General features: G+C 36.1%; 1 protein-coding gene, 1 long non-coding RNA gene and 1 pseudogene across 4 annotated transcripts; all 3 read left to right on the plus strand.

The window, feature by feature from the left end:
* Window positions 1-13557: 13557 nt before the first annotated feature.
* On the plus strand, window positions 13558-27374 carry LOC120173907. 3 transcript variants are annotated; one of them, XM_039180945.1, is made up of 9 exons: window positions 13558-13785; window positions 14299-14895; window positions 15002-15126; window positions 15266-15360; window positions 15453-15680; window positions 16945-17035; window positions 17329-17380; window positions 18129-18194; window positions 27254-27374. In XM_039180945.1, the coding sequence occupies exons 2-9, from the start codon at window positions 14324-14326 to the stop codon at window positions 27291-27293; spliced, it is 1269 nt and encodes a 422-aa protein (XP_039036876.1). In that variant the 5' UTR covers window positions 13558-13785; window positions 14299-14323; the 3' UTR covers window positions 27294-27374. The 3 variants fall into 3 exon arrangements, with proteins under 3 accessions (XP_039036876.1, XP_039036877.1, XP_039036878.1); XM_039180946.1 differs by lacking the exon at window positions 18129-18194 and having other exon boundaries at window positions 13559-13785; window positions 27254-27361; XM_039180947.1 differs by lacking the exons at window positions 18129-18194; window positions 27254-27374 and adding an exon at window positions 19947-19968 and having other exon boundaries at window positions 13560-13785.
* Window positions 27375-30155: 2781 nt separating this feature from the next.
* Window positions 30156-45527, plus strand: LOC120173905 (annotated as a pseudogene).
* LOC120173908 lies at window positions 39183-40252 on the plus strand. Its single transcript, XR_005521105.1, has 4 exons — window positions 39183-39265; window positions 39341-39400; window positions 39658-39729; window positions 39932-40252. It is a non-coding gene; the product is annotated as an uncharacterized LOC120173908 (long non-coding RNA).
* Window positions 45528-72089: the final 26562 nt, after the last annotated feature.

Here is a 72089-nt window from a genome sequence, read left to right on the forward strand (position 1 = left end):
CTATCGCCGATTTAGTACCACTTATTCAACTTTAGGTGAATTCATCACTTTAAAATGGCATGAAGGTACCTCAAAGGAAAAATAGATGAAGGTCTTCACACATCTTCAGGACTGGGATATTGCCTAAAGAGCCCATTGGTTGACCCACAACGACATTTTCTTCCGTTGTAGGGATTCAGACATTATGATACTGCTTGGACTGTGGGGAGGAGTTGGATATTCTCTGCTTCTAGCATTTCGACAGTATGGGGCACATCAGTTTGTCCCAGCAATTACAGATTATCTGGATCAGAGTTTGAGTACCATGGAGATAACTACAAAAAGATGACCAAAGAGGTAGTTGAGTCATGTAAGAATGTATTCTGGATGGATGTCGTTGCTGCCAAAGACATGCTTACTTCGGACTATTTGGAGTAGCAAAGATTGAGAAAAAATGACAACATCCCAGTGCCAGATCACGAGGACACCCGGACTATGAAGGAACATCTCAGACCTGTCCCTTCCGAACTTGAGAATAAGCGCTTTAGAATCTAGGTAGCTGATCTGGAGAAATCTCTTCAGAAACAACAAGAGCGAGATGACAAGACCATAGCTGAGTTAGAAGCTATGTAGATGGATTCAAGAAGCATGCGAGTGAGCTTCAGATAGTGCCCTTTGACGTAGGTTTACAGTGGTGTTTCCGTTGGGAGCAAGCTCAGCAAAGGGTGAAAGCCAGAGATACAATCATCTGTGATTTCCTAGATCAAGTACAGAAGGCAACCCGTCATTTGCATGGCTTAGCAAGTGAAGTCAGAGTGGTTCGACAAGGCATCCAACCAGTGACAGATGAAGGAAGAAGACTTTTCAACCTACTGGAGGTTGTTCGGGGTCTAGAGGATTTAGTCCGAATGTACCTTTAGATTGTTTTTATGTCTCTTAAAAGATAAAACACTTTTGTTTAAATAAGGATTATTTATAATAACAAATACTTTTCTGGATTAATGCCTCTAAATTACATGCATAATGCATTGCATACTTTGCATTTTATATTTCATGTTTATTTTTTTTTATATTTTCCATGTTTTTGCATTCATATTAACTAACAAAACATGTCTCAGAAAGAGCAAGCATCAAGTTTACCTCCACGAGCTCAAGACACATATCATCCGTACAACACTTGAACAAAGAAGAGACAAATGGAGGCCAGAATCGAAAATATCGAGGAGAACATGGCGAAATTGTAGAAAAAGCTGAAAGATAATATAGCCCAGAATAGTCAGAGTACCATTGATTCCATCACAAAAGCCAAGAGTCCTTGGTCGATCAAATCATGGCCAATTTGTTTGGTTTACAACAGGCAAGCGCACCTGGGGCAGATTCATCTGAATGGATAACTATACCACCGACCCCACAGGTGGTTATCTCACCCGGACAACAAGGAGACTTATCTGCGACAAAAGGAAAAGCCTCATCTGCTGTAAAGATGCAAACTTCCATGACCAATCCTAACAACCATCCAGATGATTACCATATATCGGATTTTGATGAAGAGGATAAGGCGAACAAGATGGAAGAGAATATTAAGATACTGGAAGACCAAATGAAGATTGTCAAAGGGGCCCACGACTACTATGGAGTGGATGCAATAGAGTGTAGCCTACTCCCGGATCTGGTACTTCCACCAAAGTTCAAAGTCCCCGAATTCGAGAAATTCAACGGGAATAGTTTCCCCTCAGCCCACATCACTATTTTCTGTCAGAAAATGACAGGGTATGTGGGAAATGACCAACTCCTAATCCACTACTTCCAGGAGAGCATGTATGGTTCAGCTATCCGCTGGTACAATCAATGATATGAGACCAGACCGGGTTATGTTGCAAGGCTTGGAGAAGAAGCACAACGAGAGTTTTTGACAATACGCATAGAGATGGAGGGATTTGGCTGTGCAGGTTCATCCACCCTTGGATGAAAAGGAAAATATGGAGCTCTTTGTTCAGACCCCGAAAGCCCTTTACATCGGGCACCTGGTGACAATCACATCAGGAAGTTTCTCAGATCTAGTTATGGTCAGTGAGATGATCAAGTTGGCCATAAAATAAGGAAAAATCGAGGGAGGAGACTCCAGCAAGAAGCCTCTTATTAAGAAAAAAGACATAGAGATCAACAATGTCAACACATACAACTCTAACAAAGGTGTTACGATCTCAAGTTAAAAAACAAATGCAGCTATACCATTCGATATTTCTAAACAAATTCAGAGAGAACCGAGGAAGGAAAGGGAATGGGAGCAGTTCGATCTCATTCCCATGACGTACAAAGAATTGTACCAATAGCTTTTCGACACTCATGTGGTGTCTCCTATGGAGCCAATTAAGCCCCCTTATCCCAGATGGTATGACGAAAACGCTTACTGCAAGTATCATGGTGGTGTACAAAGGCACTCGATCGAAAATTATCTCACATTCAAGAGGCTTGTACAACGAATGCAAAACAAGAATTGGATCCATTTCAAATTCGAAACACCAAACGTTGCACATAATCCCTTGCCTAATCATCAAGAAACTGGGATTAACGCGGTCGCCACCGAGAAGGGCAGGAGAATCACATCTAGTGTTTCGGAAGTAAAATCTCCTTTGGCTTGGATATGGAGCCAAATGGTGAAGGTAGGGCTTCTTGCACCACATTCAGACAAATCAAGGAACGGAGATGGTAACCACTGTTGTTACCATAACGAAGAAGGGCATGAGGTACAAGATTGCCCAGATTTCAAAGCATTAGTCCAACTCATGATGGATAGGAAAGAGCTAGAGTTTTATGAAGAAGTACAAGATTCTCCTGAAGCAGATGTTTGTGCTACCGGAGAGTCATCCAACAAGAAATATGGCAGGGGTAGCCCTTTGATAATTACCCCTAAAGCGAAGATAGCATCAGCGACATAGGAAAAGGTGGTGATCACAACACCCCGGTCTTTTTAATACAAGGACAATCGACAAGTGCCATGGAAGTACGGATGTCAAGTGAGTACTTTAAAAGAAAAAGATAGCAAAGTGGGGTAAAGACCACTTGAACCTTTCAAGAAAGACGTGTTGGATATCAACAAACCCATAACAGAGGAGGAAGCTAAAGAGTTCCTCAAATTCTTAAAACACAGCGAGTAGAGCGTTGTAGAACAACTCTACAACTTACCGACACGTACTTCAATGTTGACACTACTATTAAATTCGGAGGCATACCGAGAGGTACTATTGAAGTTCTTGAATCAGACGTTCATGCCACAAAACATACCAGTCAGCAAGATAGATCGGCTGGTAAATAATATTCAAGCTGATAATCTTATCTCATTTTTAGATGATGAGATTCAATCCGAAAGAAGAGGCCGAACTAAGGCATTACACATCACCACGTATTTTAAGGGGCATGCCTTACCAAGTGTATTGATAAAAAATGGCTCAACCCTAAACGTGATGCCTTTAGTTACACTAAAAAAGTTGCCAATAGATATCTCACATATGAGAATATGCCAGAACGTGGTCTGAGCATTTGATGGGACCAAAAGAGAGGTAATTGGCAAGATCGAGGTACCGCTAACCATCGGGCCTTCCACCTACAATGTTGAGTTTCTAGTGATGGATATCATGTCTTCATACAACTGTCTTTTAGGAAGGCCTTAGATATATCAAGCTGGTGCAGAACCATCCATACTACACCAAAAGGTCAAATTTGTTATTGATAGAGCTTTGGTGATTATAAATGTTAAAGAAAATATTGTGGCAAGTGTGACCACAGACGCTGCACACATCGAAGAAAACAAGAAAGCGGTAGAATGTTCATTCCGCTCCTTGGAATTTGTGAATGCCACATTTGTGGAAGAATTAAGAAGGATTCCTAAATCCCAGCTTTCCAAGTATACTAGAATGGAGATCAAGCAGACCATGCGAAGAGGTACCAAGACGGGAAAGGGATTTGGAAAACTGCTGTAATGAAGGATTAATTCAGTTCTTCCTATTTCAAAACTCGATCAATTTGGGCTCAGTTTTCAGCCCAATCATCATGAAAAGAGGAAGGAGATCCAGAAGAACCGGGACAGAAGAATATCCAAGTTAACTGGAAGCGAGTTTTAATGGGAGCCCATGATATTCCCGCCTCTTTAAAACACATTCAAGTTAGTTGATTATGTGTTTGAGACCGTCTCATCAGATTTAGAAGCGGCTCTAGAGGATTTAAGTATCAACACCGTAACCACAGAAAATGTTGAAGAAGAGGATAGATCAGGAATCTGCCCTCTGCCACTTGGGTTTATGCCTAGCAACTGGTCGGTGGAAGAACTACCTGTGGTTTACAAGAGTCTTTCAGAGCAATATTTGAACTATACCTATTTGCTTATACCCAGGGCAATAGGTGATATTTTGTAATGGTGAATAAACATATTGTTTAATTTCAGTAAATGATGCATTTTTTCTCTTTCCATGGCAAACAAGTTTTATTATTTCATTTCTTTTTGAATTCATTTTCTATTTTCTTCATTTCAGTACTCTATTCTATTCTCTTTCAGACTTAATTTTTTATTGTTCCGTGTGGGATATTTTCCTCTCACGCATACATATTTCTCTTTCCCTTCAGGTTCCCAGATAACGATAGTGCATACACTGATGATCCCGATCCAAAGATGGATTTTGAATAAGCTATTTGTCTCAGAGAATTTGATGAATGCGACAATGAAGAGGAGTGCAACTTGCCTACCGAATTATTGAGAATGGTAGAAAGAGAAGACAAACAAATACTGCCACATGAGGAGAAGATCGAAATCTTGAATTTGGGCACTAAAGAATATAGAAAGGAGGTTAAAATTGGAACAACTCTTTCGATTAAAGCAAGACAAAACTTGATAATCTTACTTCAAGAATACATAGATGTGTCCATAAACTGCCTATCAAACCAGAATACGAACCCGTGGAGCAAAAGCTGAGGAGAATGCGACCAGAAATGCTCCTTAAGATCAAGGAAGAGGTCAATAAGCAATTCGATGTCGGTTTCCTTCAAGTGTACAAATATTCGGAATGGGTGGCTAACATAGTGCCAATTTCGAAGAAAGACGGGAAGGTACACGTGTGTGTCGATTACCGGGACCTTAACAAGGCGAGTCCTAAAGACAACTTTACTCTGCCTCACATTGACACATTGGTGGACAATACAGCCGGGAACGCTTTCTTTTCATTTATGGATGGATTTTTGGGGTATAATCAGATCAAGGTGCATCCTGAAGACATGGAAAAAACCACTTTTGTCACGATGTGGGGAACTTTCTGTTACAAAGTGATGCCCTTTGGGTTGAAGAATACTGGGGTAACATATCAGAGAGCTATGATAACCCTGTTCCACGATATGATGCACAAGGAAATTAAGGTTTATATCGACGACATGATTGTCAAGGTACAAACCGAGAATGAACATGTCAAGAATCTGAGAAAGCTCTTCCAGAGATTGAGAAAGTTCCAGCTGAGACTGAACCCTAGCAAGTGCATATTCGGAGTAACATCCGGGAAACTATTAGGCTTCGTGGTCAGTAGAAAAGGTATCAAGACTGATCACGATAAAGTTAAGGCTATCTAGAATCTACCTCCCCCACGAACACAAAAAGAGGTCCTAGGTTTTCTGGGCAGATTGAACTACATAGCATGGTTCATATCCCAGTTAACCGACAAGTGTGATCTAATCTTTCGCCTCCTCCGAAAGAGCAACCCCGGAGCATGTGATGAGAATTTTGAAATTACATTCGAAAAAGTAAATGAGTATTTGTCTCACACTCCTATCTTGTTGCCTCCCATCCTGAGTAAGCCTCTATTATTGTATCTACCCATATTCGAGAATTCGATGGGCTATGTCCTGGGTCAACATGACGAATCCGGAAGGAAAGAAAGAGTCATCTACTATTTGAGCAAGAAGTTCACCGATTGAGAGGTCAGATATCATCCTATCAAAAAAGTTTGTTGTGCTCTAGTCTGGGATACAAAAACACTCCCAAAATACATGTTGTATCACACCACTTGGCTGATTTCCAAGTTCGATCCCCTAAATTACATGATGGCCATACCCGCTCTATCTGAAAGATTAGCCCGATGACAGATACTATTATCGGAATTTAACATCGAGTATGTGAGCTAGAAACCCATAAAGGGAAGTGCCATATCAGATTTCTTGGCAAGCAGAACTGATGAAAACTATGAGCCACTGAGCTTTGACTTCCCAGACGAAGACTTGATGGCTATCATCTTAGAAGAGACAAGTACTTCTACCGACGGTTCCTGGAGAATGCATTTTGATGGCGCATTAAATACATTAGGACATGGCATCGGGGTTATACTAATCTCCCTGGAAGGGAATCATTACCCATTTATTAGCATATTGAATTTCGATTGCACCAACAACATGGCAGAATATTAGGCTTGTGTTTTGGGAATTCGAGCTGCAATGGGGCAAGATATAAAGACCTTGCGGGTATACGGAGATTCAGCCTTAGTAATCTATCAGCTCCGTGGAGAATGGGAAACCAAGGACGTAAAGTTGGTAGTGTACCGAAAACTAATATTGGATATGCTTGAAGAATTCGATGAAGTTACATTCCATTATGTGCCTAGAGAAGAAAATCAAATGGTTGATGCTTTAGTTTCCTTGGCAGCAACATTCAAGGCCAGCGGGGAGTTTGAGATGATGTTAATTAACATGTAGTCGTATGAGTACCTTGCTCATTGCTACTAAATTGAGGAAGTGAAAGACACTAAGACTTGGTACGACATTTTGCAGTACATCAAGAATCGAAGTTATCCAGAGGAAGCCACCAAAACTAATAAAAGAACCATTAGAAGGATGGAAGTTGTCCTTGACGGGGAGGTCTTGTACAATAAAAACCATGATCAAGTCCTGTTAAGGTGTGTCGATGTGGAAGAGGCTAAGATGATAGTGGAAGAAGTACACGACGGAGTATGTGGAACACATGCAAATGAACATATAATGTCAAGACAAATAATGATATGCGTATATTTTTGGTCCACACTAGAAAGTGATTGCATCAACTATGCTAGAAGATGTCATAAATGTCAAATTTACGGAGATAAAATAAATGTTCCACCTCATCCACTTCATGTGATGACATCACCATGGCCTTTCTCTATGTGGGGCATTGATGTCATTAGGCAAATCCATCTGAAGGCTTCAAATGGTCACCGTTTCATTCTCGTGGCAATTGATTATTTCACGAAATGGGTAGAGCTTGCGTCGTATGCCAGTGTCACTCAGTTCACTATTTACAAGTTTTTGAAGAAAAAAATCATATGTCGGTATGGTTTACCTAAAAGGATCGTCACCGATAATGCTACAAACTTGAACAAAAAGATAATGGATGATGCTTGTGAACAATTCAACCTAAAGCATCACAACTCTACTGCTTATAGACCAAAGATGAACGGAGCAGTGGAAGTAGCAAACAAACACATTAAGAAGATAGTGGAGAAAACAACTTAGACTTACAAGGACTGACATGAGAAATTGCCTTTTGTTTTGTTTGCTTACCGAACCTCGGTACGAACCTCGACTGGGGCAACTCCATTTTCACTAGCTTATGGAATAGAAGTAGTGTTGCCCATTGAAGTAGAGATTCTGTCACTCCGGGTCTTGATAGAAGTCAAACTAGATGATGCATAATGGGTGCAATCCAGATATGATCAGCTTAACCTAATAGGTGAAAAAGACTAAAAGCCATTCACCATGGTTAAATCTACCAAAAACGAATGATTCGAGCACATGACAAGAAGGTGCACCCGAGAATATTCCATGAAGGATATCTGGTGTTAAAGAGAATTTCGACCATTCAGAAAGATTTCATATGGAAATGGATGCCAAATTGGGAATGACATTATGTCGTGAAAAAAGCCTTTTTCGGAAAAGCACTTGTCCTGACTGAACTGCCAAATCCCATTAATTCAGATACAGTCAAGAAATACTTCGCTTAGGATGAAAACCCGAGAGGGCGTCCTAAGTCGAATAAGAAAAAGAAAAAAGAAAATAACAAAAAAAGAGAAAAAAAACATTTAGGGTGAAAACCCGAAAGAGTGCCCTAAATTGAAAAAAAAGAGAAAGAAAAAAGAAAAAAATAAGGTGGGTTCAAGATAAAAACCCGTAAAGGGCATCTTGAAACCAAAAGTGGGTCCAAGTTGAAAACCTGAAAGGGCGATTTGGATATTGATTCAAGAAATCCAAGTAGTGGAAACATCCCGACATCTAAATATTCTACAGACTTAACGGGTCGGAGAAATGTTGCACTCTCCTGAACGTTGTCGCATTTTCGAAGATCCTTTGATAAAGGTTGCGTTCAAAGTCACCTAACGACTTATCAGTTCAATAGTGTCCATATTATTGAGATCTAATACATCCATTCACTCTTCATTTATGTATTCATTTTCCAGTATGTTTGTTCTTTTTCTCTTATGAATAAAAGCACTTTTTTCCCTAAATCAATTTATTCTGAGCATCTTGGGCTGAATTTAAACCTAATGATTTATTTACTGCTGCAAAAGATAATTGTATATTACTGTACAAAGATTCTTTGAAAAGTAAAGGTACTCGAAAAGTTGATCAAGGCTCATGCACATACTTGAGATGGTCGAGAAGCATTTCCCAAATCAAGGATCAAAGAAAATCAGATTTAAACATTTGAAGAATTCAAGATCGGAAATCAGAACTTCAAGATTCCAGAATCAAGATTCCGGACCGGTAACCGGAGATCCAAATTTCTCTCCAGGGTCCAAAACAACATATTTTGCATATGCATTTTAGGCACACCTAAGAGCATGTCATCCATAATATCACATATATGCATAACTTTGCAGGTTCTAATTAGAGTCAATTTCAACTTCACAGCGAATGATATTGGACTCGAAGCGACACGACTTACTCGAGATTGGATTTTAACTTCACAACAAATGATATCCAACTCAAAGCCAATTTGGTGAAACAAAGATTGGGTTTCCTTCACCGTGAAGTTGAAATCCAATTTTGCTTCACCAAATTGGTGGTTGGATATCCTTCGTCGTGATAAAGGTTGCGTTCAAAGTCACCTAACGACTTATCAGTTCAATAGTGTCCATATTATTGAGATCTAATACATCCATTCACTCTTCATTTATGTATTCATTTTCCAGTATGTTTGTTCTTTTTCTCTTATGAATAAAAGCACTTTTTTCCCTAAATCAATTTATTTTGAGCATCTTGGGCTGAATTTAAACCTAATGATTTATTTACTGCTGCAAAAGATAATTGTATATTACTGTACAAAGATTCTTTGAAAAGTAAAGGTACTCGAAAAGTTGATCAAGGCTCATGCACATACTTGAGATGGTCGAGAAGCATTTCCCAAATCAAGGATCAAAGAAAATCAGATTTAAACATTTGAAGAATTCAAGATCGGAAATCAGAACTTCAAGATTCCAGAATCAAGATTCCGGACCGGTAACCGGAGATCCAAATTTCTCTCCAGGGTCCAAAACAACATATTTTGCATATGCATTTTAGGCACACCTAAGAGCATGTCATCCATAATATCACATATATGCATAACTTTGCAGGTTCTAATTAGAGTCAATTTCAACTTCACAGCGAATGATATTGGACTTTACTCGACGACACAAATGATATCCAACTCAAAGCCAATTTGGTGAAACAAAGATTGGGTTTCAACTTCACGACGAAGGATATCCAACCACCAATTTGGTGAAGCAAAATTGGATTTCAACTTCACGGTGAAGGATATCCAATTCAAGGCTCAACTTCACAATGAAGGGGCCATCCACGATTTCAACTTCATGACGAAGGATATCATACCTACAAGCAGCAATGCAACCCTTGGATTTCAACTTCACGACGAAGGATATCCAATTCTAAGCTCAACTTCACAACGAAGAAGCCATCCATGATTTCAACTTCACGATGAAGGATATCGTGCCCACAAGAAACATACAACTTAAGATTAGATTTCAACTTCACGACGGAGGATATTCAATTCAAAGCTCAACTTCACAGCGAAGGAGCTTTCCAGTTTCATTCAGAGTTAATTTCAACTTTGCATCGAAGGATATTGGACTCGAAACAATGCAACTTACACAAGATTAGATTTCAACTTCATGACGAAGGATATCCAATTAAAAGATCAACTTCATAACGAATGAGCCATCTACGATTTCAACTTCACGACGAAGGATATCGTACCCAAGAGATTGACCCAACTTCACGACGAAGGAGTCATATGTATCACAACAACATTAAAGTCTTCAGGTCAAGTTTTATCTTCACAACGAAGTATCTTGAGCCAGAAGACAAGTCAGAGGCCACTTGCCAAAAGCTTTGAGTTCAATTTCAACTTCACGAAGAAAGATATTGTGCTCAGAAGTTTCCAGTTCAACTCAACCTCACGGCGAGAGAGTCATTTCGTGATTCAATCCAAATATCGAATTTCAACTCTACGACAGAGGACATTCAATATGGAAGAAATTGGTGTCTTTTAATCTTTGCTCTATTTTTGTTACACGATAATGAGCAAAGAGGGGCAGCTGTAGACACATCATTTCACCCCATATATGTCATATTTTTTATATATATTATATTAAGCATATATTATATATATTTATTTATTTATATTACATATTTTTCAGGCCCAATTGGTGCCCCAAATACAAGCAAAGTTCACGTGTGGCCCAGCCAAGACCCAATCTCGTGACCCGTTTTAAGACCCGATGGAGCACCCGAACCGGTCCACTTGTGCCTCCACCTGAACCGATCTAGCTAGGGTTTTGGAAACCCTAGCTTCGCATACTCTATAAACACCGCAAATGCCAAAGACCCCTCTTACCTCACGGCTCCTCGCCCACCAGCAAACCACAAAGCAACAAACATCATTAGCAATTTCATTCGAATTAAAACTCATAAAAATAGGATTTGTTTTTCATTATAAATAGACATGTAACCTCATACGAAATAGACACGATTACACTACTTACACAAAAAGGATTACACTAGCAAACACGAAGCAAACCTTGTAACCTTCGAAAGCAAAGAAATAAAAAAGGTAATATTTTTTTTACCTTCGGTTTGGTTGATTTTTACTTGCATGTGTGGCTTGGGGCTTTTTTTGGTTGATTCAAAACGAGAGGCTGATGACAAAGGGGGAGTTTTTCGAACTTTCATTCCTAGATCTACTCACCCCGAGGCTTATTTTCAAAAATCACTTGATTTTTAAGCAATAGGCGAGAAAAACACTCGAAAAAGCAAGAAAAATATTTTTTGCCGCCGATAAACGACGGCCGGCAAGGCGACACAATGGTCGGATTCTGAAAATTTGTTGGAAGCCCGCCGTGTGCTTCAAATATTGAAGAACACTTGAGAGAAACATTTAAAGGGGGTTTTGTTTTGAAGAAGAGAGAAATGAAAATTATAAAAGATTTTTGGCTTATATACTAAGCCCATAATACTCATCGAATCGACCCATAACCCGACCCCAACCGCTTCTGACCCGAGTGTTTTTGAATTAAATGGGGATAATACCCTTTATGGTCCCTTGGGTTTTTTAAAAACCTCACTTTGACCACGAATTAAATTTTCATGTCAAATTTTTCTTTTAATTCGACCTCTAATTTATTTTTTATTTCAATTTAATCCTGGTTTTCATTCAGTTTACATTTTTATTATTATTTCTTTTGTATTTATTTTTCCATAGTTATTTTATTATTTGTTTTCGTTTTGTTCTTTTGTTTCTGTATTTTTAATTTTGCTTATTTATTTTATTTTTGTTTTCCCAAATTTTATTTGTATATACATATTTATCCTATTTTTATATGGTATTATTTTTGGTCATTGTTTTCTTTATTTTTTATTATATATATATATATATATATATATATATATATATATATATATATATATATTTCTTGTTTTCTTTATCTATTTTTTTTACCTATTTTGTTTCTGTTTGTTGACAATTCTATTTTTTTTATTTCATTTTATTTTGTTCATGCATTTTACTTGTTTTATTTTATTTATTTATTATTCTTTGTCATCTTTATTTATTTGTTTTATTTTTATGATGTTTTATTTTCTTTTAATTTTTTAGTTTGTTTATTTCATCCTTTTATGTGTTGTTTACCTTCTTTCCTTATGTTCGAAGCATCTTTATTTAATGAACATTTTTTCCTCTTTTTATTTTGTATTACAAATTTAACATTTTCTTAAAAGTTTTCAAGTAAATTGAAGGTGAGTAATTACGATCGTAATTTTACCTTTTAATTAAACTTTCAATTTTCTTAATTTAAGACAACTGGAAATTACGTAGTACCGAAAGGGTAGTTCAAGGGTGCTAACCCTTCCTTGACTGTAATCGACTCCCGAATCAGACACATCTTTGGTAAGACGCAGATCATGTAAGAAATAAGGTATCCGATCTACCCATTTGTCTTAAAATAAAATATCGGTGGCGACTCTAATCCATTTTTCTAAGTCGAAGCCCAATTCTGAGCCCACCCGAAAAATAGTTCCGACAACTACCAAAACCACTCTTTGAGAAACTGGAAAATATAATGGCTAGATTTTGTGGAAAAATTAGAGAAGAAGAAAGGAATTCACTGGTGTCTATGGGAGAACTAGTGTAAACTAAAAGAAGAAGGAGGGTTAGGATTTATGGACATAACTAAATTCAACATCGCCCTACTTTAAAACAATGATGGAGACTTATCACTCAACCAACATCATTGGTAAGTAGACTGCTTCGAGCCAAATATTTTCATTCTTCAAATTTTCTAGGAGCAAAGCTTGGATTGCAATCTTCTTACATTTGGAGGGGGTGTATAGAGCGCGGGAAGACTGATAGAAATAGAATGAGATGGAAGGTAGGTAATGACATATCAATAGAAGTATAAAATGATTATAACTACCATGTTCTCCACCAAGGTGACTACCAACCCGTGAGATAGAAGGGATCATCAGAGTAGCAGATCTAATTGACCAAATTTGAAAGAGTGGAAGAGAGAACTCATTAATGAGGTTTTCACGATGGAAGAAGCAACAACGATAAAGGTTATTCCAATCTCGAGACTTGATCAGAATGATGAAAAATGATGGTGTGGGGTACACTTAGGAGAATACATTGTTCGAAGCGGGTACAAACTACTTTCGACAAGGGAGGAAAAAGTATGATGTGGGGAACGCTCAAGTTATTCCAATTATTAGGGAATTTAAAATGTTTTTCAATAATGTGAGATGATTATGTAATATATATTTAATATTTTTAAATTACTGACAACTTACCCACTTTGTGAACGTAACTGTTTGAACCTGAATACTCGAACAATATTCCCTTTATCACTTGATCACTCAATGAATTCAATTTTAATATTTTATGCAATACTTATTAAGTAAAATACAGTAATAGGATCAGGCCTAGTGTACTTGGGCCATAAGTTGGACCTATATTTCGTTAGAGTCCAACCTAAAATAATCTGACTCACGAACAAACCTACGCTTCTGGATCTCCCAAACACAAGATTATCGAAGTGCAGTTGTTTCTTCACTCGCACTCACTTCACCAGATCTTTATCTCTCTTTTCTCTTATTACCAACGCTCTTCTCGCACTTTCCTTCGCCTTCTCCTTCACCAACATCTCTATTCTTTCCTTTTTCTTCTCCCTGTTTCTGAGAAAGCCCCCTCTACCATGTCCATTGGACCACAATCCTCGCTTTAACTTTGCTTATAACATTGATAACGAAAAGGTTTGTTGCTTGTTTTATCTCTTTCTTCTTTCTAATTTTGTTATAGTATTGGTGTTGCGCTCCTGCGTTTGGATTTTGGAAAGCTAACTTTTTTATTTTTCAAGGTTTCGATTCGATTGGGAAACAATCTCTTCGATGGGTTGTATTTTCCTGGAAATACCAAATTTTCTGACAGCTTTATTTTTTTTTTGAAAAGTCAGCTTGGTTTTATTTTTGACAAGTTAGCTTAAAAGGTTCGTAATTTTGGTATGCTATTGTGGGACTTCATTTTGGAAAACGCTTTTCTATTTTTTTATCGATATCTTTTGGATATGAAGTAGCTTATCATTGGTGACGAAATAGCAATCAATGATTTCGAAATCATGAAAATGTAGTTGTTTTAAATGGAGATGGGGAATGTTTCCTAGATAGTGTTTTTCTCCCTGGTTATGATGACAATTGTTTATTTATTTTTGTAGTTAAATTGTTACCTGGAGTCTATATCAACTGATGGAAGCTTACTTTGCAATACAGGTTTTTAGAACAGCTGGTGGTCACAATGTATGCAAGGAGGATAAAGGGTAGGAGCCAGATATGGAGTCTGGTGTTTCAACAGTGGAAACATTTAATTAGGCCACATTCTCAGGATAATGCTTGTTATCGATCTTTGAAGTACCCGTATGCTGTGCGGACTGGTTGTTCAGATGTTAGTTTGATTAAAAAAAGTGTTTTAGATTCATCTTATACTCGAGGTATTGCTCCTGCATTTGTGTATGGAAGGTCTGCTCCATGTTTAAGTAGCCATCAGTTGCGTTTGTATAGTTCTAAAGGTGATGGAAAGAATGCCAGCGAGGATAACTATAGGCCTGTGAATGATGGGACTAACTTTGATAAGGGAAAGGCTCGGCAGGAAAAGTTTGGGAAGGATGTGAAGCCTTGTGATATACATGCTCAGCTTGGGGAGCAAGATCAAAAGGAATGGCTCAATAATGAAAAACTTTTTATAGAGAGCAAGAAGAAGGAATCGCCATTTTTGACCAGGCGTGAGAAGTTTAAAAACGAGTTCTCGCGCAGAGTTCTGCCTTGGGAGAAAATTCATGTTTCTTGGGAAACATTTCCTTATCACATTCAGTAAATGTTATTTCTTTTTATTTTTTCCCTTTTTCTTCTTGGCATTCCTTTTTCATTTTGAAATTTTATTGCTGTTATCGATTTACTATGATTTTTTTCTCTGTAGTGAGAATACCAAAAATATTTTGGTTGAATGTGTTGCTTCACATTTGAAACATAGGGAGCTCACTGCTTCGTATGGTGCTCGATTGCCATCTTCGAGTGGGAGAATATTGCTTCAAAGTGTCCCAGGTATGCACCTGATATAAATTATTTTTTTCCAATGTATTCTTCCTTGTATTGTTCTTTCCTTTTTTTCTTTCTAATCTTTGATTTTACATGAAAATATATTTTTCATTTTAATAATTTTGAAGTCTTGCCGTCTCTCTAGGCACTGAACTTTATCGAGAGAGAGTGGTTAGGGCACTGGCACGGGAGTTACAAGTGCCACTTTTGGTTCTTGATAGCAGCGTACTTGCTCCATATGTGAGATTTACCCGACTTAGTAATTAAAACTTTGTTTTCCCCGTTAATTGTGCTCCAAAAATGGGTTTTTTATCTGTTCATTTTTCTTTCAGGATTTTGGTGATGATTGCTCATCTGAGTCTGAATCAGATGAAGATAATTTGGAATCTGCGGTAGATGGCACTTCAGAGTCAGAAATTGAGGATGAGAATGATGCCAGTAATGAGGAAGACTGTACAAGCAGCAACGAGACAAACTGCAGTGATGTGGATGAAGTGCAGGCAACTGCCGAAGCAGCCCTCAAGAAACTTGTTCCCTACAACCTGGAAGAGTTTGAGAAGGTATATTTTCAACTTGGACGTCTTTTTTTTTTATTGAGAATGAATATGTCATTACCTTCTTAAGGATACTTTTGAAAAATGCATGGCAGGGAAATACATAAGTAAAAATTTAACAGACTCACGGGCTTAAAAGTCAGTGTTGGACACATTCATGCAGTTTAAAAGAACGAGGGCATTTTTTGTGGTTTTATGATATTTTTCTCGTTATTATATTATTTTTTTAGGGTTTTTCTCAAGATTGTCCGGACCAGGCCCCTGATCCTTGCTGAGATAAAAACAATTCAAGCTGGTTTAAATTTGTTTATGAATTCGGTGTGGAAGGATAAAGGGAGTCTTATTTTAGAGAGTGATTCCTACTTTCGTTGAAATGGATTAACAATCTGGAGACATGCCCGGTTCTTTATGTTCTTATGGTTAGAGAAATTGCTAAGATAGTGATGGAGTTCAATGTTATAACTAGGCTTGTCAACAGATGTATTAATGGGGAAGCTGATAGTTTAGCTAAAACAGGCATAGGCTAGTGTAAGGTCAGGTGTTTTGGTTGTGTTAGGTGGATGTCTGTTGGAGATGTTTAAATAGGGTTCTTGTGTATTATTTATGATCTGTAACTGGATGTATCTTTATGTTTAGTAATAAAATTTTGGGCATTCTTTTCCTCCTTCCAATGGCCATTGAGTTTTTAGGAGCTTGATGGTTATGAAGGGTTTTTTTAATGAGGCCCTATTCTTATAAAAAAAAAAAAAGGTTTGCATATCCATTAATCTCAAAATGGTAACCTTTCTAATTGGCTTCTGGTATGACCCTGCAGTTTATGTTCATTCTTTAACTCACAAACTCTTGGGAACTCGGAAACCAGAAATCTAGGCTATGGGGATGCTTCTACTTATTTCCCTATGGTTTATGGGTGACGAGTGTTAACATGGAGTTGACAAAGTGGATCTTATCTCTATAAAATTAAGGTAAACCATTTGTGGAATGGTTTTGGTGTTTTGGTGCTTGTCTGTATCCAGCCTTGGAATCTTTGAGGCTGTAGAGCTTACTGTGATTGAAAGATTATAGTACTTGGTGAAAAGGGGGAGTAAAAAGGAAGGCTTGAGTTCGGTTTTCAATGTGTTTAAAAGGACTCATCAACAATTAGCTTAAAGCTTATTTATTTGTGTGTTATGTATTTCATGAAATCCTTGATTTCTTGTGCATTTGTAAAACTTATTTTAGAAGGTGTTTTTTTATAATCCTTTTTGATTATGTATTTACATCTTGGCAGAGAGTCTCTGGAGAATCTGAGAGTTCCTCAGAATCCTCAAAATCTGAGGCTGATGAATCTGCTGATAAATCCAAGCATTTGCTAAAGAAAGGTAACTAATTTCAGGTTGTTATATTTGCAATTGTGTGTTAAATGTGTGTGTGAAAGTTACATTTATTCTAAAATGTGCTTTCAAATAGAAGGTACCACTTCCCCTTTGTATTCCTGTTGTTTATCCTCCCTCCTTATCTGCCACAGATCTTTGTGAAAGTTAAACTGGCAAGAAAAGTTTAGGTTATTTTAGTGTACATGCCTGTTCACATATCACAAGTGGGTGGAGGGCATAAGTTGACTATGCTCGAGTATGTGAGATCATTCTTCTAACTAATTTTTCTTCCTTTTTAGGGGACCGTGTGAAATATATTGGATGTAATGTTCAGAGTGAAGCTAGAAAAAGGTAAGAAATGGATTAATTCTACCTGTACATTGTTTTGTTTTTTATCTACCATGTCCATCTATGTGGTAGATTTCTTAGATTCTACTTTGTTCTCCACTTTAGCAATTTCAACTATGTTTGATTTGTTAAAGATTGAAAATGATGAATGTCATTAGTAGTCTGTTATTTTACGTTTTGAAATTATGTAACTTCTAAAAAAATGTTGAAGAAGAAGAAACGCTGCGACTCTAGTTAGGCAGTTTTGGAGGTTGCTATGTTGGTAATGGATATCTTACAGTTGGTAATGGATATCTTACAGTTGGTAGAGCGCAAGACTCTTAACCTTGTGGTCGTGGGATCGAGTCCCACTGAGGGCAATTCATAACGGAGGTCTTCCACGGAAACTGCTCTAAACCTGGCGTTGGGGGCAGCCTACTGCCCTACCTCTCCCTTACCCTATTATATGGGAATAGGGTCAGCTAATTATTTTTTCTATTGCATCTTCCTTTGTGATTGTTTATTATGGGTTCCAAATGATGGAAAGATTTATGAGCAGCATTGCCCTTCTGTTTATTATGGGTTACCTGTTTATGTTTGTTGAAATCAAATTGTTTGAGCTACGAGTTAGTTGTATATGATGGTTGGTAATAACCATGCCACTAGGAGTGTCATAGTTGATTTCTACCTGCTAGAAACACCCCTAAGATTCATCCTTTCCATGAACTTCCATTTTACCCTCCTACAATTTTGACATATATATCCATCACAGGATTGTATTGGGGAAGATACCAACATATGATGGTCTAACTAATGTTTATACGAGTATTCGAGGCAGGTGGGTTGGTAAGTCAGTCTGATGTATAGAAGAAGAGCTCTTAAACCTATTTTTCTTGGGGTTTTCTTGAAAATGTGTTTTGTAGTGATGTTTCATTTTCATTTTAGGATCCTTTTGGTCCTTATATCTTCGACAATGTTTTCCAGTGAGCAAATGATGGAGAATAGTTTTCTTGGTGGGTTAGGGTAGTGTGGGAATTATAGAGATATATGATTTGTTACCATTCTTTTAGTTAAGGGATTCTGTAAGTAGTTTTCTACAAACCCTTATTTTAAGGGATCATATCTCCTAGGATTAATATCTTTCCTTTCTTAGAGTTTCATACTTTAGAGAGATAATTTATATAAAGATGTAATATGTCCTTGAAAATAAGAGAAAATACAAATAATTACTCTGATTTCTACATGGTATTAGAGTAGGTTACGGTTTCTTTCCAACCTAGACCATGTTCACGACTTCTTCTCCTACATCTCCTTTTACTCAGGAGATCACTTCAAATCCAAAAAATCTTTTTGGTTCTAACACTCAAACAGATTCATTCGGTCTGGTTATTACATGCCATCGATTGAATGGCAACACCTTTCTTGAATGGTCCCAATCGGTTAAGATTTTTCTCTTAGGCAGAGAAAGATTGGGCTACGTTACTGGTGAAATCTAGAAGCCTACTGCGACTGACACTGTTTTTTATAAGTGGATGCGTGACAATGGTCAAGTTATGACTTGGCTCCTCAATTCCACGATCCCGAGTATCAGCGTAAACTTTCTTTTGTACAACACGACCGCTGAAATCTGGAGTGCAGTCCGCGAAACATACTCCAGCACTGGTAATATTGTCGAGTTATATCACATTGAAGATCAAGCAGCCACTCTTAAACAAGGAACCATGCCTGTCACTCTCTACTACAATACCCTAACTGCCCTTTGGCAACAATTAGATTTGTATGCACAACATGATTGAGCAGATCCAAGAGATGCTACCCTTTACCAACAAATTGTAACTCAGCGAGGACTTTTTCAATTTCTCCAAGGCTTAAACAAGGTACTGGATGAGATTCGTGGTCGAGTACTGGCTATTTCTCCTCTTCCCTCCCTTCGAGAGGCTTCGCTATTGTCAAGAAGGAAGAAGTAGCTGGTGTGATGCTGCCTGATGAACCATATTCCACTCCTGAAGGATCTGCCTTACTCATCAATAATCTAATACTTCGAAATGAGGGAGACCTTTTGTGTGAACATTGCAAAAAGCTCGACCACTCCAAAGAGAAGTGTTGGAAGTTTCATGGTAAACCTCAGGACTGGAAGTCCAAGACCTCTCAAGATAATAAATCTAGCCTAGTTGCTGCCACATCTGTCACTGCTTCAGCAAAGAACAGAATGATGAACTTTTAGAAATTGTTTGAAAATTTTCAGGGGCCTTGTGAGAGTAATCTGGCCATAAAAGAACCAGAAGGTAACCCTTATCCTACAACTTTTTTATCCTCTTAGTTGACTCATAATTGGACCCTCGATTCTGGTGCTACGAATCATATGATTGTAACAAGGATTTGTTTTATAATTTTTCCTAAAATTCGGTAAGGCTGTCAAAACGGCTGATGGTTCCTTTGAAAATTAGAAGGTCATGGCACTGTTGTTCTCAATGAACATATGACACTTAAAAATGTTCTCTTTGTGCCAACCAATCTCATTTCAGTTCGTAAACTTTCCATCGACTTGCACTGCTCTGCAATTTTTACTAATATTGATTGTACTTTGCAGGTACTGAACTCGAAGAAGATGATTGGTAAGACCAGTTTGCAGAATGACCTCTACATCCTCCCTTCATCTACTACAATCGAGATCTCTAAATCGTTCACCGCTTTAGAACAAAATGATATTGTTATGCTATGGCACTTTCGTTAGGCCATCCTACTTACTACTATCTTGCAAAATTGTTTCCTGCTCTATTCATTAATAAAGACCAACTTCTTTTTCTAGCAAAGTTTGCTCTCTTGCCAAACATACTGAATCATCTTATTCTCCTTCTAAATACAAGCCTTCTCTCCCTTTTGCCTTGATCCACAATGATATTTGGGGTCCTTCTCGGGTGAAGAATGTTGATAATTGTAAGTCGTTTATCACTTTAATTGATGATCACAGTAGGATAACTTGGATTTATTTGCTAAAAGATAAATTCGAAACTGTTGGTGTTTTTGTCCAATTTTATAACATGGTTCTCATTCAATTTGGAACCAAAATCTAGCTCTTTAAATATGATAATTGCAGTGAATTTTTGCTAAGTCTTTGGGTGATTTTTTCAGGAAAAAGGGTATAGTTCAGCTTAGTTATTGCGTTGGAACCCCACAGCAAAACGACGTTGTCGAATGGAAAAATAGACACCTCCTTAAAGTTACTCGTTCCCTTCTATTTACCACTAATGTTCCAAAATATTTGTGGGGGAAGCCTTATTAATTGTCACATATTTAATCAACCTAATGCCTAGTAAGATTTTACACTTTCAAACAACTCAATCTATATTTTTGCAATACATTCCCCGTTTTAAACCTATATCCTCCATTCTACCACTTAAAATCTTTGGTTGTACTGTTTTTATCCAAAACATTGCTGCTAATAAGTCCAAGTTAGATCCTAAATCTATAAAGTGTGTATTGGTTTGGTATTCTTCACTTTAGAAGGGTTATAAATGCTACCATCCTCCTAAACGATTTTTTACCATTATAGATATTATTTTTTATGAGCAGGATCCCTATTTCACTCGGGTTGAAATTCATGGGGAGACATGGAGAGATTTTCAGCCACATCAGGTATCTCCACCCACTCTTCATTCTCAACCGTCAGAATTGTCATCATTTTTGTCTTTACCTATAGATTTGTCACATGTAATTACTCATTGATCCACCTGTAGTACCTATCACTACTCCATCCACACTCAATTTAAACACCTTCTTGAAAATACACCTCCCATTCAAATCTTCCACAAACAACACCAATCAAACAACTCCGTTTCTATACAAGGAGAAGAAACATATTCCTGAGGCTATTTTGCAATCTGATTCTTGCCGAGAATTGGATTTGGGTCCAGCTGCCGAAATAGAAGTCAGTAAGTCCATTTCCTTTACTCTAGATGACTTCCCTATTGCTATTAGAAAAAGAGTTAGATAGTGCAGAAAACATCCTATTGAAAAATTTACTGTTTATAATTCATTGATGCCTTCTTTTCTAGCATTTACAACAACTTTGGATAAAGAACATGTTTCCACAAGCATAACTGAAGCTCTAAAAGATTCTAAATGGAGAAGGGTCGTTGAAGAGGAAATTTCCGCACTAAAGAAAATGCCTACTTGAACTGTTACGGACCTTCCTCAAGGGAAAAAAAGGCTGTTGGCTGTAAATGGATCTTTGCTGTAAAGTATAACTCCAATGGTAGCATCTAACGATACAAAGCGAGACTAGTGGCAAGAGGTTTTACGCAAACATATGGGACAGATTTCACAGAAACTTTTTCACTTGTGGCGAAGCTGAATACTGTTCGAGTACTCCTATGTTTGGGTGTAAATTGCGATTGGCAATTACACCAATTTGATGTAAAAAACGCTGGTAATATTGTCAAGGCTTTCAAATTTCAATTCCCCCAGGCGTTTTGAAATTTTTCTCCCTCCGACTTACACCCGTTGTCCGTCGCCATCAGACGCCGCACCGGTCGTCACGTCCGGTGGTCGTTGAACACCAAAACTTCCAGGTTTTTTCGACTCGACGGCAGCATCAAGGATCTAGGCTTCGTTTCACCAAGGAGAGCCTACAACTCAGTGGATCTTGGACGTGGCCCTTCGACTTTTAGCTGTTGGCGACGCTTCTTTCTTTTTCTCCGACGACGGCGTGATCTACAACATCAGTATAGTCATTATCTTTGCTTTCTCCATCTCCTTGTGTCTGTCGTCTCACCACAAAGCAATCAAGTCAGCACATTCGCCGCTAATCTTTAGCTGCAGTTTTGGTTCTGTTCATCACCCTTTCTTCCTTTGCTTTTCTTCAACGATAAAGCAACACAAAAGAAATGAGTTCCCGGAAACTTGAAGTGGGTCTTGCTACCCCTCACCATTTCAAGTCCTCTCGGCAAAGCCAAGGCTAGCTGCTAAACATGCTTCGGCTTCGCAGTCTGTGGAGGCGGGGATTTCCAAGATACGAATTGCTATTGTGGCATTTGATCGCCTTGTTAATTCCTAGGTTCACTTAAAGACACCGCTGAATTACGTGACAAATTGCATAAGACAAGGCTTGATATTGAGCAGCTCGTTAAAGAGTCTTCAGCTAAACTAAGGGAAGCAAGAGAAGCTGTGCAAGATGCAGAAACCTTAAAGAAATCTGTCGATGACAAGCTTGCAGCTGGGAGGGAGACAACAAATTCGTCTTCCGTACCTAAAGAAGTTCGTCATCAAGTTATGATGTCCATGTGTTGGAGGAAAAGGTGACCAAGAAACGCGAGGAAGAAGATGAGATGAGGGTTGAAGCCGCAGCTCTCGGGCTAAGGCTGGCCGTTAGTCCAATAGTGGGGATAAAGAGGATGGAAAAAGTTTGAAAATTTCGGATAAGAAGGCGAATCGAGTGGAGATTTTGGTGCCGAAGGTTACGGAATCGAGCTTCATAAACAGAGAGTGGAGCAGCAGGCGCCGACTTTGAAGATTGCGGCGGGGGAAAAATATGAGAGGATGCTGTTGGAGTCCACCTCAAAGGGGTGCAGTAATGATAACACTGGATGCTACACGTTATTTATTGATAACTTACCAGAGAACATTCACTGGAAGAGGTTGGATCTTTATTTCGCTCCCATGGTCGGGTTCTAGATGCTTTATTCCAAATAAAAGAAATTCAAAAGGAGTTCGCTTTGGTTTCATTCGCTTCGCAACTATCGATGAAGCAAGGAGAGCGATCTCAAAAATGAATGGTTCTCATATCGACGGAAGTAAAATTGGTGTTTATTTCGCTAAATTCAAACCTCGACAGTCCTTTTGGAGAAAGTCCTCGACATGTGTCTTCGCAAGTCAGGGATGGAAGATGTTCGAGGAAGAATTATTATAAAGTTGAAGGTATTATAGATGAAGAAAAACTTCAAGTGTTGAGCAATTGTCTAGTGGGGTGGTGCAAGGACTTTGTAAAATTTGGTCATCTCGTTAGAAAAATGCAAGCGAAGGGCCTCACTGGCTTCACCTTAATGAGAGCTGCTGGTAATGCGATTTTAATGATTTTCGAAGACAATGCTTCATTGAGAAGTGTGAAGAACGATAAATCAATATTCTCGCAGATGGTTCTCCATAGTCGAAGCTTGGTCAGAGAGTTTGGTAATGGAGTGTCGTCGAGTATGGTTAGTTTGCGAGGGTGTTCCTTTTCATGCATGGAATTGGGATACTTTTAAGAACATTGCTGATAAGTGGGGTTTATTACTAGCTATCGACGAAAGTTGTCAGTCTCCATCATCCTTTGATCGGGTAAAAATTCAAGTCCTCACAAAGGTTGATGCGAGAATTGATGCGATGGTGGAATTGAAGGTTGGTGACAACTTCTTCAAGGTCATGGTGCATGAGATAGAACCTTCATTCAAACCAACTCTTGGGCTCCTGAAAAGAATTGTCTCATTAGATCTTGTCTCTTCAATTTTGGTGTTTTAGTCTATATGGTTGTAGGTGTTTCTTTTAATTTGTATTATGTTCTGTTGCGCTATTTTATTCCTACTGTTGTGGTGTAATTAGAAGTAAGGTGATTAGACTGTGGCTTTGGATAAGGTCATATGAGGTTAAGGTGTTGTTATATGGTGTACATCACCATGAGAGGATATTCTGTGGTGTCTTTTGTATCGGGTATTTTATCAATAAAATTTGAGGTACTCTTTTCTTCCTTCCAATGTTCGTTAACATACCTTTAGTAGGTGAACGAATACGAAGGGAGTTTTTAATGAGACCTCCAACTTCTATCAAAAAAAAATTGCACCTGGCTTACAGTCTGTTGAAGGTGGCAATAAGGTTTGCAAGCTCAACAAGTCTCTATACGAGTTAAAAAAATCACCCAAAGCTTGGTTCGAGAGGTTCACTAAGTCATCCCGATAAGTTAGCAAAGGAGGAATTGGGTAATTTTTGTCCTTGCTTAGGCAGTTGTGTAAGCCTTAAGAGCAAAGTACCCTCAGGACTGTTTTTAAGTTTTATGTAGTTTGCAAGACTGTTTTTAAGCCTTATGTATCTGGTTATTATCAATAAATTGATGCACTCTTTCCTCCTTTCGCTAGTTGGTCCTACCTTAGGGCAGAGGACCACTATGAGGGAGGTTTTTAATGAGGCATCCTATTCCTATCAAAAAAAAAAAAAAAAAAAAATCCTAAAAACGGCTACAAGTAGTCCCTCGCCGATCATACTATTTTCATCAAGGTAACTTCAAATAAGAAAGCTATCCATTGTGTACGGGAAGACATAATTCTTACCGGAGATGATGAAGAAGAGATTTGCAATTTGAAGAAGTTAAATAAGAAATTCGAAACCAAGGACATGGGAAAGCTAAGGTATTCCTAGGAATGGAAGTGGCAATGTCAAAAGAAGGACTTGTGATCAACCAAAGAAAATATGTACTTGACTCAAAGAAAATGGTTTTCTTGGTTGTAAGCCGAATGATACACCAATGGAGGCAAACTTGAAATTTAACAAAGAAGATGGGTCCTTAGTGGACAGAGAAATTTCAAAGATTAGTTGGGAAACTAATTTATTTATCCTTGACAGGCCAGATATAACCTTTCTCGTAAATACATGACTAATCCTACTAAAGCATATGGCACAGCAAATAGAATTCTCAAGTACTTGAAGAAAACTATAGGACACGGTTTAATGTTTAAGAAGACACAAGACAGAACTGTTAAGATTTTTACAGAATCTAGTTGGGCCGGAGACCTTATTGAAGGAGATCTACTTGTGGCTACTACACCTTTGTTTGGGGAACCTTACAACTTGGAGAAGTAAAAACAATCTGTCGTTCAAGAAGTAGTGCTAAAGATGAATTCAGAGCACTAGCATTGGGAATATGCAAAGGAATTTGGCATAAATTACTGAACGAACTTGGCATTAATCAAGAGGATCACTTTGAAGTTTTGTGTGATAATCGATGCTATTCAGATTGCCAAAACCCAGTTCAACATGATTGAACAAAGCATGTTGAGATTCATAGGCATTTTATTGCTGATCAAGTTAACAAAGACAACCACACTTTCATACATTCCCTCAGAAGAACAAATTGCAGACATTCTTACTAAGGCTTTGCCAAAGCCGGTTTTCAATAAATTCCTATTCATGTTGGGATTATACAATGTATATTCTCCAGCTTGAGGGGGAGTGTAGGAATTATATAGATATATGATTTGTTACCATTCCTTTAGTTAAGGGATTCTGTAATAGTTTTCTACAATCCCTTATTTTAAGGGATCTATCTCCTAGGATTAGTATCTTTCCTTTCTTAGAGTTTCCTACTTTAGAGAGATAATTTGTTTATAAAGATGTAATATGTCTGATTGAAAATAAGAAGATTACAGAGAATTACTTTGATTTCTATAGGTAGATAAAATTTGCTAACCTAAAGAGATCTAGCCCATTAGATTAGAAACTTAGATGCCAGTGGTTCTTTCTTTTGTTACTTTTGGTTCAGTTATTTTGCATTCACAAATTGGCTCCTACATTTTTTAAGCCTTTTTTGTCTTCTTTTAGTTATGGCAAGTATTAACTAAGCTCGTCTCAATCTTCAATACGTCATATCTTCAAACTCGTAGACTTTTTTCTGACTGCTGCTCAGATCTTTTCTTATCTTTATCCTTTTTCTCCTGAATTCATTCTTAATTAGGATGACTTCAAACTATTTGTTTCAGATGGTGACGTCTTTAATCTATGAGATGGTAATATTAATCTTGGCCCTGGATGGGTTGGCTCCATAGTTCTGGCTGTCTAAACTCATCTAGATATAATGAATCCATTAACAGCTGTTTTGTGCTTCAAAATCATGGGTGAACAAGAAGGAAACTCCAAAAACTGGAGTAAGAAAGTGTTCATATTAATGTTCTCCTTATAGAGAACCAAATACATAAGAAAACATCATGCAAACCATATGTACATGGAACATCATATAATATGAACATTCTTTTGTTGATCATGCTGTGTCCTTCAAAGGGGGCGACAATCAATTGTTTGATAGATATTATTGGCTACATATGAGGAAATTTCTTTGTCCACATCCTTTTTAATTTTCTAAGGGAGTGCGTTATGAGTGAGATTTTTTATGCAATTGCACTTTTTTGACACACTGCTTTTCTTTTCTTCCTTGACTGAGTTGAGGGATTGTTAACTGTTACTGTTATTACTATTACTTGCAGTTCCAACTAAATCTGCTTGTTTCAGAAGTTTTAGCTTTTCAAGGAAACATATGGTTGCATTAGTCTTTAATTCATTGGAGATTCTATAGTAGATAGGTGGACATTTATGGAGGGAAAGTGACCGAATCATTTTCCTCGAAGTTTTAAGTTTTTATTGGGGGTAAAACTGTAAATAGGTTAGGGGTTTCTTAATCATGCAAGTGTGGAATGGATAACTAGACATGCCTATGTAGTATCCATTTCATATGTTTAGAACGTAAAATTCCTGAAGAAGGTGCTATGTTGATGTTGCAGCATCTAATTTGACTACACAAGATATGGCTGAATATCTGGGATTATATCTTAATGTGGTTACATCGTGAGTGGCCTGGTCAGTTGCAAAATTCTTGGTAGCAAATTATGTAAAACCTAGATTATCTGGAATTTCTTTTATCTATTTTCTTTCACCAGTTGTACTAACTGCAATGTGTTTTCTGTGTTTATGGTTCTTTCTAGTCTGGCATAGTTATCTTTTGCTTCTTTTTACAGTAAGAATGAACTTCTTGATAGTTGATGCACTAAGCTTGAACTTCTATCTTGTGGAAACTGTGCTCAAAGTTAGAACTGTATATTCCTGTTTTAAACATTCTAATTTTGATATTGTGGCCCTTTTACTTATCTTTGATGTCCACAGGACCTATGTAGTGGTCAACGTGGGGAGGTATATGAGGTGAACGGAGACAGAGTTGCAGTAATTTTGGATGTTAGTGCTGATAACAGAGGGAAAGAAGAGAGGGACGAGAAACCCACCAAGCCTGAAAGCCACCGGTTTATTGGTTAAATGGTATACATTTTATGTCTATAGGAACTATGTTTTGGCTTTCAATCCAAATCCACTTTTTTCGTTCTCTATTCATCAGGTTTCAAAACTTCTTAGTACTGTTCTTGGTGGTATTTCTGTTATTAAACTCAGGTTTCAAAAGCTTTGGAAGTTCTCCGCCTGAAGCCTTAACTGTATCAACCAAATAAAATTATGTTAGTAATAAAGTAATAACGGTTATAGATAAATTAACACGAATATTTCTCATATTGTCTTGCTTGAGCTGATTTTTACATTTTTCCCTGATAGTTTTCCATTTGTTTTAAGTAGGCTCGATATTCTTGAAAGAAATATACACAACTTGCTTGAAGGGGAACATTTTTATCTTCCTAGGCTTTTAGATCCTCTGCACTGCATATGTTCTTTATATTTCTATACTTGTAATTTATGCCTTCGAGATGTTAATCTATTCGGTTACATTTTTTAGATATTATATATTTATATTTTGTGGAATTGTTGGTCTGCACTGATCTATAATTTTTGGTGCACACTCTCTATATGAATCTAGCTTACTTCTATTAGTGTCAGAGAGGCATTGTTCCTACAAGTTTAAACGAACTGACAACTTGTTTGCAGTTAAGGATGTTGAGCATGATCTGAGACTCAGGCAGAGGACTGCTATATTGCCATGAAGCTTTATGTGAGGTAAAATTTAGATATATTCTTCCAACTTCCATTAGCATACCCTGATAGAATTTAATAAGAGTGATTCAAATGAAAGGGAAAACTTTACCATAAATGGGGACAAAAGTTATTTCATAAAGTAGTACCTTAGCTTTACTTGTTTAACAATTGTCTACCAAACATTGAACTATTTTAACTGATGCTATCTCATGTATTTTAGTAAATAAGTTTTAATCATATATTACTCTAACCAACCAAATGAGGTATAATTAGGATTAATTAATTTTGAAAGCATCTCTAGCCAATTAATGTTGTCTCTATTCTCAAGGTTTAAAGTCTTGAACCTTTAATCCCGAATTCACCCAAGTTTAAGTCCCCAAAAGCATCTTAAGAATTATTTTTTGCTTTCTACAAGTAAGCCGTTTCTTGACATTTTAATTGAGTTTTAACCCGAGCTTCCTTGATCTTTGCTTTGGCCTTCTTTCAGGTTTGCATTCCAAGCAACCTCTTATTGTATATTTTTCAAGATTCTTCACAGTGGCTGTCTAGGGCGGTTCCCAAGTCAAATCGTAAAGAATTTGTTAACGGTTCACGAAAGTTGACAAATTACAGGCCCATTGTTTTGATTTGCGGGCAGAACAAAGTTGAAACAGGGTCAAAGGAGAAAGAGAAATTTGTAAGCATTGAGAGCTAACATCTGTAGCTTTAAGTATTCAGTGTATTTTGATAACTGAAGAATCCTTGCACTCATAAAATAACACTCCAGATGATATGTTTTTTTCTTGTTTATTTTAAACATTTCGTAATTATTAGCACTGTTATTTTACCTTTTTCTGTGTCTTCTTCAACAGACGATGATACTCCCAAATTTTGGTCGCCTTGCAAACTGGTTAGCTTGCTAACTTAATTGTAATTTTATTTTGCATGGAAGCCATCCTTTTATTCTGAGGGTTGAGCTGTATTTTAATCTTGGTTGGGTTCATGTTTCTTTTTTTTAACTACTGTTTACTTCTTGATTAGACTCTATAGTATACAGCTAATATAAGCTTCTGAAGTATACATTAATAATTTTCAAAGGATCTATTTTTCTGTTCTAATGCATTTCCATTTTGTTGGTTTCATTGTCATGACTCTTCTTCAATCTCAATCATTAACTCAGCAACATTAATGTCTTTGTAATTCAAGTGCTATCGCGCGCACACACATTTTATATATTTGAAGTTCGAGTCCTTGAAGAAAATTCCTTGGTGATTGAATTGCTCAATGCCTAGAGAGCGGCGCGAGAATCTCTAGGTCTTCATATGTATTATCATTTTTTCCTATTTAAATAAAAAAAGGAGATTCTTTTTATTCATGTCTTTTGTTTCTAAAGTGTTTTTTTTAATGGCTTTTCATTACTTTTAATTCAATCTTAATCTGTCTAAGCAATACTAAATGGTTTTTCTTCTATTTTGCAGCCTCTCCCTTTGAAGCGCCTTACGGAGGGTCTTAAAGCAGCCAAGAGATCTACTGATGATGAAATATGCAAGCTGTTTACTAATGTTTTGTGCATTCATCCTCCTCAGGTAATTCCACGTGAAAGAGAGACCTAAGGCCAGATTTAATTGTTCAAATGTTTCTCTTTAATTTTTTTGCTACTCTATCCAGGAGGAAGATCTCCTTAGAACATTTGAAACAACTTGATGAAGATCGGAGAATTGTGATTTCAAAGAAGCAATATAAATGAATTACATAAGGTAGCACTAAGTTTCAATTCGATTATTTGGCAACTTTCATGCTCAATTTTATGTTTTAAGGGATAGAAAGTGGTTTCAGTTGTGGATGCAGATGGAGCTTAGGCTTACTGTTAACATTGTTGTAACATTTTGTTTGTTGTGGGAATTTTATCGCTGAAACTACCGTCTTGTAGGTTCTTGAAGAAAATGAGCTGTCTTGCTTCGACCTATTACATACAAATATGATGGTGTGATACTGACTACACGCAGTAAGGATTCACATTCAGATAAATCTACCTTATGTATTTTTTACTTTAATAAGATGGTTGTAAATTTAATTTTGCCCCTCCCAGTAAATGTAAGTAAGTTTAATCTTCATGTTCCTCTCTGTCAAAGTTGCTTGTCAAGAACAGATAATCTTTCATGCAATAGGAACTGGTCACTTTGACCAGTGAAACAAAAGCAATTTCTTTTTAACTGGTTGATAGGTTAATCACATGGTGGTATCAGCTTTACCATCTTTTTCTTCCTGTGATTGCAATTAGAAGTGCCATTAGCTATATTGCTATGGCCAAATAAGTTTAGAAGCTGAAAACTCAACCATATGCTGCTTCTGTTAAGTTGGACTAGATCACTAGGAATACCACTTTTTCTGTTTGCAGGGAATGAGATCAAATAATTGCCCCATCAAAAAATAATTTGGTACTAAGTTACCTCTTAATTTTTGTTGGCAGAAGCTGAAAAGGTTGTTGGTTGGGCTAAAAACCATCACTTATCATCTTGTGCATTTCCTTCAATAAAAGGTGGAAGATTATGTTTGCCTCGTGTAGGTGTCCCTAAGGTGATAAGTATTTGCGTTCATGTTTAGTGAACATGAGTATCTATGTACTCTATATGCATAACAATATCAAGGATTCCACCGCTTGATTTTACTTATTCTTCATTCATGTAAAGCCTTGAAATTGCAGTTTTAAGATTGAAGGAGCAAGAAACATTATCTCGAAAGCCTGCACAAAACTTGAAGGCACGAATAATATTTCCATTGTTTATAATGAAATGTTGAAACTTTAATGTATCTTCGATACTGAGTTTTCTTAATGTGAATTTTGCAGAACCTTGCAAAGGATGAGTATGAAAGTAACTTTGTTTCAGCTGTGGTAGCACCTGGTGAAATTGGTGTCAAATTTGATGATATAGGTGCTCTTGAAGATGTGAAGAAAGCATTGAATGAAACTTGTCATTCTACCAATGAGAAGGCCTGAACTTTTTTCTCATGGAAACCTGTTGCGGGTATTTAACCATATATTCTTATGGACAGGGTTTCAAATCGCTGTCATGGTCGCATTTTCGGTCATTTAGGGTTTACCGTGATTGCGACCGTCGCGGGCGCTATTGCGGGTGTAGCGGGTAACTCAGATGGTGGCGAATCCGCTATATCGCAGACGAAATCGCGGTCGCGGAACGTTTTTTGAAACCCTGCTTATGGATGTTAATGTAAATTGGTTAAGTTTTCTGTATGTAACTCTGTGAATCTATTTTCAGCCTTGCAAAGGAATATTACTTTTTGGTCCTCCTGGAACCGGCAAAACCCTTCTTGCTAAGGCTCTGGCAACAGAAGCAGGAGCAAACTTTATCAGTATTACCGGTTCAGCTCTTACATCGAAGGTATGGAATTTAATGTTATCATGTCAATGAGATTATAGTACCTTTTTCATTCTGTAGACCCATTATTGTTGTCTGGCAGTCTGGCACTATTTCCAAAACAAATTCTTTGATCAAGGAAAATCCCACCTCAGCCTGAATTAACTAGCTGATGAATTTATCTACTTTTTTCGATAAATTTCTTGTTTTTCATGCTAGGCGGTGCTATTTTGTCTGTGAAGGCATTAGCACTTATGTCTTGTGAGTCTAAACGTGTCTGATTTGTTTGCATATTTCCTTTAACATATCTTTATTTTTTTTTCTTCCATTTTTTTTTTGATAGAAAGAGGCCTCATTAAAATCCTCCTTCAATCCCTCCATGTTATGAGAGTAACATGAAGGAACAACGAAGGAGGAAAAGAGAGCCAAGAAAACTTTTATTCACAAGAACCAGATTACAAGATTGAACAAACTCCTACACTTCCAACAGAAGAACATAAAACTTAACACAAAACATCCAACAAACAGGGAGGTACAATTCCTGTTAAACAACACAACAATAACCAAAAATCACCCTATCCCATCTTTAGCAAGTTTGTCAGCTTCCCAGTTTGCCGCCCTTGAAATATGCCTAAATATAATATCCTTTCCAATCAAAAGCGAAACTATATCCTTCACCAAGGATAGATGCAAAGGAGGGCTTAAACCCGGATTCTGGATCCACTTCAGAGCGTTGGATGAGTCTGATTCCAAGATAACTCTCTGATTTGCGACAAAATCCAACTCCTCCATAAGACAAATCCTCTTTTGATAGCCAACAGCTCTGCCAAGATAGGAGGACCACCCCCTATTGCTTCAGAAAACCACTGAAGTAATAGACCTCTGCTATCTCGAAACAGACCACCAATACCTCCTTTTTCCCAACCCGAAACCATCGCTCCATCAACATTTAACTTTAGAAACCCCTCCGGTGGAGGAACCCAGCAAGCAGGTTGAGAGCAATCCTTTCCTGATCTACCAATCGAATCAGCAATTTTCAAATCACCTACTAGAGAATCTAGAGGAATACCCACATCCTTGAAACGAGCACTAAACCAGGAAGCCACTCTAAATCTAACAATGAAGGATAATCTGACCAAATCCAGCTTTCCTTTCTGAAAGATAATCTCATTTCTACACTTCCATACTGACCACATCACTGCCCTAGGAATGAATTTCCAAATCAAAGAGTTAGTCATAAAATCATCCCACAAAATTAGAAATTCCATGGTACACTTTGGAGTCACCAATGACACATTCCACATTTTCAAGGAGGACCACAAACCCCACATAACCCTGCAATGCAGAAATAGATGGGAAACTGATTCCACCTCCCTACCACACAAAACACAACGTTGGTCAACAATCTCTGCAACACCTCTCTTGCTAACTCCTCTTTAACCGGTACTCTATGTTGCACTAGTTGCCAAACAAACAATTCCACCCTTGGAGGAGCTAAACCAGACCAAATATTCTTATCCCAATTCACTTGATTCTGCTCAGAACCACCTTGTTCATAGAAAGCGTTTAAACAAGATTTAGCTGTAAAATTTCCTTCACCATTCCCTAACCAAATCCAACAATCATCTTCAGTAGGAAAAGGAGAGGTATTATTCAACATAGAAATCAACTGCATCCACTGTTCTACTTCCCAATCAGCCAAATTCCTTCTCATTTGGATGTCCCACACCCAACCCGAAGCATTATTTACCCTAAACTCCTTCACTTTACCCGATTTATTAATTGATAGAACATAAAGTCTAGGAAACAACAATTTCAGGGGAACATCACCCAACCATACATCATTCCAGAACTGCACATCTTCCCCTTTCCCCGCCTTCAAACGCATATTCCTTTTAAGACACTCTCCAAAATCATCACTGTTGAAGAAGTTTTTAACCACACCTTTCCAAATCCACGATGCACGAGCTGGCACCGAATTCTCCAAAATAATGGACTTCGGATCCAAATTGTAGGCGACACAAATCACTTTCTTCCACCAAGATTTCTTATCAGAAGAAAACTTCCAAACCCATTTTCCTAGTAAAGCTCGGTTCAAAAGTGTTAGATTAGGGACCCCTAGACCCCCTAGATTTCTTGGTTTAGAGACCGACTTCCAGTTGACCCAATGGATTTTTTTCTTGTCAATCAAATCCCCCCACAGAAATGAAGCCATGATAGAGTTAAGTTTAAGTATCACAATAGCTGGGATTCTGAACATAGACAGAAAATAGACCGGAAGAGAGCATAGCACCGATTTGACCAAAACCACTCTTCCCGCTATCGACAGAGAATTAGCTATCCAACCACTCAATTTAGCATGAAATCTCGCCATTATAGGATCTCACATAGCAGCCGAATTCCTCTTGAACCCCAGAGGCAGACCTAAATATTCAGATGGAAGATATCCAACCGAGCAGCCAATAACTTCAGCCCAATTAGTTAGCTCCCCATCTTCAACATTGATTCCAAAAATCCTGCTTTACTAGATTTAACTTCAGCCCCACCAGAAGTTCATAAATCAGTAACACTCTTCTAATATTCCTCAACTCACGAATGGAACCTTTACTGAAAATTATAAGATCATCCGCAAATTGAAGGTGTGACAGCTTGAATGCTCAGTCCTGCCGTCCTAAATCAAACCCCGAAAACAATCCCATATCCACTGCTTTAGTTAACAGTAAATGCAGCAACTCAGTAGCCAAGTTGAAAAGCATAGGTGAAAGCGAACAACCCTGTCTCAGACCTCTGGAAATATGAAATTTCTCCGTAGGAGACCCATTTAACAAAACCGAAATCTCAGCAGTTGACATGCACTGGAACATCCACGACCACTTTTCACCAAACCCCATTTTACTCATAATTTGAATCAAAATTTTCCAATCTACCGAATCATAAGCTCTCATAAAATCCACCTTGAAAACTACTCCCTTCAGCCCTCTCTCTCCAAAAATCAATACTCTCATTTGCAATAAAAGAGCAATCCAAGATGTTTCTCCCCGGAATAAAAGCAAATTGGGACTGACTTATAATATCATTGAGATACAAACTCAATCTTCTAGCTAAGACCTTAGAGATGACTTTATAAAGACCTCCCACTAGGCTAATTGGCCTAAACTCTTCCAACCCTCGGATTTGCCTTCTTTGGAATAAGAGAAATGAAAGAAAAGTTCACCTCCGGCTCCCATACCTTCCCCACATAGAAATCCCTAAAAAACCGCATCATATCATCCTTCAATTTAGCCCAGAACTTCTTAAAAAACCCTAAGTTCAGACCATCCGGAACCGGAGCTTTGTTGATATCCGAATGAGCAATAGCTTCCCAAACTTCCTCTTCAGAAAAAGGCTTCTCCAAAGCTAAACACTGACCTTCGGACAGCTTGAGAAAATCCAGATTTAATTCCACTGCCTCCAGGGTGTTTGTTTGATTATACAACCTCTTGAAAAACTCCACCACTGAAGCTTTAATTAACCTAGGGTCTTCAATAACTTCACCATCAACTTTGATAGCTTTTATGTAGTTTATCCTCCCTCTAATTGCTGCACTATGATGGAGAAACCTTGTGTTCTTATCCCCTCCAATCTCCATTTCAATCTAGACTTTTGCATCCAAATTGATTCTTCCTTCTTTGTAACTCCCATAATTCTCTCTTTGCTTCAACAATAGAATTCATGACACCAAAGAAGACCTTGTTGCAATTTCATTTCCATATCCTATATCACAGACTCCAAGGTTCTGATTAGCCTGGTAATTGAAGAAAACCTTACCAGCCCAATTTTTGCGACATCCTTCACCCGGTTAAGAATTCTGGAAATAGGTATCGAGTTTTCCTGTGTACCCAGATTGAACAGTTCTTTTGTCAACAGTTCACTAAACCCTTCCTCCTCCAACATATAATTAAACAGTCTAAACGGTTTCGACCCCCAATTGCACTCTCTATTCTCCAGCAGAATAATATTATGATCAGAAATGGACCTAGGCTGCAGATTTTGGTTGATCTTTGGGAATTGCGAGAAAAAACTATGATCAACTAAAAACCGATCCAATCTCTCAAAATTGGGAACTTCCCTATTATTACACCACGTGAACTGACCTCCCAATAAAGGCAAATCAATTAGATTTGCCTTAGAGACAAAATCTCAAAAAATATTCATCGACATCAAATTCACATCACCACCCCTTTTCTCTTCCTGCGTCAAAAAGGCAATGAAATCCCCACCTAAACATACTGAACAGTCCACCTGTTCCAGAAAGGAAAATAAATCCCTGAAAAATGGCTCTTTATCAGCCTCCACACTTGGACCATAGACATTTATGAAACAACAATAGTTTGGCATACCATCCAACCAACCCTTTAACGCCACAAATCTAGTTCGGATGACCTTTTCCTTCACCACAAATACCTTCTGATTCCACATTGTTATTAGACCACCAGCCGAACCTACAGTAGGCACAACTGCCAAACCATTAAGGATTTTTCCTCCCATTTTCCTACCTAACATAGTGCTAACAGTTTCCAATTTGGATTCTTGCAAAAATAAGATAGTTGGTTTTTTCTCCTCTACAAATCTCCTAATAGCACAAGCTTTAACCTTCCTACCCAGACCCCTAACATCCCAACACATAATGGACCATTCTACCATCAAATGCATTTTATGACCATAACCCCTGAACCAACTACCACCCCTCAAACATCTCTATCCTTCACCAAAGGAACAACTTTGGTCAGGAATTCCTTTTCTCCTCCTTTAAACTTTACCCCCAATAAATTGGATACTTTCCAACACTCCATTGCTTCTGTCCTCCCCTGATTCTTTTCTCCTGCTCCAATAACATCATCCATACCATCACAACTTTTGGCAGCCCTCCTCTTAGCATAAACTTTATTATGATATCCTCTTGCGACATTAATACCCGATACACTCCCCCCAAAAGGTCTTCTCTGTGATAGAGAGACAGACCCATTCTGCATACCATATCCAACCTGTGTATCTGAAATTAAAGCCTCATTCTTATTCCCATTCTTATTTGCTAATGGACTAAAATGCTCAGGCCCAAATACTTCCCTCCTACCCATGTTGGAAATAAGCCCATCCTCTTGGACCACTTTATCTTTCCCCGAGGTGTCTCCTTGTAAGCTGACCACCTTTTTCCTCCCATCAGAAAAAGTCCCTGACACAGTCTGCTTGCTGCAACCTTCACCTAGTATTGTCCCCTCGTTACAAAGGTCAACATTTGAACTGTCCTCGGCTTCAGCGCTATTTTTCAAATTTCCCTCGTTCATTGGGCCACCTCCCTGTGAAAAACCTCGAACCCACTCTTCAACCCTGCTTCTAGAGTCTGACATCTGCTGAGAATTCAACTGCCCTTGCAGACCACCTCGATCCTCCCCTTTGCTCCCCTCTGACGAATCCTCCTCCCAAGGAACCACTGTTCCTCCTTGAGAACCATCTTCATCAACCCCTTCATCATCTTCCCCTTCTTCAAGCTCAGGGAAGAAATCATCACTGCTGTCTACCTTAATCTTGATAGTAAAGGACCTTCCAAGAGTATTAAAGATGACATATGGAGGGATGTCAAACGGACTTTCAACTCTTAATAACATATGAGCCACCCTACAATCAACTCTTTGAGCTGTCTGTTCTTGAATCTTCACTAATTTGCCCCATCTCGATGCCAAACTAGTAAAAAATGAAACTGACCAGCAGTTTAATGGAACGCCCATCATGGATACTGAACAGTAAGGTAATGGAACACCCTTCTCTTCGATCACAGGCTCCAACCTTTCAAACCAAAAGGGCAAAGCTTCCCACTTATCTTCTATAGCTGCTTCTTTCTCCTCCACAGACCGGAAAACTACCAAACATGCATTTTTCGCATAACCCCATCTAACTACCTTAACATTGATTCCCTCTGTTCTCAATGCCCTTTGCACAAACTCAACCTCAAATATCGCTTTAACGATACCTGTTAATGAAGTCCTCAGCCATGATCTTTCCTCCAATGGAATGAAGAAATCCATGTCCTTCTTTCCTCTCCTGTCCCCAAGGTTTCTGGATTGCTGACCCTCATCTTTTTTCAAACCTACTACCGTATCCTTATATGTTTGCCATCCTGGAACCTGTTCATCATCTCCTTCTTCCTAGCCCCAACCACTTGGCTAGATGCATTTTTCCTTTTCGAAACCTCGACACCTACAACTCCAGCCTCTACTACTCTATTGCGATTCAAGTTCCTCGGACCACCACTCCTCTGATATTTCGCATATGACACTAATATTCTCCTCCCATCAACAAGGACGTTGTTCATCTTCTCCTTAGCAGTAATCAAATCCTCCTTACTCGCAAAATGCACAAAGGCAAACGTCTTGTCCTTGTAGTTGGGTCTGCTATTAACAAACGGAATAAAAACTTTAATCACCTTACCAAAACGGCTAAAACGATCCCACAATACCCTCCTATGCACTCTCCTACTAAGATTGTCAACGAATGCAACCCACGATCCTCCTCCAGACACCACTCTATCTCCATCAGAAAGCACTTGTTGGTTGAAAGGCAGCATAACGGCTTAAAATAAATGCACATTAGATTGAAAACCATTAACCATCTTTGTGCTAATATGTACATCCTGGGAAAAAGAGTAAAAAGGAAGGAAACCCGAGGACTATAAAGATGGAAAAAGAAAATTCTCTCTGATTTGCTGTCTAATAGTTTTCTTTCTGTTTTGCTCTCAAAATCTTAGAATTTCTGATATTTCTTTCATCTGCATCACAGTGGTTTGGAGATGCTGAGAAGCTAACCAAGGCCCTTTTCTCCTTTGCTAGCAAGCTGGCCCCAGTCATTATTTTTGTTGACGAGGTGAGTTCCTCTCAAGGAATTAAAGAACATTTTTTTCTATTAAACTATCATGGACTTTTTAAATTATCATTACCCTTTCTGGAAAGATTGGAAGATTGAATGGGCCAAATTCTTAAGTGAAGATTATCCTTTCTGAAATGCAACAATTCCTTCGAGGTCCTCCAACTTGTATGGTAATCAACAAAGAAAAAAAATGAAGGAAAAAACAGCATACTCCATGCTATAAAAAAAAATATGCTGCAAAAAATTCATGTACCATGAAGGACTCAAGTAAAAGAAGCCCATTTCACAAGCTCTGTTAAAATTTTATTGAAAACCTTATTGTCATATGATTTCTTGCAACATGTAATACTATGAAAGTTCACACGAATGAATTGCCATTTTCTGAATATATATACACATGAATATCAGTTAGGGCTCCTAAGAGGATCGTTTTCAATTATATTTAAATTTTCTAGTATTTTGAGTCATTTTTTCATGATGTTTGGGGTTAAATTTTGGAATTAACATTTTGCATCGTAGGTTGATAGTTTGCTGGGTGCTCGTGGTGGTGGTTTTGAGCATGAGGCAACTAGGAGAATGAGAAATGAATTCATGGCAGCTTGGGATGGATTAAGGTCAAAAGATAGCCAAAGAATCCTCATCCTTGGTGCCACAAATAGGCCATTTGATCTTGATGATGCTGTTATTCGTCGCTTACCAAGAAGGTAAATCCAACACCCGTGAGGTTCTGCATGCAAGTTCCTCTTACGTGTTTGCTAACAGTTATGGTAGTCGCCAGTATTGCTAATGAACTATGCTGGATGGTCATTTAGGATATGTTGACCTACCCGATGCTGGAAACCGCATGAAGATACTGAAAATATTCTCTCACAAGAGAATATAGGACCTAATTTCATTTGAAGAACTTGCAAATGCAACTGAGGGGTATTCTGGCAGTGATTTGAAGGTAAAATATTCTTTTTCAGTACCACTTGAATTCTTAAACTGTCTGGCTCATGATTCTCTGTAAGTTCGCGTGCAGAACCTCTGTATAGCTGCAGCATACAGGCCTGTTCAAGAACTTCTAGAAGAAGAAAACAAGGTACTTTGTTGTGCATTAAATGCTGTATCAATAGATCGTGCTTCTACGCTAGTAGTCCGATCTTTCACATTAATTCCTACGCACCTTCTGTATTTTCTTCCCACATCTTTTATGCTATTCTGCAAGGATGAAGTAACTATTATTTTCATGCACTGTTTAAAGAGAGATCCTTAGTATTCTGTTGGTAAATTAACATTGTAGGAGGATAAAATGTTCAGTTTGATTCTCGTGTTAACAGTTTTCACTTGATTGTCTAGGGTGGCAAAAATGATGCAGCTGCAGTACTAAGGCCTCTTAATTTGGATGACTTTATTCAGTCAAAAGGCAAGGTAAGATTACCCTTGTTTATTAATATAAAATGCAAAACTATGTATTTGTATGGCATAAAGCCACAAACAACTTCCTGTGCTATAGCTGTGGAAAAACTTTGAAAATCAAACATCCTCGTGATGTAGACATATCTCTGTTTGACACTGGCACGGTCCGAGTAATATTGGATATGATGCACAATTGTTTTTGTTAAAAAAACAGGTGGGTCCATCTGTTGCTTATGATGCTGCAAGCATGAATGAGCTGAGGAAATGGAACGAGCAATATGGGGAAGGTGGTAGCAGAAGGAAGTCACCTTTTGGTTTCTGATGCAATTTTTTTGCTCCACTTTTTCCCCCTTAATTTTAATTTTTCATCCATTTTTGGAGCGGATGAGATGAGAGAGGGGCAACAGGTAGCGTTGTTGTAACTTATTCTGGGTGGGGAAGATCCCCTTAGATGCAGAATGTTGTCTGATTTATTTTTCAATAATTGTATTTGTTAGACATAGATTACATAAATAGACATATGATCATTCAAATATGCACAAAAAATTTTGAATGTCTTTTTTTTCTTCCCCCCTGATGTTCCACTTTGAATAGTACATAAAAATTCCAATGTTGCTATTTCTAGTAAGGTTAAAAAGTGTAGATCAAAGATCATAAAGGTTGGATTTTTTTTCTTCTGTTTTTAATCGTTTGACTTGGACAATTTCCTTGATTATTTTACAAATGTATTTTATTATCTAATTTAAATTTAGCAAATGAAATATTTTTATTTAAATTTCTTTTTGGGTGTATCATATCAAATTATTTATTTTCAGCTATCTAGTTTTAAGATGAACCATTGTTTGATATATTAGCAGAGGTCTCTGAACTCTAAGCTGTGCTACTTGTACTCTTGTCAATTGGACGGGTCGGCTTGAGTTCATATGAAGTAGATTTGGATGGATCGGTATGTGCTCAAATTGTTTTGGATGGAATTTGCAGTCATGTAATGCTCTCATTTGGTTCTTATTGTCTATGAATATTTAAATTCGAAACATAATGACGATTCTTCTTCTTAGATTACTGATGACTTACCCACTTCGCGAACGTTTAATTTTAATATTTCATGCAAATACTTATCAAGGAAGATACAGTAATGGGATCAGGCCTAGTGAACTTGGGCCATGAGTTGGACCTATATTTTGTTAGAATCCAACCTAAAATAATCTGACTCACGAACAAACCTACGCTTTTGGATCTCCCAAACACAAGATTATCATACAAAGTGCTGTTGTTTCTTCCTTCACTCGCACTCACTTCACCAGATCTTTATCTTTCTCTTGTTACCAACGCTCTTCTCGCACTTTCCTTTGCCTTCTCCTTCCACCACCATCTCTATTCTTTCCTTTTTCTTCTCCCTGTTTCTGATAAAGCTCCACTATACCATGTCCTTTGCACCACGATCCTAGCTTTAAATTTTCTTCTAACATTGATAACGAACAGGTTTGCTGCTTGTTTTATCTCTTTCTTCTTTCTAGTTTTGTTATAGTTTTCACTAAGACGGTTTGAGAGCTAAGAAATCAAATAATGCAAGTGTTACAATTTACAACTTGTTTTTGTTTTTCATCTCTCTTCCAGATTTCTCTGTATTCAGCATGTCTGCAAATTTAAATTAGTGAATGCCAAGGTGATATAGAAATGTATGTAATTAATGAATTTAATTTGAGTATTGTGGAAATATTGTTAATTTTTTTTCTTCTGATAGTATTTTATTGAACCATCCTCTATAAGCCGTCGTTAATCCAACTATCCTATATCGATTCGAAAATATTACTATCTTTTAATATATATATATATATATACATAAATTAAATAATTAAATTGTTTTTAGTATTATTAAAATTTGATATGTATAATTTATGCAAATAAAAATGATTAGATCATTGAGTGGAAAAACGTCGGCACGAGATTTTATTGTTTTAGATTTGATATTAGTTCGAGTCTTGAAAATTGTTTATAATATATTTATGAAGAACCAATTGATCTTGAAAGAAGCTAACAATGTTTGATTTATGTTGTTTAATATTATTTTAAAATTTATTTATTGTTTGGGTGCAACATAGATGGGAACAGGCACAGCAGACCTTTGCTGATGCTCAGCAACTTCAAATTCAAACCTAGTTTCCCTTTTGCTTCTTCTTCTTTAAAACCATTCTACTCAATTATTAACAATAATCTCAGAACCCGAAGTTTCTCCACGAAATCAAAGTCGTCTTTGCAGCCACCGGATTTCCCTCGCTTGGCTTAAACTGCTCGAATTTCACTCGCCCCTAATGATGTTTCTTCTCTCTCTCTCTCCCCCCCCCCCTTTTCCCTCCATTTTAATTCACTTTATCATATTTTTTTCGCTTTGGTTTCAGGTTGAAGAATTTGCTTCCAAACTCCGACAAGTTATAGACTGGTATTACATGTATAGATAAAAGATTTTGAGAACTGATTTAAATTCAAATAAAGATTGATATTTGGTGAAAGATTTGGAGATTTCTCAACAAACTGAGTGCTGGTTTTTAGGTTTTTATTTGTGATTTTAGCTGCTATTGTTTATTGGGTTATTGTTCAAATTATCTTTTTTTGTCATTGACTTTTCGAAAACTATAAAATGGTAGTTAAATTTATCGAGCTGTTATGGACTGATTGCAAAATGGTCATTGTTATAGAACTTTATTATTGTTATAAGGCCGCGTCTCGATAGATTTAATGGCCATTTTGTAACTTTTGAATGTAAAGGGACTAAAAAGATTATTTGAGCATAGTTAAGTGACCTTTGGTATCCTGAACCCTTGTTTTAAAGATGAAGCTTTTAGAAATATTGTATGGTTATTATTCTTGTACTACTTTTGAAGAATGTGCTTGTAATCCACAAATATACGTAGTTTGATCACATTTTACAACTTGAAAATGGCAAAATAACAGAGGGTTCTTGGGTTATTTATTGCAGGTTTGGGTAGCTTCAAGCTGTTGATCTTGAGAATGTGGAGCCAGCTCTTAGAGCAGGTACTTAAGAGACTCATTTACATAAATTCGTATTTCGTCCTTGGTAGTCGGTGGTGCAATTGTGCCGTGCGTTTGTGATATGCGTTTGAATGAGAGCAAACTAAAATATGGCGTTGCATCGATATCGAGCATGATTGAGGCATTCGTTAACATATCGGTGAAAAGTAGGATCTATACAGTTGCTATATTCAATGCTTTCAAAGGCAAAAGGCATGACTATTCACACAAATGGCTCTCAGTCAGGGTAAAAGGCACATTTATATATATGTATACGCATGTGTATGCATTGTAAGGCACATTTATATACATATACGCATGTGTGTATGCATACACAATGAAAAGTAGTTTTGATACCCTTGATTTACTACCTGTTTGAGTTGTGATTAGGCCTGTAAATGAACTGAACGTTCAGCGAACCGTTCATGAACCGTGCGGCGGGAATTTCGTTTATGTGCGTTTATTTATTAAATGAACGAACATGAACAAGATTTTGTGTTCGTTTAATTAAATGAACGAACATGAACATAGGTCTCGTTCGTTCATTTACGTTCGTGAACGTTCGGTTATGTTCGTTTATATGCGTTCAATTATGTTCGTTTATGTGCGTTCATTTATGTTTAACATAATATTCTTAAATCAATTTTGGTGACCAATTTGTATGTATCTTAAAAATATTAATTAATATGATATTTTGATGACCAACTTCATAATTAACCCAATTTTACAACCTGATTAAGCGGTAATACAAAAAACCCTAAATCTAAAAACAATATTTTTTCAACTATTCTCCAGCCCGTCATTCAGCCGTTCTTGATAGCCAAATCAAGGTTGGAAAACCTGAAACTGCCCTCGTATTGCTTCTCTCTGATCATCTCTCTCTAAAAAGCATTGTAATATTCCATAAAAAAATCAAAGCCTTTCCCCTCGTTTTCATCTCTGTATTGTTTCTCTCCGATCATCTCTCTCTCTGCTCTGCTCTTTGGATTGCTTCTCCCCGTTCCTCAAATGGTATGAACTCTCGCCTTTTACGTATATTTCAATTTTGTAAAACTCATCGCCATTCCAAGGGGAAAGAGAAGGAAAAACTATTTTATTATTTGATTATTCATGATTTATTATCCCTCTTCTTCTTGCCTGAAAGTTGGTTTTGGATGTCGAACGCTGTACGATGATCCTCAACATGTTTAATCTGGTTGATATGAAAATAGATATATCATATATCCATTAATTTTTTTTTTGCTTTCATTTTGCTTGGATTCGTAGAAAGTATTAACATATGTGCAGAGGAATTAAGATAGAAATACTAGGGATGGAAGAATTTTTTTTCCTAGTTTTTTTATGCGTGTGTGTTTGATTTATTTTGTGAATGGTTTCCAAATGGCTGGTTGTTTGGGTGCAGTCCATAAGCCAACTCAACTGCTGCATTGCAATTCCCTATCGACTTTTGTCAAATACTCATTTACTTTACTCCCTTTTTATTATTATATTTGGAGAGTTGGTAATTTTGGACGATTATCAATACATTTGGATCCATTATCTCCAATTCTGATTATACTAAAATTATCCTTTTCATCCTCAACTTTATTAATTTAATTATAGGGTAAACTCCATTATCTCCCTTCGGTTATGCCCATGTAGGGAGGTTGTTTATGTTCGATGAATATGGTTTTTGTTGCTGAGCCGATGTATCCATTTGGTGTTGTGTTTGCGGTATATCGGAATTGATGTCCACTTTGTTATAACTCCATATACATGCTTGGTTTGTATTGGTGTTAGTATGATATGGGGAGTGGATTGATGTTGAGATGGGTTGAAGATTGATGATGTTTTGGTGTTATGTATTGTTATGATGCCATATTTTAGTAGGTTTAGTTATTCTGGTTGCTACTGTAAGTTGGTTTCATTCCATTGTCGTTGTGCTTGCTTTACATCAATTTAGCTGTGCTGTTTTAGTTGATATGCCACTGTTTTAATTTGATAATAGAAAAAAATCCTTTTATTTACTAATGCTAACATTTACTCATTGTTGTACCACAGATGTCTGATTCGCCACTTGAATCAACTGAATTTGAATCAAGTACCAACACTCCAACCATGGAAAGTACACAAAATCCAGATGTTTTTATTACAACTGATAACGAAGAAGTAGATGCAGTAGCTACAGCTAGTGTAGAACACGTTGATGCAACCAATAATGAAGAACCAACTCCATTCACTAGAAGAAAGAGAAAGAAGACTTCGGGAGTTTGGGAACATTTATGGATGCTAAAGTTGCATGATGGAATTGACTTGTGTGAATGTAGCCATTGTGGAGAAAAGTTTAAGAAAATGAAATATGGAACCACCACACCGTTGCATAGGCATATTGGTGATTGTCCAAAGTTGAAAGTGGTTAACAGAGGTCAATTAAGTTTAAAAGTGCAGCCTGGCAAATCAGATTATTTATCTATGGTTCGAAATTGGAAGTATGACAATGCAAAGATGAGAGAGGTTATTTCCCACATGATCATGGTTCATGAATTACCTTTTAATTTTGTGGAGTATGGACTGTTTAATGTGGTAATGAAAGAAGCAAATCCAGGATTTAACAAGATTTCACGTGCTTCTGTTAAACAAGATTGTATTTCCAGTTATGAGATTAGAAAGAAAAGAGTTCAAAAATTGTTGGATTCTGTCAAGCGTGTGAGCATCACTACAGATATGTGGACATCGAATCAAAACATCCATTACATGGTAGTTACATGCCATTTTGTAGATTCTGATTTCAAGCTTCACAAACGCATATTAAGTTTTGTTGACGTGCCTCCACCGTATTCTGGTGTATGTATCTATGATTCACTTTTTAAGTGTCTAAAGGAGTGGAACATTGAGACAAAGGTGGTGACTTTGACAGTGGACAATGCTAAGACTAATGATGTGGTGGCTAGAAAATTGATGGAAATTTTGAATCTTCAGAAGAAACTTGATGTCGGTGGAAAATTATTTTATGTGCGGTGTTGTGCACATATTCTTAATTTGTTAGTTCATGATGGTCTTGGAGAGATTGAAGACATAATTCATAATGTTCGTGAGAGTGTGAAACATGTCAATGCCTCTCCGTGTCGATTGCATATTTTTAGTGAACTCGCCAAACAACTTTCAATGCCAAAAAAGCACTTGATTTTAGATGTTAGTACCAGGTGGAATGCTACATATGCTATGTTGTCTACTGCTTTAGAGTTCAAAGAAGTGTTTGTGAATTATGCCGATCGAGGCGAGGAAGACTGGAAAAAAGTTGAAGAGGTTTGCTCATTCTTGGCACTTTTCAATGAAGCTACAAAAATCATTTCAGGTATAACTTGATTTCTTTTTATTAATTTTTAATACAAAGAATTTAATACTAATTATTATTTTAATATTATAGGTTCCGAATATCCTACATCCAATTTATTTCTTAGCGAATTGTTTGGGATAAAAGAAGCATTGGATGCAGTAGTTTTAGGAGGAAGTGATTACATGGTAGTATGGCTATGAAGATGAAGAAAAATTTGACAAGTATTGGGGTACTTGTAACTTGTTAATTTCAATTGGTGCCATTTTAGATCCCAGGTATAAATTTAAGTTGTTTGAATTTTATTTTAATGAATTTATTTGAGTTCTAATTGATGTCATTCTCTTTATCAGGTATAAAATGAAATTGCTTGAGTTTTCTTTCCATACTATTTATTCAAATAATGAGGCTTCGAGAGAAATGCAAATAGTTCGATGTATTTTATATGAGTTGTACCAAGAATATGTTGAGGTTCATAAAGCAACAAATGTTGTTTCATCTACTGATGGGAGTCAAAGTGTTAGTATTGGTGGTACTTCTAAGAGTAGTGTTAGCTCCTTATTCAGTCAGTTTGGTAAAGGTATTAAAACTGGCACAGCTAAATATGACCAACATATTAGAAGTGTCGATACTTTTACATTTGTCAAGTCAGAATTGGACACTTATTTGGAGAAGGAGTTTTAATTGGTGAGCCTGGTGTATATTTTGATGCATTGGGATGGTGGAAGGAGAACAATCTTAAATTTAACATTTTGTCAAAAATGGCTATTGACATATTGGCAATTCCGGTCACTACTGTTGCTTCTGAATCTTCTTTCAGTGCTGGTGGGAGGGTTATTGATCCGCATCGATCCTCTTTAGGAACTAAGATAGTAGATATGCTTGTTTGTGGAGCTGATTGGTATCGTCAATACTATGGGTTGGAGAAAAATAAAAACAAGGTATTTTTATGTCTTAAGTTTTATTGAATTTGGTTTTACAATGACTAATATATTTTTGGTTTTTTGATTTGTTGTAGCAAAACGAATATATCATGCACGTTGAGCTTCCTTGAAAATGAGGATGAATGAATTGGTATAACCTCACTAATTTAGTATATTTTTCATCTTTTGTTATAACTCCTTTAATTTAATATAATTTTATTTGTTTGATTTTGATCAGGATGGATGATGAATTAACGACTGATCATGAATACAAGTTGAATATGTTACGAATATTATTGAAGTTATTTGTATTTCAAGAAGATTAATCGAAATATTTGATATCTTCAAACATTTCATCACTGTTAATCAGCTATTACGCTATTATCACTGTAGATTTGGTTGATTTGCATTGTCGACTATTTTTCATGAAAGAACAATGGAAGGTAGGGTCTCCAACGTTTATGTTCGTGTTCATTTATGTTTGTGTTCTTTATGTTCGTGTTCGTTTATGTTCGTTTATTTATTAAATGAACGAACATGAATAAGCTATATTCCTTAATGAATGAACATGAACAAAAAACAATTTGTTCGTTTATGTTCGTGTTCGTTTATGTTCGCTTATTTATTAAATGAACGAACATGAACATACCTCCGTTCGTGTGCGTTCGGTTCGTTTACAGGCCTAGTTGTGATAGTCTTCTTTGTCGTGCTAAAACACCCTAAGTGTCTGGAATTGCTCCAACTAATAAAAGTACTAGTTGTAGTTGTATATCTTAACAAAACAACGAGGACTACCACTTACACGACTTCATATTTCCTTCTTGTTAGTTGGTGTTGCAATTGTGCACATTTGAATGTGTTCGAATGAGAAAAAAACTAAAATATGGGGTTGCATCGAAATCGAGCATAATTGAGGCATTCGTTAAAATATCAGTGAAAATTAGTTTCTATACAGTTGCTAGATTCAATGCTGTCATAAGCAAAAGGCGTGCTCTAGGCACAAAACGGCTCTCATTCAGAGCAAAGTAAGGCACATTTATTTATTCGTATATCTATGCGTGTGTATGCATGCATCATGAAAAGAAGTTTTGGTACACTTGATTCATTGTCTATTTGAGTTGTGATACAGTCTTCTTCATTGTGCTAAAACACCCTAATTATGAATTCGTATTTCCTTCTTGTTAGTCGGTGTTGTAAATGCATCGTACGTTTGTGGTATGTGTTCGAATGAGAACAAACTAAAATATGAGATTGCAATAAAAATTGAGCATGATTGAGGCATTTGTTAACGTATCCGTGACAAGTAGTTTCTATACAGTTGCTAGATTCAATTTTTTCGAAGGTAAAGGGCATGCTCTAGGCACAAAAATGGCTTTCACTCAGAGCAAAGGCACGTTTATATATATACGTTATACGTATATGCATGTGTGTCTGCATTTGTTCTAAATATTAAGCTCCAACGAGCTATTTTTCCCATTCTATTTATTTACAGACACCGAAGGCGATAACTTGCACGAAGATGTCCCGGAAACATTTGAGAACAAGTGAGTACCTGCGAGGCTGCAATGTAGAATTTGGTTTGTATATTTTTTTTCATTGTTATTCTTTGGGCGTTTTAACTTCGAATATGTTCTAAACAGGGAAGCACTGACAGCGTCTGTTCCAAGTTATAAAGAGCCATATATCAAAGTTCCTGAAGTATTGAACAAGGAGTAACATTATTCGGGTATTACATTTTACTTTAATTTCGTAAATACGACCTTGGATTATCTATTAGATTTGCTTCCGAAGAGCATAATTTCACCGCATAATACTCATGCACCGGTACCTCCATGCGCAGAACTTGGGAGAGCGTCATCGAGTAATACGAGGGGGGAAGGAAGGAAGCTTTTCTCTTGTAACAAATGCGTTTCGGGTTTTCCCTAAGCTTTTCGATATAGGAGAGCATATGTCTCTGTAAGTGTTATGTTCTTATAAGCAGAACTTTTGAAATCAGTAATTAAGTGAGCAAAACTCGACTCAAAAAACTGAAATTTTTAACTCATTCGACTCGAAAAAACTCGACTCGAATTGACTTCTAGTTGCAATTTTATAAACTTGACTCGAAAAAATTTCAAATTCAAATCGAGTTGAAAAATGTAACTCGAATAACTCGAATTTTTTTAGTAACTAGTGGATTTATTTTCAAGTTTGAGTCGAGTTTGGACTTTGTATGATATATGCATATCATGTAAGAAAAAAATGTGAAAGAAATATATTTCTATTGTATATATGATTATAGAAAGTCACTTAAATTAGAATCAAATAATATTATAATATTATAAATATTTACAATTAAATTTAAACATAAACTCGAAAAATCGAATCGAATTTTATAAACTCGACTTGGCTAGAAAAAAATTCAAATTAAGTCAGAGTTGTTAAATATGACTCTCAATCCGAATAACTTGAAATTTTTGACTCGACTTGATCGAACGCTCACCCTATCAGTAATCTTGGGAGAGGTAATTTTGATGTGTCTCATTTATGAGGATTCAATGAAATAAATGGTTTAACCATAGGGTTTAGTTTTTTCGAGCTTGTTTAAATCTCGCATGTCGTCGGCTACACACTCTAGCTTTGCCGGAATTTTCCGACCCAGCGGTTCATCTAGTTGAAAATATGCAGTAAGAGTAGGCAACCAAATCATTGTTCAGAAAAATCTGATTGATTGGGTATTATAATTTGAGGACTCGATAAAACTAGGTGTGAAGGCCAAGGTGAAATTAGGTATTAGTTTATAAATGTTTAATAGAATTAACCTTATGATCATTAAGATTTGAATTTGAGATCCATATATATATAATGTATCTTACAAATATAATTGATATAGTTTTAATATTATTCCAACCTATTGAGAATTAAAATTTGAGAACAATGGTTTTATATTTTTTACTAAAATGTTATTTTTTAAAATTTAATAATTAAAAGTAAACACTAATGAAGTAATAATATCCTTTCCGTGATTTACTCTAAAAACACTATAAAAATAAGGATAAAGCATATTAGTGGTCTCCAACCATAAAATACTGCTTTATTAAGTTGCAGGGCTATTAAACACCGGTTTGTTAATTGCAATATGATATAATATAATCTCAGAATTTCAAACACTATCATATCTGGATCTTAATGTTAACGTCCAGTTTAGACCGTTGTTAATATTTTAATAGTCAAGAGACTTAATAAAATAATATCCTATAGTTAATAAACTGTTTGTATACTTTATCCTAAAAATAATGATAAAAACAATATTTATCTTAAAGATCAATTTTTACTTTAATTCTGATTTTTTTTTTGGTAAAACAAGAAATTAAACTAATATACTAATAGTCACATCCTTCCTTAAAATCCCAATTATTTCATTTGGAGGTGAGTTCAACTAGTTTCGCCTCTTTGCGCTAGTTTTGTCAACCTGTCCGCTGCTCGGTTACCTTCTATGTGTACATGCACCGTATTCACTTCCCAACCTCTCTTTAACAGCATATTAATGTGATGTATTATTGTTAGTTCCATTACTGCTGTAGATGTTCCATTCAGGTTTCTCCATACTTCCTTATTATCAACCTCCAGGATAATATTTCTTACTTCTATATCCCAAGCAATCTTCAGTCCCTCGAGTGCTCCCCAAAGTTCGGCCTCTAGCACCGAGCAGACTCCAATGTACTTGTGGAACCCTAGCATCCACTGGCTTCTATCATTCCTGATCAGTCCCTCACATGCTGCCTCACCATTGCTTCTATTACTCGCACCATCAATATTAATTTTTACCCAACCAATCGGGGGAAGTACCCACTTTACTTATTGGCGATGAATGTAACCAGCGTTGGTGTGCATATTTTTAGTTGGGCATAATGCAAACAAATACCCCTAACGTTTGACAGCACATGCAAATTTGCCCCTATTTTTTGGAACACTTTACCCCACAACGTTTAATTTTGATTCAAAAGTCCCCCTTGGATGGAAACCGTCAGTCAACTGACAGTCAACAGCTCCAACTGACTAAACAAACACAGGTGGACATTGATGATGACGTGGCATGTCCACATCGCTAATATATACTGACGTGGAATTGACACGTCAACCTTTTTTTTAAAATTAAATTTAAATTAGTAGCCTTTTATCCATTCTTGCCAATACACACCAATAGGAGAATGATATGTGTCAATTTCACGTCAGCATATATTAGTGACGTGGATACACCACGTCATCATCGATGTCCACCTGTGCTTGCTTAGTCATCTGGACCCATTGATCGTCAGTTGACTGACGGTTTCCATCCAATAGGGAACTTTTGAATAAAAAATAAATGTTGTGTGGTCAAATGTTCAAAAAAAAAAAGTTAGGGGCAAATTTGCATATTCTATCAAACATTAGGGATATTTGTTTGCATTATGACTTTTAGTTGTAGCTTCAGCTCTTTCTGTTTCTGCCACTAATCTTCGACTTCTATCCATAATTGGTTCTCTCTCTACATAATCTGGATTGAATATACGAATGTTTCTTTGTTTCCATGTGTTCCAAACTATGGCTCCAAATAATAGCTCTCATGCTTCATTGTTCTTTGCGAAATACGTTAGGTTTGCCAAGTTTGTCTGTATCCAGTCGGTTATCCCTAACATGAAAAATTCTGACCACTTCTCCTTAATGAGTGATAGTCATACTGTTTAATCCTCGAGCACTTCCGTAGGACGTGGGCCACATCTTCCTTCCCGTCTCCACATTGACTGCATCTATCATCTTTTGCCATATGCCTCCGAACTCTCTCACTATTAGTAAGCAATGCTCCCCTGGCCGCGAGCCAGATGAATGTTTTGATACGGTGTGGTCCTCTAAACTAGACCTCTGAATTAATTAATTAATTGAATGTTGATAATTATATAAAAATAATAATAAAACCCTAGTTAGCTATCATAAAGTTTGCCACACCTACCATTTATGCTATAAAAAGTTCCAATAAAACCCTCACCACTAGTTGGGAATATACGTCTTCTTTTCTTTAGATATGATAAAAGAGGGTAGTAAATTTAAAATCCAAAAAATTTACTAGGTTTAAATTGAGTAAAAGATCATTGGGTCCATTTCATTTGCACTAAAATTAACCTGCATTATCAATATAAACATTATGGTACGATTATCTCCTTTTACTATTGGGTTGCAATCAAAGATGAATTGGGGGGTAAAATTCCCTCAGGTTAACCCATTTTCCCCAAAATATTCTCTAATTTAACCAAAATCCTAATTAAATTATTCCTAAAATAGGATTGAGAACATAACATTCTAAATTCAGATGGTTTAACGAGTTGAGATATCATATTCTTTCAATAATATTTATAATTTAAATTTTAATATTATTAATGAAGTAATTAGATTAAGAATGTCGATCTTATAATAAATTTATGTAATACTAAATTGATTGAGAAATAAATATTGAAAATATATAAATATCAAACAATCAGGTTGACTGGGTCCTACTATCTTAACAGACAAGAAAGATGCGAGAAAAAAGGGACCAAAATCAAATATTGAGATAATGGTTTGGTTCCTATACTTTAATTTGATTGTGCTTAATCCGTTACTTTTTGGTTAATATATAAAATTAGTCTTTCTAATTATATCTAAAATTCAAGCGAGTTCTAGCTTTCAAGCACACGATTAAGTGAGCCTTTATTTTTAAAAACCTTTAGGGGTTATTTTCAATATTTAAGACAATTTCAAGGGCTTGTTTTGTCAGGAGGGCTCACTATATCTTGGAAAATAATTAGAGGGCCAATTTAACACTTAAGCCTTATTTTATAATTAATTAGTTAATCAAGATAGATCACACCATAAACTATTTTGTCTAAACTGTTGGTGTGAACTTTCTTAAAAACATCGACACAAAAAAAATGTTTGTATTCAAGTCGAGTGTAATCAAGTTAAAAAATTTGAATTAATCAAGATACAGTCGTATTTTATAACTCAAACTTTATTTGAAATTTGGTATCATGTCTATATGATCCTTAAACTTGTATGGTATCGTGTCTTTAACATATTTTCTTACAAATAATATTTATATCAATATTTTCTTACAACATATTCTGGTTAATTCATTCAAGCTCTATTCTGGTGATGAATTGGTGGTGTTTTTGTGGTGATAGCCGACGATATTGGTGAAAATATTGGCCATATAGCTGAAATGGAAACTAATCTATCGGAATCCTATGCTTAATCATCTTGTGCTACACTTGTTACTTCAATATATTCTTTTTGGTGTCATGAATTCAGGACAATCACAAGATTTCATGTTAAGGGACAAATTTATAAAATTTAGAAGGGATTGCCTTATAAATTTTTCGGAGGGCAAAAACATATTATCAATAAAAAAACAAAGTACCTTAAATACATAAGAATTTGAAATTTTCATGTGAAGTGATTGCCCCCGCCACCCCCTCGGTACATCTCTGCATGATTTGACTCCGATGATATATTCTGTTATCATTACTTCCCAAGTCAGTTATGGGAATGTCACAATTCAATTCATGAACACTCGAAACAGGTAGTTAGTTATGCTTCTCTTTACCTTTTGGATATGGTGGATGACACTTCTCAAGAGTTTTGGTATTAGATTTGCCTATCGCTTGCATGCGTTCTTACTCTCTACTAGCATTGCAGGCCAAGATGCTAAAAGGAAATGAGGGGATACAAATGATTTCGGATTGTTAGACGTCCCTTCGAGAAAGCTAATAGGAATTTTTCTTAGTCGTATATGGATATAATCAGTGTCAGTTTAGTTAAGTTCTTGGGCGGAATCAGATCAAAATGAGAATGGAACCAACTTAAGTAACTCCCACTTGATTTAGTTTACCCTCTTTCCCTTTTCCCATTGAAATGAAAATGGAACAACTTATTTTCCAGTTATATATTCTCTTCAAGTTTACCAAAACAATTACAATTTAAAGCACTCAAAAAATGTTTTTGCAAATTCAATCGTTTGGGATGGTCTAATTCACCAAGCATATATGAAACCAACTATAATACCAGGCATCAGTAAGGTTCTTATCAACTAGTACTAAGATCGTCATAAAAAGTATAAAGCAAAATCTTCTCTATGGGAAGAATTTAAGAACACCCTTATGAGAAGACCCTTCCAAATAAAATCCCGCTGAAAATAAGTGCACCAAATCATAACAACCGAATTGTTGAATGCGGTACACAGCATATTTTGAGGAAAAGGAAAAACTCCAGAATGTTTTATTAGAAAAATATAGATCTTAATTTATACACAAATTTAGAGATAAGTTTCCTAGTAGAAGCAAACTACTTAGAAGTTATCCTTTCTAAGAGTTAGAATTCTATTAGGGTACAAACTAATATACAATATAGTTCTATCGTATAACCTACACTCCCCTCATGTTGGGGAGTAAATGTTGAAAAGACTCAATTTGGATGTATTCTCATCAAAGGTAAGTCTTGGAAGCGTTTTGGTGAGAATATCTTCTAAATGATTCTATATTGAGACATAGTTGAGTTTTACCGATCCACTATTCAATTTTTAAGAGATAAAATGTCTGTCGATCTCTACATGCTTCGTCTGGTCATGACAAACATGATTATTTGCAATACTTATTGTAGATTTACTATCACTTTGAAGTTCAAAACACTTGTAACATAATCCCAACTCAGTTAACAATCATTGTAACCATATTCCTTCACATATTCCAAGTGTCATTGCTCTAAACTCTGCTTCTGCACTACTTCGAGATACCACAACCTGTTTTTGCTTCTCCAAGTGACCAGATTTCCCCATACAAATGAACAATAACCAGTTTTAGACCTTCTTTCAATTAACTCACCTGCCCAGCTTGAATCTGAGAAAATCCTTACTGTTTTGTCATCATTCTTTCTGAAAATTAACCCATGACCTAGTGTCATTTTTTAAGCATCTTAGAATTCTATTCACAGCCTCTGAGTATTATTCCCTTGGATCATTCATATATTGACTCACTATGCTGACAGGAAATGTGATATCAGGTCTAGTAAGTGATGAATAAATGAGTTTACCTGGACTTTAAAATTCTTTTCTCCTTAGTTTAAGGTTTGCTTACATGAAAGTTTCTATCGGTTTGCATCCCTTTATTTCAGTTTCAGATAATAGATCAAGGATACATTTCCTTTGATTTATCAATATTCCTTGTTTCGACCTTGCAACTTCCATCCTTAGAAAATATCGTAGAGTACCCAAGTCCTTTGTTTCAAATTCTTTTACAAGTAGCTTCTCCAGTCTTTCTATTTCCGTAAAATCATCATCTGTTAGAATGATATCATCCACATAGACAATTAAAATTGCCTTTTTGTTGTTCGAGGTTGTTTTGACAAATAAGGTTTGATCCGACTGACATTGCTTGTAACCATCCTAAATGATAACCTCTATAAATTTGTCGAACCAAGCTCTTGGAGATTTCTTAAGTTTATACAAGGACTTCAATAGTCTGCATGTTTTTCCTGTATTACTCTTCAACCAGGTAGAATTCACATATACACTTCTTCCTCCAAGTTCCCGTTTAGAAAGGCATTTTTTATGCCTTACTGATGTAATACCCAGTTTTCATTTACTGCCAATGACAGTAATACTATCACAGTATTAAGTTTTGCGACTGGAGAAAATGTTTCTTGATAATCAACTCCAAAGGATTGAGTAAATCCTTTTGCCACTAATCTCGCCTTGTATATTTCAATGCTACCATCGACTTTGTATTTCACCGTGAACACCCGTTTTCTACTGACTAGTTTCTTGTCATTTGGAAGATCAACTACAACCCAATTATTGTTGTTTTCTAAAGCTTTTAACTCATCTTCTACCGTCTTTTCCCACTTAGGATCTTTCAATGCTTCCTCCACTGTATTTGGAACAACAATGCTATTTACACTTACTGTCAATTTCTTAAAACACGACATTAGCTTTCCATATGCAACAAATCTATAAATCAAATACTTTGTGCATTTTCTTACTCATTTCATTTGAGCAATTGGCAAATCGTAATCATCAATTAAAACATTTAATTCAGTGGAAGAACTCTGATTACCTCCGTTATTCTCCAAAGGATTCTCGTTCGATTCCAATTCATGACAGTGTCTATGCTGTGTGGAAGACTCAGGATTTGGTTCAGGTATTGGTTTGGAACATGCCTTTGTTGACTTGTGTAAGTCAATAATTCGGTCTGAGATAATGGAAGTAAGCTTGTTTCAGTGCGTTGTTTTGGTAGTTGTGAAACAGTTGTTCGGTTTTCCTGGGGTGATTTTGAGGACTGATTCAGATGGATTAACTGGTTCAGTACCGGTGGTTGAACAAACGGAGCTGGCTACAAATAATCAAGAAAATTCCCAATTTAGAAACCCTATAGCTTCTCTATCTCCATCTTTTTCTCTCTCATTTATATTTTTATTTTTTTTCATATAAGAATCTTCTATCGTTGTTTCATCATTGTGTAGAGCCATATTTATCTCACTTCAAACACCATTGGATTCTTGGTGTTGTTTTGAGTCAACCTGTGTTCCATTTATTGTCGTTGTCACTGTCGTGGAGGGATGTGAGCTGAATAAAGTTTCAATCTTCGTAAAAACTAGCTCTTCATCGTTCACTGTCGTGAACCGAGCTTGGTAAGTAACTCAAAACCTAAATTTATTTATTTTAATTTTTTTCAAAAATTTTCAGCCACTAGGGCCACCGTACGAGCCCCCACGCACCACTCCTATGCATGGGGCTCCTCCACCACATGGAGGAGTGTTTTGGAAGCTGAGTTGGCCCAACCTGCCTTCTAACTCGTGTACCCAACGTAACCTAACTCTGAACTGCTCTAGCCCAAACCCTTTGGCCCAATCCAATCGAACTGAACTGAGTCAACAAAACCAGTCCAAATCAATCAAAATGAATCAATCTAGTCTGAACGAAAATTCACTAAGTCAAATCAAACCGAGCCAAGCTAAGTTGAATTGAGTCGAGCCATTGATTGATTATTGACCGATGTTAACCACCATTGATTGTCATTGACTTACGTTGAATTTAACCATTGACCAATATTGACTTTTTTTTAAAACCTCCATCTGAGTTTTTTGACAGCTTAAGTTCACTTTTGTAGTATGTTTTGCCAAATTCTAACTTTAAGGCCCTAAAATAAGCTCGTTAACCGAAAAATGCATTAATAGCTTTAGTATTTTAATATGATTATTGGATTTTGAATATATAATTGATTTGGGAACATATTTTTATGAAGGTACTAATGTTTACCATGATCAAGGATCGACTAGATTCGATACTTCTTGTCCAACATATCCATATGATTTGTGCACTTTAAGAGTTACTGGTAGGTTTTCATAAATTATTTAAATAAGTTTATAATTCCTTATATTAGAATAGTAATTGAATTTCCTTTTGTATTGAGGTTCTAGTACTGTCATAGATCGTGATAGGCAAACCCAACAACAGGCTATTCTGTTAGACTTCTTAGACCGATACATGTGTGTTCCTAGTGGAGTTATATTACTGTTTTGATTTATTTATCTAAACTTCTCTAGAATTCTAATGATATTGGATATTTTGATAGCATGATATCTAATTTACTGTATGTCTTGGGTTTGATATTTGATTTACAATATATCTTCACCATGATCTCTAGTTATCTTATTTCTTAATATGATTTTAAATTATGGAAATGTTTTCATGTTTTAGGAAATTAAACTATCGTTTTCACTTAAATACATGCATTTTTATTATTATCATGGGGGTACTATTAGAGTAATTATATTAGGCTTAGTCTATGACTTATAAGACCTTACTGCAGGCTCCTATGCTTTGTGCATAGGGTAAGTCCTTATCGCAAGTTCTTATGCTATAAGATCCTTACCAATTGTACAAGTGGTCGTATGTTTTAGGGGAACCTGAACATTCTGGTGTTCGGATGGGGGTAATGATCATGTTTTTAAAGCATATTTTCTAAATAAATTTTATCGAATTGTTTAACATTTTTTTGTTTTTATACACCTTAAGGAGAACACTGAGTTTTTTAGTTCTCCCTCTTTAATTTTTACCCTTTTTAGATATTACCAGAAAATAGGCTAGCAATTGTACCTATAGTATATCACTATATGTCCATTTTTATTATATTTTGGTGAAATGAGTTTTTACTATTGTCTTCGTATGTATGTATTATCGATATTTGTTTTAGGCATATTTTTATATGATTTCTAATGATAGTACCTTTATATGCTTATCTTATGGACTTTACTAATTAGATAGTTTCATAGTATATTATTAAAAACATCTTTATTTATTATTATTGATTTTGAATATTTTATACATGAAAGATTTTTTTGGGATGTGATATGTGATTGACTAGATCTGGTTGTAACGTTTTGGCCAGGTTTAGGAGTTTACATTTTGTAACAACCTAATTTGATACGACACACAGTCGACTGATTAGAACGACACACAAGACCACTAGAGCGGCCAACCCAAAAATTTCACTTTTAAAACGACTATAAAATAATAATCAATAACCATTTAAGTTATATAAATAAAAAATAAATATATGTTTATAGTACAGGGAACTCCCAAAATAAGTATCTTAAAATAATACAAATGAGTATCAAATTAGTTACAACTTGAATACATGGAGGTTTATGAATAATACATGCCCTCTAAATGAGTAAGACTCAAGACGTACTTTAACTGCTTGGTTGTTTAGAACGTCTGCAAAGCGACTTGCTCCTCAAGTGTTCCTCCTAACACTTGCAAACGAAAACAAAATTCTGAATGCTAAGCTTATTAGCCCAGTGTCACACTAACAACGAAATCATACTAAGAGTGTTCCTCGATGCTCATGCTATCAAATGCAATAAATAAAGTGAGTATGCTCGCATACTTATGCTACCCTAGGGTAGACATCATGGTACCATTGAGGGATTACTGCATCTTGGAGATTGCACAGTCCTCTAGTCTACCTAGGGTGAGGATCCGAAATCACTACATCAGATACAACACCCAACTAACCCACCCCTTACGAGCGTTGAGGCCTTATGCAATGGTTAGTCTCAAGTGCCTTGTGTTAGGATCCATGGCACTGCGAAAACAAAAACTCGACGGTCTCACCAGCGATCCAAGTCCGCAAAATTAAAATCGGGAGGAAGGATGCGAATACTTACAATGGGTTCCTTGAAAAACAACAAAGGCATCAGCGACTAATAATGATCACGAACGGTTCGAATCATAAGCCTCCACGAAAACACGTCCCGGCCTCTACTTAGTTCACCCGACTAAGAGCAAAATTTATTTTTCCCAAAAACAGTTTTGAGAAAAACGGTTGAAGAAGCATTGTTTCTAGATATTGCCTCAATTTAAATATATCAGCTACCCTAACATATTAGGGATTTTAAGTTATTTCGAATTAATAAAAATCTTATTTAATTAATTCAAATTAAATATCCATTAAAGACTTATAATCTGAATTACAATCTTTAATGTTTATTTAAATTCTTATTTAATTATTCTGAATTAAATATAGATTAAAAGAGTTATAATCAAAATTACATTTTTTTAATGTTTACTTACTATATTCGGGATAATTAAAATCATATGTATATCAAATATACATATATTATCTCTAGATATATTTTAGTAACATACAACCAATTGTACATCTTTGCTCATTTCAATCCTAGGGTGTGACCCTGTAGGTTCTTGTAACGTTAATAGTAATTATTAGAACAATTCAAATATTACATACAATGAGTGATATCTAGCAATATATCATTGTCACCTAAGTTACAAGAAATTATGATTCGACATATCATCTTCGTGATTAACTCTTTTATGTATTACATCCTTTTGTCATTTATATCTAGAATAGGCACAAGTCTTGGAATAGTCACACTTGTATAGCCCATCTATTGTTTCTTGATATCTAGAGTATACTATAATTAACTAATAATTTTTTATATCTCATATCAACTTATTCGAGCATGGTCATGGATTTCTAGTCTCACTCAATCAAGTAGCCTGTGATATATTTCCTATTATGTAGGAAGGACAAATCCTATCTTAATCATACGCACCCCACTCCCCATTACATATATCGAGATATATTCAATAACAGTCTTTATAGTGCAACCAGTTACAGATCATGTTTAACCGTATCAAAACATACAACAATATATGTTGAGATAACATTGATCTCAAGTCTGAGGATCATACATATAGTCATCACCATGAGCAATGTTTGTGTTCATTTATTTATTTTTGAAGGTGTTCGGTTCGTGTTCGTTTAAATTTTCAATATCGTGTTCATGTTCATTTATTTATTTTTGAATGTGTTTGTGTTCGTTTATTTATTGTTCACAAACATGTTTATTTAATAATCGCAAGCATGTTCATTTATATGTTCACGAACATGTTCGTTTAGCGTTCGTTTAATGTTCACGAACGTGTTCATGATCGTTTAGTGTTCATTTAGCATTGTTTTAGTGTTTGTTTATAGTTGTTTATATATTCAATTTTTAGTTTCATTTGCAAGCTAAAGAAAAAATGATAAAATTACACCATTGCTGCTTAAACTTCTTAAAATTCATAGTTTAAAATGCAACTTTTATCATGTGTTTTTAATCCTTATCTTCACCAATATTTAAAATGTAAAAAAATAAAAGGAAAAAGAGAATCGGGTAAACAAGTTTGTTCATGAACATAGATGAACGAGTTGATAAACGAGCTTGTAAACAAGCTTATAAACAAGCTGATAAACGAGTTCATAAATGAGTTTGTTCGTGAATATAAACGAACCAAACATACATTTGTTCGTGTTCATTTGTTTATTAAATGAACATAAATTTTTTGTTCATATTCGTTTATTTAGCTTAACAAACAAACATAAACGGACATTATATGAACGATTTATGAACAGTTCACCAAACGCTTTGTTCATTTATACCCTAAGTGAGACCGCTTGGAATTCTAGATACGCTTTACCTCATATTTACAAGATTCTTCCAATAACCACGCTCCTTCAAATTTAAAGTACCAGTGTCAGTTGTCCTTCGTACTCCCATAAGTAGTGGATAATGATCTGAAAATGAGTGAGTTTCAGTGAATTGGCCACGGCGACCGGCAACTTCAGACGAGAATGTTTGATAGGGGAAGGTGGATTTGGGGGAGTTTACAAGGGAAAACTTGATAAAATTTCCCAGGTAAAAAAACATTTGCCTTCATTCATTAGCTTATATAAAAGGAAGTTGTTTGGTTACCATGGGTTTACTTTACCTGCCTCCATTTTTAGGTTGTGGGAGTGAAGCAGCTGGATCGAAATGGATTACAAGGAAATAGAGTTTCTTATTGAGGTGTTGATGCTAAACCGATTGCACCATCCCAACCTTGTCAATCTCATCGGCTATTGTTCCGATGGAGATCAAAGACTTCTGGTTTATGAATACATGCCTTTGGATGTGTCTAGGAACATTTACTCGGTACTTCATTTTCATTTCATCTCTTGCGTATTAGATTAAGCATAATATCATAATTACTAACGATTTGTACGAATGATCATTATGTTTCATTTTTTAGAACATTTTGATCTTTTATTTTTTTCTATCAAAATGACCTATGTAGATAAAATTCGTTAATCAACTAACAACACATTATTGATGTAATATATTCACATGTGTCAAATTACTTATGTATCAATTGTCATATCACTCAAGATGATGAAGTGACACTTGACATGTCAACAATTAAACATATATAAAAATGTCAAGTTAACAACATGTGTTGACTGTGAGTGAATTAATGGTTTCCATCCAATAGTTTTGACTAAAAATTAAAACATTGAGGTTAAAATGCTAAAAAATATAAACTAAAGCGACCATTTTGACTAAAAATTAAAACGTTGGATACAGAAAGGAGGTAAAACCAACACTAATAGCATAGCATCAATTTTTGCTTGGTCAAGAGGACTTGCGCACATGTATTGTTTTGTTATTCTCAATCTAGTAATTGAGTTCATGTAGTCTGTTTTGTCGAAAGCTTGGAATTCTTAATGCGGTGCTTTAAGTTGGGGGTTAATTTCCCTTGGAAACTGGAAATTCTTGATGAACAAACAATGTGCAGGAAAAAACACAATAGTTTAAAATCCTTACTTTTAGAATTTGTAAATAGGCATAACAGTAGGTAAAAGAATCTCTTTCATTTTCAATAATTTGATTACAACTTTAGGGACCTATATTATATATATTCAAGAGTCTTAATAGGAAAGTCAACTATACAAGAAATATGGAAACACTTATAAGTTAGCCTATAAATTTGACACAAATTTGTAAAACTTTAGGGACCTATATTATATATATTCAAGAGTCTTAATAGGAAAGTCAACTATACAAGAAATATGGAAACACTTATAAGTTAGCCTATAAATTTGACACAAATTTGTAAACAATCTGTCCATATCAAACAAGGTAAATACTTGAAACGGTGTCGTACTTCATTGTAATAGATATCGTTTCGGTTCGGTTCGGTTTAGATCGGTTCTGGATTTTCAAACTGAAACCGAACCAAACCGAACCGATCAGTTTTAAAAAAAAATGGAACACACTAAATCGGTTTTGGTTTTTTTCGGTTATCGATTTTTTGGATCGGTTTTCAGTTATTTTTTTGGATCGGATTGGATCTGAACACCCTTACTTGCAAGGGGAGGCAACTGTACGTCCACCGATGAGCGACGTGGTCATGGCTCTAAGTTTCATCGGAAACGGTCCACCATTTACAAACACCGATGTTCCCTTATCGGATCCTTCCTTATGCCAACAGTGGTCCAATCCTTTTCAGACCGGATCTGGAACCCGACCTGAACCGACCCGAGATCCACTGGAGCCCGACCTGAATTGCAATAGTTAGGGTTTGCAAACCTTAACTCTTATCATTTCCCTTCTCAGCGCTGTAACAACCACACACTCAAAGAACGAGTCAAGCCAACAACAACCCCCGAGTTCTCCAGCGAAGTGATTTCGTGGACTCAACAACCAACAAACAAAGAATTTTAGTTTACATAGGACTCAAAAACGTACTAAAAATAGTCTTTTCTAAGACTATAAATATGTATATAAACAACATGAAAAGGGGGAGGAAAATACGAAAAAAGCAAAGAAATCGGAAGCAAAGTTTTGTAATTTTCGAAAGTAAAGAGAAATAAAAAGGTACTATTTTTACCTTCGTTAAGTCGTCTTTTGGCTTGCATACATGTCTCGTTTTCTTTTTTGATTCGAAAAAGCTCTCAGGAAAGAGTTGGCCGATGATCGGGGGGAGGGCGATTGAGATTTTCAATCTCAGATCTAGCCTTCCCCGAGGCGAGGCGGTGGCCGGAATCTAGGTTTGGTGGTCGTGTTCTTCATTTTCATGAAGAACACGTTGAATGCACCAGAGAAAATTAAAAGGGGAGGGGGCTTGATTGGTTTGGAAAGTGGAGAAATGAGAAGGGTTGTTTATTTTTTGGGTTTTATAGTGACCCACCGATTTGACCCGTGGCCCGATCCAGCTCCCCAGGATCCACGTGTTTTCAATTAAAAGGGGGAATTATGTTTTCAGTCCCTCGCTTGCTTCAAGGATATATTTTGACCCCGATTTCCTTTTAATTTTTACCCTCAATTTTATTTTTATTTTAATTTAGTTCTTTTTTACATTTTCACGTTTTTTAAAAAATTATCATATTCTATTATATATGTATATATATTTTATATCATTATTTTATTTTATTTTATTTTTTATTTATTCATTTTTTGGGTTTTTTGTTTCTGTTTTTATTATTTTTTTCTCTAACATCTTATTTTTATATTTATACATATATGTTTTTATTATTATATATATTTTATTTTATTTATCTTATTTATTTTTTATATTTTTTTACTATTTTTCATTATTTTTTTCCTAACGTTATATATATATATATATATATATATATATATATATATATATATTTGTTTATTTTTTATTATTTGTTTTTACCTAACATTCTTTTATATATATTATCATAAATGTTTTTTTCTTTATTTTATTTATTAAATACTATATATATATATATCTACGAGGGCTCCCTATTTTTTCCCCTCCTTACCCAAAGTATTCCCTCATGAGATAATTAAAGGGGGGGGTTTAGGTACTAGGTGGATATTAAGTGATATTTTTTCTTTTTTTATTATTCTATTTTTAACTAACATTTATATATATATATATATTATTTTTTTATAATTTTATTTTCTATTTTATTTTCTTTTGTTTCAGTTTTTTTAGTTTTATTTGATTCCATTTTTTATTTTCATTTTCATCTTATTCTATTTTACTTTATTTCTTTTATTATTTTTCTTTTTACTTTACTTTACTTTACTTTTATTTTTTATTTTATTATTTATTATTTATCTACTTTTAGGTTTTTTATTTTACTTTTTATTTATTTATTGGAGTAATAGTCTATGTTTAATTTTGCAATTAGTACTTCCATGTTTATGCATTTTTTTTTCTTTCTTTTTACTTTCAATTTGATTGCTCTTGATTTGCTTTGTTTTTATTTTATTCCTTTTAATTCATCAACATGCATTTTTTAATTTGATTCTACACTTTACTACATCTAACACTTTCTTGACTTTTTTAAAAAGGTATGTTTGTAAATCCATTAAAGGTAAATAATTTGGATCATATTTTACTATTTTTTAACTTATCATTTTCTTAATTAAGACAACTGGAAATTAATTAGTACTGAAAGGGCAGTTTAAGGGGACTAATCCTTCCTTGACTGTAACTAACTCCCGAATCCGACATATCTTTGGTAAGATGCAGATCAGGTAAGAAATCAAGGTATCCGATCAACCCTTTTTGTTCTTAAAATAAATGATCGATGGTGACTCTAACCATTTCATCCTAGTCTAAGCCCAATTCTGGGCCCACCCAAAAGACGACCGTGACAGCTTGGCAACTCTGCTGGGGACAGGTAAGTGAGTCAGGCTTAGGGTTAATTTCCAGTTGTCTTTTTAATGAAAATGGTAAGTTTAAATTTTAAGGTAACTTTTTTGATCCTTAATACTTAATTTTGATTATCTTTTCAAATAAATAGTTGTAATGACGATTTCTTTCAGTGGTTTCTGCTTATCAAACTTGTTTTTCCATCTAAGGCTCTATTCCCCTGCTCCAAACCTGATTTTAAATAGGGGTGAAAGTGACGCTTTTGTGAGAATTTATTCTCCGTATGGGCCTAGCAAATAAACTTCAGGATTCATATACCTTATACCTTCGTGTGAATTTATTCTCCGTATGAGAATAAGGAAATGTATCCTCTTGAGTTTAACTTAGTCCACATAATCTTGTAATGGCTCAGGACTAAGGGTCTGACAAGCCCAAGGAAGCACCAGCAAGGAGAACTCGGGTACCTTTCTTTAGAACCTTAATCGGGAGAATACAGAGAATTGGAGCTCACCCTAAAATCTCATTTCAAACCCTAGGCTGCTTTGAGATTATTTCCTGCTTTATTTTCTATTCAAAGCATGTGAACTAGAAATTTATGCGGTTAGAACTGTTTCAAAATTAACATGTGGGATAGAGATCATGCCCGGGTAGGAATAATAAGCATGTGGGGTAGGACTTTTATTTTCATTATTGTTTTGATTATTATCCTTACCTCACTAACTCTTTCCTTTCATTTTTGTTCTCTTTCATTTTATTTTTTATCATTTGCATCATTCAAAAGAGGTGTTGATCCACAAAAGCGTGTTCGTTAAACATAAATAATTTGCATTAATGGACAAAGGGGTTGTAATACAAGAGGTGAAAAACGCAGAGGTTTGGTTATGGTCAGGGAGACAATCTGCAGGACAATTCAACCAATAAGACATGGTACCCGTAATTGAAGAACATGCCACTCAGTTGCATTGTAAAGAATTCATAATGGACCGGGATTTACACCGAGCACACCAAAGTCAACCTTTTGAGCTGGAAAAGGTTGTAGGGGAAGACAAGAAAAATGTTACTGACCTAGGGTGTCCCTTCAAAGACAATAAGAACAATATGGAAAAATGATAGCTAAAACTGGAGGCCATTGTTAACAAATTCAAGAAACAAGTAGATAAACTTCGGATAGTTCCTATAGATGGAGGGCTCCAATGGTGTTGTCGTTAGGGGACAGACTCAGCAGAGAATGAAAACCAGAGATGCAATCATTTGAGACTTCTTGGGAAAAGTACAAAAAGCATCTTAGGGAGGCCAAAACGATTCGACAGGGTATTCAACCGGTGACAGAAGAAGGCGGAAGATGAATTAACCTGTTAGAAGTTGTTCGGTGTCTAGAACAATATACCTTTAAAATGTTTTTGTCTCTTAAGAAATAACACTTTTGTCCCCAAAAAGGATTATTTATAATAACAGACACATTTTTGATCAATGCCTTGAACATTTCATGCATCATGCATTTAGACATTATTTACATTTTGTTATTTTCATTTCTTTACATTCGCATTAACTAACAGAAGAATGTCTCATCAAAAAAGGGAATAAATTCTCGATATACCACCTCAAGCATTGGACACACCCCATCCATATAACACCTACTCAAAAAAGAAGAAGATGGATGTAAGAATCGCTCAACTCGAGGAGATTATGTTGAAATTAGAGACAGAGCTAGAAGATAAGATAAACCAGAATAGTCAAATACCCTGGATATGATCACGAAGAGCTAAGAGTCCTTGGTCGACCAGATCGTGGCTGTAACACCCCAATTTAGGGGCTAAAATTTAGAAATTATAAAGTGGTGGATTTAATTGGTATTTTGAAAGAAACGGTGGATTAGATTGAATAATTTCAAAATTGGCAGACCATTTTAAGAAGTGAAGGAAGTTCAGTGGCTAAACTCATGGTTTACCCATATTTTATTTTGGGAGAATTATAACACCCATTTCCCGTATGTTTTGCAAATTAATTTCCCAGTTTCCCTCTCCCTTCAACCCTCCTTTGATCTCCGATCTACTCGCCGTCTGACCTCCGATCGACGAGCCAAAACCACCATCGTGTTCGTTGTCGAGCGAGGAACAAAACCCCTCAAACCTTTCGTCGTGAATCGTCACCGTTCGTCGTGAATTTCAGTCGGAAGTATCGTCGGTAATAACTCGGTTTTAGTTGGTTTTTCATCGATTCACGACGATCGGGTCATCCGTTTATGACACCTCCCGCACCATCGTGTTCGTTGCATCGTTCCGAGTTCGCCGGTGTCATCCTTGGTCTCCGTTAACGGTGACGCGTGAGGAGGTGAAGCGGTCAAAGTTTCCGATTTGTTGAAATCGAGCTCTCCGCCGTTCAAAATTATGAACCGAGCTTTGTAAGTATCTCAAAATCGCTCAAAATAATTTTTAGAAATTTTTCCGGGATTTTATCACTATTCACGCGCCCCCACGCGCCGCCACTACGCGTGGGGAAGAAAAAAATGACCGGTTTGACCGGTTTTGGTGCATAGATGACCGGTTTGACCGGTCACAACCCGACCCGACCCGTTGACCCGACCCGACCCGTTGACCCGACCCGTTGACTCGACCCGTTGACCGTTAACCCGTTGACCGGCGTTGACGAATGTTGACCAAAAATTTAACCGGCTTTGACCGGGCATTAAACGACCTTTGACTTCGACCGAGTATACCTATCCTGACATTTTTTGACGTTCCAAATCCGATTCCGCTGTCCGTTTTTCGAAATTCAAACTCGAAGGCCTTGAAATTGCCGGTCAAACCCGTTGACTTTGATTTTGACCAAAAATTCCAAATTTTTGAAAAGTCATATTTTATGCTTTCGACGTCCTGAATCCGAATCCGAAGTCTGTTTCGCCAAATTCGAACCCGGTAAGCCGTCATTCACTGATTTATCACCCGATTCAATTAGTTTATCGTAATTAAGCTCCGTTTCTGATATAATTTATGTTGATATGTATCTGAGGAATTATTGGAAGTTGAATTGAAGATCAAAGGCGTTCGAATGGAATTTTTATGGTCAATCAGTATTACACGGAAATCGAGGTAATACTTTACTACCTCTTTATGCTTTATGGAATATGTGAATATTGGTAAATGCATGATTAAGATAATGTTGTTCTCATTTGTGTAGTTAATTAGTTTCTACACTCGATCTGAATACGGTAAAAGGGTTCAGTACTTGATTATGGTTCAGATGATTTCTATAAGAAATTGAGGGATTGTTAGAATTAAATTACAAGTTTTGTGCTTAGTGATAAAGAAATCAACATGGGTTTGTAACTTATAGTTTATTTCATCAAAGGTTAAATGTTAAAGGTACTTGGATGGGAAATTATGATAATACTCCGGTAGGGTAAAATTACGAAAATACCCTTAAGTTGGAAAATGACAAGAATTATCTCTGGAAGTGGATTAATAAATCTGAAAAGAATTATTGATCTACTAAAACTGTTGTTGTACATAAGAAATGTTAGTTTTACTTGGAAATTATGGATAACCGGTTTTTAACCCCAAGAAGGTTTATGCTAGATACTAGAAGTCTTTTAAGAAATCATTTCAAGATCAAAGAATGTTCGAGGAAGCAATTAATCATAGGATCTCTATATTATATTATTTTCGTTAAGAGCTAATATCGAAATTATCTGGTTAAGAAATTACGAAAATGCCCTTGAGAGATAAAATAATCTGAATTGACCCTGAATGAGAAAGTACTTTGAGGATTTGTACTTAACTCGATTAAGTACAAATTTAATTGTTAAGATCCTGTCTTTGTACAGAAAAATTTATGATATTCCATTTGTAAAATCTGAGAAGACACTTGACCCGAAAATATTCGAATAATGAGTAAATACTTGAAGAGTAATTTATCGGGGGTATTCTACTGTTAGAATTGTTTGAAAGGACTGAAGTAAATGATAATATTGAATTAAATAATAAGATCGGATGTCATGAAAAGATTAAAATACCGTAGATCTATAAAATGACCAAAATACCCCTGTAATGTAAATGACTCAAGAATGACACCAAGCTCAGGAATGATTGGGTATCCTCGAGCTCTGAAATGAATGGAATAAAATTGAACACCAAAATTACCAAAATACCCTTATGGCCTATATTAAGTAAATGTATTGGATAAATTAAGGAATCCAAATAAGCATAGGTGTTGGACTACCTTTAAAAAGTTATGGAACACAACTTAAGTAAGACGATCAACTTTAATGATATGTCAGTACCTGAACGACATAGATATTACTTGAATGCGTGTTTGTCTACTCAAGTTTAGCTCGATGATAATTTTAGAAGTATTCAGCTCAGCTCAACTCTAGATCGCATTCAGTATTAAGAATTGGACGTTTGTTCGACAAATCAACCAAGAAGACCAAATTGAATGAATCTGAAGTACAATATATATCTGAAATTCAGGAACGTTTGTATTACTATGGAAAATCCCGAAGTAACTAGAATGGACTTGAATGCTAAATGAACTAAGTAACTTCAATGACTGAGGATTAAGTAAGTGATTAGGATAAGCCTGGAAATTCGGATGAATTTACATGATGTATCGTCCTTATGGAACATGAACTACAAATCAAGCACGCCAGTATTTCATGATATCGTGGAAGCTTGGAAATGAAATAAAGACCATTGGAATATCTATTCAGCGATGATTCTGAAGATGATCTATGGACAAGAATTTGTGGTATTAAAGTGTAAATACCCTAGAAGGAAAATGAATTGACCAGTCGACATAGATTATTAAGGTTCTGAATCTTCGTTATCAAGTTGTTCGATTATCCGATCAATTGACATGGATGTAAAGGATTCTGAATACCCTTCTGATTACGTACAACTTCTGAAAACTGTCTGAATAAGATAATATCCTGATAATTCACATTCTGAATAACTGATGATTCTGTCAGTTAATGAACTCTTCCAATAGTGATTCTAAATTCCAACATTCTATCGACATACTAAAGAACTGTGTTTCTCTGCCTGATACAGTACCTCTAAATAATACCTGTAAACTCTAGTGTGTTCCCTAATTACATGAATGTTTTTATCTGATTTCAAATTTGAATTTAGTTATGATACCTGACCTGGATTCTGATCTGATATTGACATGGATTCTGATCTGATACATGACCTGGATTCTGATATAATACTTGACTTGAATTATGTTTTGATTTTTGATATATTTATTTACGTACGAAACATGTTTTATTGGGGGGTATTGTTAGAGGAAGGTTACTTGGAGGCTCCTCGGCTTTGTGCTCAGGGCCTTACTTGCAGGCTCCTCGGCTTTGTGCTCAGGGCCTTACTATTCGTGACGGGGTTGTATGGTTCTGGGGAACCTACACATTTTGTTCGTGACGGATGGGGGTATATATATATATATATATATGTTTTAAAAGATCTGAAAAGTTACATGGTTTTTGGGAACACACTAGATAACCTATTCTGATCTCCTGAACTCAGTCATCCGAAATTATTTATCTGAACTGAAAGCTCATTGTCCGTTAGCACCTGAAATATCAGTAGGATCCCTGCTCAGTATAAAAATCTGTAAATATATGAACCAATAAGGAAATGCATATTTATCTATATTTGCACGTTCTTCAGCATCATCTGGTAGTTTTGTATTACTGAGCTTTCCAAAGCTCACTCTATTACTCACCTTTTCAGGTTAAAAGAATTGTACCAGTGCATCTATCGACTTCAGTAAGGGAGTTCTTTCGGCGTTGTTGCAGAGTATGGTACATGTGATTAGGGGGCATATAATTGTATTTTGATTTATATATGAGTCTGAAAATCTGTTTTATTTTTTAAATAGCGACAAATGATTTTATAAGTTTGCATGTTCTGATAAAAAGTTTTAAATTTTCTGCTATTTTTACAGTGGGTCGCTTCGATGGCCCTAATGTGACACCCCGGATCGGATTTGGTTACCCTTATCGGTCTGTGGGGGTTACATTTAGTGGTATCAGAGCTATGGTTTGAGTTAAAATTTTCAAGTTAGACCGGCCGGTCGATTGTCAAAATATGTCTGATCAATACATGCCCCTAGACTGCAATCGTACCTCTCTGAGCCAGAACTCCAGGGTTGAGTCCCTATCTGTAGCGAGTAAACCAAAGTTTCTATCTGTTAAGGCTATACTTGTACAAAAAGAAATACCAGTAACATCTGTCTAAACGTTGTGAAGTACCTCACGAGCCATGTGAGAGTTATTCATCTGAGAAATTCTGACTCGACTCCGGAAATGAAATTGGGATATGCTACTACTCTATGAGCCTATTCTCATGACAAAGACTGAATTGATTACTCAAGGAAATTTTCGTTCGGATTCTTTTATTGAAATGAGATATAGTTCTGATAAGAATGTATACTCAACTGGTTAAGGATTAGTGGAGAATTGTATTTCTATAAAAGCTACATGAAAGATATGAAGAACTGATGGAAGTTTCATTTATGCAATTATGTGACATTAATGAATTTCGAGGACGAAATTCTTTTAAGGAGGGGAGAATTGTAACATCCCAATTTAGGGGCTAAAATTTAGAAATTATAAAGTGGTGGATTTAATTGGTATTTTGAAAGAAACGGTGGATTAAATTGAATAATTTCAAAATTGGCAGACCGTTTTAAGAAGTGAAGGAAGTTCAGTGGCTAAACTCATGGTTTACCCATATTTTATTTTGAGAGAATTATAACCCCCATTTCCCGTATGTTTTGCAGATTAATTTCCCAGTTTCCCTCTCCCTTCAACCCTCCTTTGATCTTCGATCTACTCGCCGTCTGACCTCCGATCGACGAGCCGAAACCACCATCGTGTTCGTTGTCGAGCGAGGAACAAAACCCCTTAAACCTTTAGTCGTGAATCGTCACCGTTCGTCGTGAATTTCAGTCGGAAGTATCGTCGGTAATAACTCAGTTTTAGTTGGTTTTTCATCGATTCACGACGATCGGGTCATCGTTTACGATACCTCCCGCACCATCGTGTTCGTTGCATCGTTCCGAGTTCGCCGGTGTCATCCTTGGTCTCCGTTGACGGCGGCGC

Source organism: Hibiscus syriacus, unplaced genomic scaffold, assembly GCF_006381635.1.
Source record: "Hibiscus syriacus cultivar Baekdansim isolate YM2019G1 unplaced genomic scaffold, ASM638163v2 tig00111990_pilon, whole genome shotgun sequence".
Taxonomy (NCBI): domain Eukaryota; kingdom Viridiplantae; phylum Streptophyta; class Magnoliopsida; order Malvales; family Malvaceae; genus Hibiscus; species Hibiscus syriacus.

Excerpts from the sequence above, each read along its gene's own strand:
- LOC120173907 (XM_039180945.1), top strand. The coding sequence starts at position 14,324 with ATGTATGCAAGGAGGATAAAGGGTAGGAGCCAGATATGGAGTCTGGTG. Across the intron at positions 15,361-15,452 it reads GCAGCGTACTTGCTCCATAT|GATTTTGGTGATGATTGCTC; the intron begins GTGAGATTTACC and ends TTTTTCTTTCAG. Across the intron at positions 17,036-17,328 it reads CAAGCATTTGCTAAAGAAAG|GGGACCGTGTGAAATATATT; the intron begins GTAACTAATTTC and ends CTTCCTTTTTAG.